Raw genomic sequence first — 72,089 nt, 5'->3', positions numbered from 1 at the left:
ACTGTTGATAATGAACATGAGACCTGTGGTTGGACTTAACGGCTTGGGAGTGAGAAACGAACGTGGGGAGCGGCTACTGGAATTTTGGGAGAATAACAACTTGCCTGCATGGATGATGTTGAAAGAGGTTATACCTCTCTCAACATCATCCATGGCGTCGATATACATGGATTTCACCAGGGGATAGGGTTAGAAATCAGATTGATTTCATTTTGGTGAGACATCTCTGGTGTATTTAGGCCCTAGATTCGAAGACCTCTCTTGAAGCAGACTTTGGCAGTGACCATATCATGCTGTATGTAAAAATGAAGATAAAACTGAAAGTGACCAAAAAGAAAGAAGTCACAAAGAATTTTGAGAAAGAATAAGACCCAAACTCCAAAAATTAACAGAGGAAGGAGTAGCTCCCAAAATATGGGACAAAATGAAAGAAATGATCAGTTCATCTCTCCCTGAACAGGTTACTAAATCCCCTCAACCGAAGAGTCCCTGGATTTCGAACAATATTCCACTACACATCGAAGAACGGAGCACACTAAAGAAACGTGTCTTACAAACAGCTGAAGATGAAGACGCATACAAAACACTTTTCCTCAAAATACAGCGCTGCTGCCGAATTGACAAGACACAGTATCTCACCGGTATTTGTGATGACAGAGAACAACATCAAAAAGTAAATAAAACGCCTGACCTGTTCAAGAAGATAAACAGTATCGCCCGAGAGTTCAAACCACGCACGCGGATGGTAGAAGATATAGATGGCACTCTTATTAGTGACAAGCAATTAGCAACAGCTAGGTGGAAACAACACTGTGAAACACTGTGTTGCAAAGGAAACAACATCGAAGAAGAGAACATTTGTATGGTATCAAATAAAGAACCTGATATTCTGTACAGTGAAATCGAAAATGCCATCGAGTACCTAAAATACCAAAAATCTCCAGGTATAGATGGTATTTCCAAAGAAACGCTGACTGCGATGGGAGAGGAAGGCAAGCATGCGCTACATTTAATATGTAATAAGGTGTGGCAAATGGGTGAATGGCCTAAAGAGTGGACTACATCTGTCCTAATTACTCTGCACAAAAAAGGATCAGTTAGGGACTGCTCCAACTATAGGACCATAGCCTTAACATCACATGCTAGAATAGTTCTCTTGCATATAATACATCAACGCCTAAAAAAATTTTTACACATCTCCGCAGAACAAGCGGGTTTCGTGTCAGGTAAAGGTACTCGACAGGCAGTCTTGAATTGAAGGCAGATAACTGAAAAATGGTATGAGTTCTGTGTCCTGCCTACATCCACTTCCTGGATTATAAAAAGGCCTTTGATTGTGTCATGTAGGATAAGTTGTGGCATGTGCTCAATGAGTCTGGGGTTCCATAAGCATAGTATCCTTACTAAGAGGTCTTTATAATAGCCATACCGCAAACATAAAGGTAGTTGGTGAATTTTTCGATGTGACAAAAGGCGTCAGACAAGGTTGCATACTGTCACATCAGTTCTATAATATCTATGCAGAGTGTGTAATTGGGATAGCGCTGGATGGCTGGGACAGTGGGATTTCAGTTGACGGCAGCAAAATCAACAATTTACGTTTCGCATATGATACTACACCCGTAGCAGGAAGTGAGGAAGAACTTGGTAATCTGTTCTCAAGAATAAAAGATATTAGTGTAAACCTTGGCCTAGAGATAAACACGAAAAAACCAAACTAATGGTTATAAATCGCCAAGGCATCGATCAAAACCATTTTACAGGATGCTTAAGGAATCTGGAGATAGTGAGTGATTGTGAGTATCTAGGCTTTCTGATTAATTGTACAGGGAAGTGTGCAACGAACCATTATTGGCCGATCCGCAGGTTCAAACTTACTAAGATATGACAGAATCAGGCAATTTCCAAGACAATAAAGATGCGCTTGGTAGAAACATTAGTGTTTCCTGTATTCTTACACGGATGCGATATCTGTACCGTGAAAGGTAGTGATAAAAGCGACATTGATACCTTAGAGATGTGGTGTTGGAGGAGGATGCTAGGTGTACCGTGGACACAAAAAAGAACAAATCTTTCCATAATAGAACAAGTTCAAATCACAAGTATGTTATCTTCTCGTGTCAGCCAAAGATACCTTCACTCCCTTGGGAACATCTAGAGAAGGAAAGGGGATAATTTACAGAAGACTATCGTGCAGGGAAAAATTGAGGGCCGAAGATCACGTGGGAGAGCAGCAAACAGATGGTTGGGTGAAGCGAAGAAGATTACCAGCCTGCCTCTTCACATCATATTAAGAAATCCAGAAGATCGCTGTGGATGGGGACATCTGAAATTTCAACTATGTAAGAATGAATGAGGAAATGAGGTCACGACACTCAGCAATGAGAAAAATGACTAATGAGAGAGTTTCTGCACGAATGAAGATAGAAACAGCAGGTGAATTTTAACTTACGCATATTATTACTTTCACTTTCGAAAGAACCGTTCGATTTTACATAGACGCATATGCAAAACAGTTATAACTGATCCTTCGTTACTTCAGGGACTACACCCCCCCCCCTCCGCCTCCCGGCCCCATAAAAGTGGAGTGATTGCAGGACGATGAAACTTTGTGGAAAAAATTGTAGGTACAAGCGTAAGAGAAATAAGGAAAAAATCATTGAAATACATTTTAATTTCCAAATGAGACGGTATTATTCATCAACTGCATACCATCTTTACGTTCTGGCATACAAACGTTGCACACAGTGACGACTGTATGCATCCACGACAGCCTGGAATCGCACTAGAGATTGCTGTACTGTTGTCTGAAAGTTCGCGGGTGGGATGTTGAATACTTCCTTCGCTTTGCACATCTTCGACCCTCAGCGTGTGTTATAGTCTCATTGGTAAACCCTGTCCTTCAGTTACCCACATAGCCCGAGCTCACATGGGTTCATATATGATGATCTTGGTGGCCACGCCGTCTGGAACGATTGTATAATGATTCGGTTTCCTCCAAATGTGCAGCAGAGTAACCAAGTGACCTCACGAGAATTGTGAATTGGAGATCCATCATGCATCAAAACACGTGAGTGAACAGCATCTCCTTCCCGTATAGCAGATACGAAGGAGCACCTGTTGGAGGAGCAGGTCACAGTAACGTGTGCTGCTCACGCTGGGTGTCCTTGGTACTTGGAGACAGAGTTCCTCAAGAAAAATGGACAATTACCGGCGCCCAAAGGCCAGTCGTAACACAAACAACGCAAATCCTGCAGAGAAGAGTCTGAATATCATTGCTTTAAATTTGGGTAGCCATACAGTAAGTAGTTTCCCCTCTACACTGGATCAAGTAGCGAAATTTCGATTGTAGCCCACCATTACTATCTTGCGATGCTGTTTACAGTTAAGGGTAGGAGTAAAGTTTTCATTTTGCATTTCACAAATGTTCAAGGTGCCATTCATCTGACAGTCGAAAGAAATCCTCACAATAATCATAATTGTCCCGTTCTTGTGCGGACAATTCTTCAATTACTGCATTCCCTATTGTTGATGTTTAGCGCTGCAGTTCACCGGTTTCCCAACGAAAATCACATACTGGCAGTTTAGGCTAGCTAGGATCAATCCATACATCGCATAGGATCGATCGATTGATGAAGCAGCACACCTACTGGTTGATTCAGCTGCCCATATCGCTCTCGTTTTTTACAACCCGAACTACGTCTTTATCTAGAATGCTATCCATACAGATGACATGTACTTAATCGATATACGTTCTCTCTCACAGCTTCGAACGGCTGTTAGCAAGTGAATTGGTACTGTAAAAAATACAATAGAGGATTGGCCATGAGTTACAGAATTTTTGTACAGAGATACACAACACTTCCGCCATACATATCCAAGAGTCTTTAGTCCTTCTTTGTATTATTAGCGGCGTATACATACAGGTTTTGGATGTTTCTGTTGGATTATTTCGTTTATAGTAATTAATCTTTAGTAAATGGTGGAGAAACGTTGTCTTACAAAGTATATTTCACCATCGGAAACAACTAAATGAACGGGAGATAGCGAAGTGGGAAGCGTGTAATTAACAACTTTCTGGTCGAGGACTATTGGGAAAGTAAGGTCCGATAGGTCACGGAAACTAAATCATTGACACATTCAAAAATTTTGTATTTGCAGCAGGTACCTGCATCTTCCAGATATCTCCCTAATTTGTCGCCGCTCAAACTAGGCATTTGCCGTAGAGTTGTACCAACCAACATTCCAATACTCTCATCATAGGGGGATGCCGCCTGTGGTTTTCCCAATTCCCTACGCTGATCTGGAGGGCGTTGTCTGTTGAAAAGTGCTGCCTTCAGAGCCAGTGGTTCATGTGAGTAGAGACGAAACTCAGGGTTGCCAAGTAACAACTCTATTGTGGGTAATCAAACACTACCCATCGATAACGCTGCAGGAGCATCTTCATTGTCCCTGCAGAGTGTGGCCGAGAATTGTCTTGAAGAGGGATACACATGCCAGTTATGTGGGCTGCTTGACATCAGGCAAAATATTTCACCAGGAGGGAGACCATTTTACGTTTTGACTGTAATCTCAGAACTGAAAAGAGCAATGTGATGTGATCGACTAGCATACTACAGACGTAGCTCAACACATTTGTGCAAAACTTGATCGGAATTTGATCGTGGTTTCCATGTCGCTCTCCAGTCGGACCTTACTTTCCGAACAGTCCTCGTATATGACCCATTTAAAACATTAATATACAGGCTAATTCAGGTGCCCCTCCCTATGACAGAATAATATTGTTGATCAGTTCACACACGAGCTGTGTATCATATTGTCAAAATATTACAAACTAACAATATACGAAGACATATTAGACCAATTACATAAAGTCTGTTTATGAAACTACTTGATGACACAATGCAGCGAGTCATACAGTCTAAGGCAAAAAAAGAAAAAAAATCTATGTTCCACGAAGGAACTATCCAAATAGGAAAAAAATCGATACATGTGATGTACATACACAAACAAATGATTACAATTTTTAAAAAATAGAATGATTTATTCTAGCGAAAAAACTTCACAAATTGGGCGTCAGTAGCGCGTTGTTCCACCTCCGTTCTTATGCAAGCAATTATTCGCCTTGTCATTGATTGAAAGTGTTGTTGGTTGTCCTTCTGACTGATATTGTGCCTAATTTTGTCCACCTGGAGCATTATATCGTCACAATCCCGACCAGGTTTTAGGGTACTGTAGATACTTAAACGTCTAGGTTGGGGGAAGATCGGACGATGTTTCTGGCCAAAGTAAGGTTTGGCAAGCTTGAAGACAAGCAGCAGAAACTCTCGCTGTGTGCAGGTGGGCATTGGTTTGCTGAAATGTAAGTCTGGCATGGCTTTCCATAAAACGCAACAGAATTGTGCGTAGTAGATCGTCGACATACCGCTGTGCTGTACCACGGATGACAACCCAAGGGTTCCTGCAACGAAATGAAAATGGCACCCCAAACCATCGCTCCTGACTGTCGGGCCCTGTGGTGGGTGACTGTCAGATCGGTAACCCATCGCTCGCTGTAGCATCTCCAGGCACGTATTCGCCGGTCTTCGGGGTTGATTTCGAAGCAGGACTCATCACCGAAGACAATTCTACTCCAGTCAATGAGACTCCAGACGGAATGTGCCTGACACAACTTCAAACGGGCTTGTCGGTGTACAGAGGTCAATGGAGCAAGATCAGTCGCCTTTATGAGATCACCCTATCAATAGTTCTGATCGTCACTGAAGCATAGTTGCACTTCGGATCGGTGAATCTGACAAAATTCTCTCTAGGTCGTCCAGTTCCTTCTTGATGCTGTGTTCCGCCATGGTTCACCAGTTCCTGCCAATATCATCGAATAGTGGTGCTGCTCCCACTGAAATGTTGACCACCTCACCGATCAATCCAACAGGTTTGTCTGAGTCCCACTACAAATCCTCACTGGAAAGGAAGACGTATTTTTTAATTTGTTCACTCTTCGATAGGTGAGACATATTTACTGTCTAACAGTCTATCTGAGCACACAGAATGAAATTCACAGAGAGCCAATGCCTTGGTATAGATGTACCCCCTGTTTCCTATTCTTACCAGTTGCGCGATTAAATTGCACTGCAGCGCAATCACTCATAGTCTGCCGCCAAAATTCATGGTTTTCCTTTTTCCATTGATATCTGTGTGAATATTAATCTGTGACCAATTTGCATAACTCTTGCTTGGCATGTTGTTTTAATCATTTTTATTACAGAGTATTAAGCATTTCATTGGGCTATATAACAGAACGTTATTACTTCCACATTTTCCATTTTGATATCTGCTGCTGAATTTGTTCTTCCCAATGGTGAAACAGAGTTTATAACACTAAGTTCCTGAAACTACAGCGGCCAATTACACAAAGAAAGACGAGATACACTTCGATATGTATGGTGGAAAACATGTTTATCTTGGCCCTGATATTCCTTTAGACTCATTGCAAATCCTCACTTATATTTTTTACACTATGGTACAGTGACTAATAGTCACCCATAGCTCTGAGAGGGAACTTACATCAGCTGCGTGGATATCGCCTGTCTGGATGCCATTGTTGATACAGACGTAGTGCCGGTTGCATTTAATGGATCCGTAGGGGCGTCCAAATCACCCTCCACACCACTAATTGGATAAAGCGGAGATACAGGCTCTATGTCAAGTTGCAAGTCTTCAAGAGCAACAAAATTTTGAATTTCAATGTTTTATAAAATTACTACTGAATTTAAAACTTTAGAATGCTGTCGTAATGTACTCATTAAGAGGTGTAATCCTGCGTTACATGGTTAACACAATAACTGAAGTATTACATTTAGAAATCGTGTACGTAATGACGTTCAGAAAATTGTTACATAATCTCAAACTATTCGAACCGTTTCTCGCTGACCCAAATTACAGATGAATCAAAGGAAAAAAATTTGTCGAGTACTGCAACTTCATTGTTCATGGCAGTACAAGCTGAGCAGCAGGCATGACACTTTAATTTACTACTTCCTTACTAGAAACTCTAATTGCCACAAATTTTGCAGACAATCCCAAAGTACGCCACTCAATCTACCCACCGAATAATATTACTGTACGACACAAAAATTCAGGAGATAAGACATCATAAAAACTGCGATGAGTTTTGTATGTGGAAGACCGATTTCTTTAAGACTCCGTGGGATTTACTGTTTGTTAAGAAGTTTCTTCAAAGTAGTTTCCTACGTCGCACGCTTCCATCCTTTTGACAAACGAGATTTTTGACATTTTATCTCACTTCTGGATAAAGCGGTACCTCTAACGTACCCATCTTGATATTTTCTGTCTTTTAAGCAAAATATTAAATACGACGTAATTATTTCTTCGGGAAACGGTGCGACGTACATCAAGCTTCGGTTGTACAATCACTCACGTGCTTTACAGTGGAATATGGTTGCCTTTTACTGTATTTTCTCATGTGCTGACGGTTAACTTTACATCTTACATGAAATCCTGCCTCGTAACTCAACGCTAAATGTGAATGGAAGTTGTTATCTATCATTTCCACGTCCAGAGAGAGTTCAGAAAAACTCCACTCGTTGGTTTTGTCTCCATCATGAGGGCCTCATGTATTAGTTGAATACTGCACGCTTTGAATACAAAAGTCGGCTCAAAAAATGAAAAACACACACACGAGTAAACGCTTGCTCTCGTCTTGCATAGGGTGTTGACTTACGTAGACTGCGTACAAACTTCCGTCCAAAGCGTTTTCCATCTTGAACGAGCACAAAGGAGGGAGCTGCTGAATTTTCGCTAGATAAACAGCCACTGTATTGGAAATTCTGATCCAGCGTTGGATACTTAGTGCCGTAGGAGGTTCGACACTGTACGCTCGACGAAAATTCCAACGCGCCGTTGTATATGAGTAGCGCCTGTTGAAACGAAGAAACCCAAACCCCTTTTAAAAGTTACCGGATTCTTATAAATAATGATCTAATAGTCAAGATACCAAAAATCGTTTATAATCATTGATGACTAGTTTCGGCTAATACTGTTAGCCATCTTCAGATCGAAATTTTTATAGCAAATTGCACAAGAGGAGAAGAGTGTGATACAAACTATCATCAGGACAAAGGTTATGCTAAGTCACTACATACCACATAACAAAAACATCTCTGTGTCTACTCACCAGTCTGGTAGGAGTCATATTAGCATCAGTAAATTACGTGTTTGTGCATAACAGTTTTCACAGCCCAACCTTTTAGTGTGTCTCCTACTGGCCGCGTGATTAGACACAGCAGGTGTATACTAACTTCACCTTGTTGGGGGGGGGGGGGGGAGATGGAAGGGTTTAAAATAGGTTAAACTCAACACACATTTCATCTAAGGCATCTCCGAAATGTGTCTTAAAAGAGAATGATTGAAAATAAGTAGGGTGGGATTACTGGTAGTTGGGAGCTCCAACGTTAGGCGCGTAATGGAGACCCTTAGGGATATGGCTCCGAAGGAGGGAAAGGATATGCTGTACATGCCGTGTGAATACGGGGAGAAGTCATTACTCATTTGTAACGGTGCTTCCGGATGCCATGAAGAGCACTGGGTGGAGCCAACTGAAGGTGGTGGCTCATGTTGGCACTAACGATGTGTATAGCCTTAGATGGGAAGAGATTCTCTTTAGTTTCGGGCGGCTAGCTGAAGTAGTAAAGGCTGTCAGGTTTGCTTGCAAAGATGAAGTCGGAGCTCACCATCTGTAATATCGTCGACAGAATCGACAGTGATCCTTGGGCACAAAGATGAGTGGAGGGTCTGATTCAGAGACTCAGACGGTTCTGCGACCGTTTAGAGTTTAGATCCGTCGGCTTGCGCCATGGGGTAGTGGGTTTCCTGTTTCTGCTAAATAAGTCACAGTCCACAACACACAGGAAGCGACTACACGGGTAGCGAGGACTGTGTTGAGGAAACTGGTTGGTTTCTTGGGTTAGAATTTCTCGGGAAAGTGCAGAAAGGGCTTCAGTTTCAAAGAGTGCAGGACGAACACAGGAAGATAGTAGACATAAAAACAACCAATGTTGTATTTGTAAACTGTCGTAGCTGTGTTAGAAAAGAACCGAAACTCCTGGCGATAACAGAAAGCGCTGAAACTCAAACAGTGTAGGTACTGAAGCTGGTTAAATCAGGAAATAAGTTTAGCTGAATGTTTTTTTACAAAGGCTCCAACAGTGTTGAGGGAGCATAGATTAAATACAGTTGGTAGTGGAGTTTTTGTTGCTGTCAGAAGTATCTCACCTATTGAAGCAGATAGTTCCTGTGAGTTAGTATGGGTAGAGGCTATACATAACAACAGGAATAAATATGTAACTGGTTATTCTCATTTACGCCCCGTCTCATATGAAATAGTAGAGACAGTGACGCCTATATGATACAGGAATTGGGATGGTAGTCATCAAGACAAAGACATTTTTAGCTGCAGCAGGGCCTTCTCATAAAATTTCAATCATTAACTTTCTCGTCAGAGTTTGATAATAGTTTGTTGGCGCCCACCTATGTACATTGGGAGAAATCGTCATCATAATAAAATAAGAGAAATCAGAGTTCGCAGGGGAATATTTCAGTGTTAGTTTCCCTCGCGCACTGTGGAACGGTAGAAAAGTAGCTTAAAGATGGGTCGGTGAAACCTATGCTAGGCACTCAATTGTGAATTGCAGAATAATCCTGCTGATGTAGATGTAGATGAAATTATTTCATGTTTCACATTAAGGCTGACGTATACTTTCGCAGCATATACATAGTTCATTGTGCCGCCGTTCACGTTCATCTATTAGCGGTCGTCTCTACTTTATTTTAAGGTTTCTAAGAGGAGAGGGTTCTTATTTTAGCTGTCGACTTTTGCTATGCAGATAGGGAACAAAATTACAATGTGAGAGATGATATTGTACCTAGTTACCAAAAACTGTCTTAGACTCTTCCGTGCACGAGAAGTCGTGGTCCGAAGGTGAGGCGTAACACGTATCTACTGCAGCGGAGTTACGAACGATCTATGTAACGAGCCCTTCAGACATACTGTAGTGAATACTTTTCTCAAAATTAGCGCGTACTGTTGTTTTTAGATTACAATCAATCGTGGAAAATTGTGTGAATGAAATGATAAACATTACAAGACACGAAAGATGCTGGAAAAAAGGAAATACCATTTTAAACCTTACGACGGGAATTTGATACAGAATTGCTACTACTGCATAGACCACCTCAGTCTAAACCTTTTTATCTAAAAACATGTATCACGTATTGTATTGATTTGATAAGATCTTTAAAAAACTTGTCCTTGAGATGGAGCATTTGAACAACGGTTAGTGGAAAAAAGGAAAAAAAGCTCCACCTTAATTATCCACATAATTTGTATTATACTTTCGAAGCACTACATCTTAAACGTTACTGTTGTCTTGTGTTTTAGTTTTCCTGCAGTCCATAATTAATACCACTCAAATCTGTATTCCAAACGCATGTTCTCAGATATTCTTTCTCAAATGATATGTTTAGTAGACATATTTTGGCCAGGTGTTACCTCTTCTCCCGTGTTTGTCTGCTTTTTATATCCTTGCTTCGTCCGTTATGAGTTATCTTGCTTCGAAGGTAGCACAATTCCTTACCATCGTCTGTTTTGTAATCTCCATTTTTTAATGGTTTTTCTCCTTTCCTCTCAAACCATGTCCTACACTCAATAGATAGTCAATTCCATTCAAAAGATCCTGTCATTCTATTTCCGTTTCACTGAGGATCGCAATGTCGCCAGCTAAACTTACCTTTCGTATCCTTCCACCCTGAATTTTAATCCAACTCCTCAATCTTTCTTTTTCTTATGTCACTGCTCGTTCGATGTATAGACTGAATAGTGGGGATGAAGGACTGAATTTGTTGTATTCTGCCTAGTTGTCAAAGATGGGGTTTCAGGAAACCTGCTTGTCAGATTGCTAGACAACAAGTTATGTAAATACCATTAAAGAGTTTTATTTCAGAAGTGACTCACTAACAATATTTAACTTCAAAAATAATAAAGAAGTGTCGCAAACAAAGGGAGACATGCATATAAGAAATCTCTCCCGTGCAGACAAAGCTAAATAGTAGAGGCGAAATGACTAGATGCCGTTCTTGAACTCGCTGCTGTAGAGGTGGGCCGCGGCCAGGGGGCGCGGCGCTTATGTCTCTTCGTGCAGAGGGCGCTGTCGCCGCGTTTTCATCATGGAGTGGGGTCGCTCAGCGTGTAACTGCCTCATGTCTTCTCCACAGCCCTCTCTGCTCTAACGTTCCCGCCTGGCGTGCCGGCGCCTGACATCACGCTGGAACAGAATCCTTTTAAATCCGAGCACTTTTTTCTTAGTTTTCCAGTCTTATTGTTATTGTACACATCGTATATTGTCTGCCTTTTCCTGTAGCTTACTCGAATATTTCTCAGAATTTCGAACATCTTGCAGCATTTCACACTGCCCAACGCTTCTTCCAGGTCGACAAATGTAATGAAGATGTCCGGATTTTTCTTCAGTCTAGTTTCTAAGCTTAACTTCGGATTCCTTTACTCTTCATAAAGTCAAGTAAAATATTTTCCTTGCTACTATATATCAGCAAATCAGATGCGTGAGCTGACAAGCTGATTGTGCTATAGTTCTGTTCCTGATATCTTCGTAACTGTGTAGATGACGTCCTTACGAAAGTCTAATGGCATTCCATCAGTCATATATCAGTGTGATTGACACTTCTAGCAATGATTTTAGAAATTCTGACAGAATTTTATCTGTCCCTTCCGCTTTATTCGATCTCAGATCTTCCAACGTTCTTCTGAATTTCAGATTCTAATACGGGATCCATTATTTCCCACACATATACTCACATCACGTCATCTGACAATTCCTCTCCCTGGTAGGGGCCTTCATTGTACTCTTAGTACATATGCTCTATCTGCTGTCCATTTAACACTGAAATTCACATTTTAATCGTGTTGTTTCTAGCCTTGCCTTTAATTTCACGCAAATTTGTTTTGTCTTTTCTATATGCTGAGTCAGTCCTTCCGACAATAATTTCTGTCCATTTCGTCACATTCTTTGTGGAACCTTATCGCCTTAGACTTCCTGAAATTACTTTCTGTTTCAATGATGAGTGAGTTGTGTTTCTCTATTCCTGAATTTTTATGAACATTTTTACTTCCTTCTTTCGTCGATTAACTGAAGTATTTCTTCTGTTACCCATAGATCCTTTGCAATTACCTTCTTTGTATGTATGTTTTCCATTTACATCGTCTGTGATTGACCATTTTAGAGATTTCCATTCCTCTTCAACTGAATTGCTTAATTAAACATTAACTACCACAGTAATTATAGCCTCAGAGATCTTCAAGCGCATCTCACTATTCCTAAGTACTTCAACATCCCACATCTTAGCGCACTGATTCTTCCTGTCTAGTTTCTGAACCCTAAATCTGCTCCTCATCAGTATTAAATTGTGACCGCAGTCTATATCTGCTTCTGAGCACGCCTCAAATTCTAGTAGCTGGTTTCAGAATCTCTGCTTGACCATGACGTGATCTAACCGAAACCTTCCCGTACATCCTGGCCTTTTCGAGGTGTGCCTCCTTCTCCTGTGATTCTACAACAGAGTATTCTATAGATGAAATTCATTGCAGAACTCCATTTATCCTTCTCCTCTCTCACTCCTACTACCAAACCTATGTTCCCCAGTAGTCCTATGTTCTACGTCTTCCCCTACAACCACATTCCAGTTCCACATAAGTGTTAGATTTGCATCTCGCCTTACGTACTGAAGTACCAGTTTAATATCCTCAAGTACTTCCCCTACTCTTCAGCTTTTGCTTGTGACGTCACCATGTACAACTGAACTATTGTTGACAGTGTTGGTCAGCGGTCAAATTTATTTATGACAACCCAGTCACTGAACTGTTCACATTAACTCATTTTCTGCACTACCTTCCTGTTCGTATCTTCTTAAGCAAATGTGATCATGACGACGATGTTGGTATGTAGGGCGCTCAACGTCGAGGTCTTCAGCGCCAGAACAAAATTTCAGTCTGTCCATTTCCAATCTCTCCACTTCCTCAATGATAATGAGATAATGAGGACAACACAAACAGCTAGTCCTCGGGCTGAGAAAATCCCCGACCCAGCCGAATATCTAACCCGGGACCCCGTCATCCAGAAGTAGCAACGTTAGCCACTAGACCACGAGCTGCGCAGTTAAGCAAATGTAATTCACTTTATTACAAATATAAGCAGGCCACAGTGGATACAGGGTAAGCAATGACCGAAGAACTCAGCGCTCAGATAAGCACAATATGGCTTTCGAATTAGTGCATATGGAACACTTTTAATTAACTTACCCTATCAGTGTCAGTCAACGCTACAGTAAGGGGACACAAATGACTATACAGTTAGTAACACAGTAGTAAATAATACAATACAAAGAATGTCAATAAATCAGGCTCTCTGAGTTTGTTAAGGCTGCACGCAAGGGTATGCATGAGGATAAACCGAAACAGAAAAGCACAATTAAAGAATGGGAGACACTCAATAAAAGATCTCATCCTGAAAATGTTGTGGGGAAGGTGACCAAAAACTGCGTTTTATTGCCAGAACACTAACAAGATGCAAAACAGATGTACTGAAGTTACTGCATTCATTACGCTTGTCTGTCCTCTTTTCGAGTACTACCGCGCGATATGGCATCTTTACAAGACGGGATTAACGGAGTACATTGAAAAAGTTCAAAGAAAGGCAGCACGTCTGCATTATTTGAAAATGAAAGAGAGAGTGTCACAGACACGATACAGGATTGGGTCTGGATATCATTAAAAAAAAGGTTGTAACTGAATTTTCTCACGAAATCTTAATACCATGTATTTCGTCACGGAATAGGTAAATGAACACCACAAATCGCCTCTCTCCTATGGACCATAGCCACCACGTTGCAAAGGAAACACACACTCCTCTTACAGCCGTACCCGACAATACGAGACAGCAACCAGATCCTCACTCCCGGCTGTGCTGCATTCCTTGGATTCGCGGAGCCCAGCACCATCCACTTCTCCAGGTTGGACAGTGACTCGTATTTGGTAGCAAATTTCTATCAGCAAGTGCCGTCTGCTCGCCAGACTGCTACGCTGATCGGCGACTAGCATTCTGCTTCCTCTCTCCAGGAGACGGTCCTTGCCCTCCAAGCTGCCTCCGCGTCACTGCGGCCGCTATTCACCAAGCGGTGTGTGCTTTACGAGCATTTACCGCTCTCCACTAGCGTTCTCGCACGTGTTCCGGCGCCAGTTCCCTTTGAACAAGCACAACCAGTGACAGGAAAGACGAATGTGGTGCAATTCATTATACTTCATGTAAACGTTTGGTGGAGACACTGTAGTGACATGCAGCAATAAACGATAAGGAAGAAAGCGAAGAAACAGCCCATAGACCATCTTAGTGGTTAGTTTCCATGTAACCGTTATGAATTAGACAAGTGGATGTCTGATTACGGTATCTGCTACCAATGCCGTTTTCGACACTCCGTTTGGTCCACTATTTCTCCTCCAGAGTTGCTGAATCAAAAATACTAGGGGCATTCCATAAGTAATGAAACCCGTTTTCTGTAGGGGAATTTTGGTTGAAAAAGTGAGGAACTTATTGTGGGGCATCTTGGAATATTCCAGCTCCAGCCTCTGTAGTTTCATAAAGTTCCGATGGGTCGTGGCGCTGTACGTAGACTTCAAAATAGCGTTTGTAACGGAAGTGCGTCCCAAGCAGAGAGATGTCATTGAGTTGCTTTTGGCGGAAAACCATAGCCTCGCAAATATCCATAGGTGTTTGCAGAATGTCGCAACAAGGTCGCGACAAGCCATCTGATGTTCCTCGTGCCAGCCGTCCGCACGTAGCTGTGACGCTTACGATGTTGGAACGTGGGGACATTCGCTTTCGAGGTGATCGCTTGATCACAACAAAACGCCTCACTGCTCAAATGGACGTCCGTCCTAGCAGTGCTGACAGACTCATTCACCAGTTGGGGATACTCAAAGAAATGTGTTCTCTGTGTTCCTCACCTTCCGACTAGCATCTCCAGTACGAGTGTGACGGAGAGATTATTCACGCATCAAGACATTGGCTCCAACGCCGACCAGTAGAATGGTACCATGCGGACGTACAGGCCGCCCCAGCAAGGTGGCGTAAGGCCATCGCGTTGAGCGGAGATTATTTTACAAAATAGGGTACTGTTGCCAAAAGTGTGGGGCAGAATATTGTGTATTGGAATTCAGAATAAAACCAGCCTCCTTTCAGAAAAATGTGTGGCGCATACTTATTGAACGCCATTCGTATTCTGCAAACAGTTCAGGTGTATTCAGTAACGAATGTTGCAGCCAACAGCATATTTCCCAACTCTCTACCGTGAATAGGAGGATCTCTAATGTTATCGAATTACGTCATTCACCTTAGGCGACACTTCCACTAAGAGCCTCAGCGCATGTTCCAGTGAGTATGAGGTCGTACAAGGCTGACTAGAAGCCCGGACTGAACAGCTACAGAGAAGGAGTCAAGGTACTTCCTTGTCTAAGCGAACGTTACTTGCAGTTGCCTTAAACGGGTTAGACAAACCACTGCCAACGTAAATTATGATGGACAGACGATTCCAACACATTAACCACTGCTGGAGATTATTTGCCCAGTAGGACTTACTCTAACAGTGGTTATTCCCCTCGTTGTTTCCGTAATGTGCAGTAGATCTTGGCGGAGGTTCGAATCCTCCTTCGGGCATGGGTGTGTGTGTTTGTTCAAATGGTTCAAATGGCTCTGGGCACCATGCGACTTAACTTCTGAGGTCATCAGTCGCCTAGAACTTAGAACTAATTAAACCTAACTAATCTAAGGATACCACACACATCCATGGCCGAGGCAGGATTCGAACCTGCGACCGTATGTGTGTTTGTCATTAGGAAAATTTAGGTTAAGTATTGTGTAAGCATAGGGACTGATGACCTTAGCAGTTAAGTCCCATAAGATTTCATACACATTTGAACATTTGTTTCCGTAATTACCTTGAATACCATACTTGATTTTCCATAGACTGGTCGTGAAAAGTACCGTTTCATTGTAAGTTCGGTATCAGTTCACTTATGACGAAATTGTTCGGCGCTGGTCACGACAGCTCAGCAGCTGCAATCCTTTATCCACTTCAGTTTCGGCACTCTTACGAGATCACGCCATCGCCTGTACATTTGAGAAAGTGATTCAAAACTGACCAGCCCATATTACAGTTGGAGTAAACATCATAAGGTGGGAAATTAATACCGAAGGACAACGGTGGAAACTCGATAAATAACTGTCGAATGTCAGATGACATGGTGTAAGTCTTTCAATTAGAAGCCACTGCAGAAGTTTTATTCTCACAAGGCTAACTCCTAATCTCCCCCCTCAGATTTAGTGGTAAGAGGGCCCAGCAGAAGCACGTCAAAAACAGAACACAGATCGAGCATGAAAACAGGAAAAAGGTGTACTGGACTGTGAGAAAAAGCAAAATAGAAGCTGTGAACGGTCCAAAAACAAGAAATTCAACATAGAGCAACCGAAGAGAGAAATTACATTGTGGTTAAATGGTTACGGTGTTGGAGTGACAAACGGGCGAGTCGTGTTCAAGTCTCTCTCCAGCTACTTTTTCCCGCTATTCACTTTATTCAAATTTATATTTGTGTCGTGCTGTAACGTTTGCTGTATGTATGGACCTATAATGTCAGTAGATTCTGCACAACTACTCTATTAGCAGCCGAAAGAAAGTGGCTTTCGATTGGGAAACGCAAACGTTTGATGACAAGGTGACAAGTCAACCTAATCCTCTACCGAAAACACGAGTGGTGTGTCGTAGACGGCATTAGTGACAGTTCACTTATCATATGATAGGAATCTCTTACCGACGCAGCTAATTTGTACGACTGGCAAGTGAGTGAGATATGCCTCCTTGCCTGATACAGGTGTTCGTTTGAACGTGAATGTAGTCACTCCCAAGGAAATGATGAAAACATAATATTTTGTCACATAAGCTGAAACGAATGAACGCAACAGTTTCACAATTACCAAGTTTATTTGTGCTCTGTCAAAACGTATGTTATTAACATTTTGAATTTGCGTTCCGTTTTGGAAGTCTTCGCTCTTAAATTCCTTTGTTGTAATACACTTCACACTCGTTTATTTGTTGTTTTCATTTCTATGAGACATTTAAGTTGTAGCTCGCCTGCTCTCACTGTTCATCACGTTTACTTGCGACGGTAACGTGTTCGAAACGCATGAGACATACTCTATAACCAGTGTATAGTATGACAACTGCCAAGACTACAGAAAGAGAACAAACACCCGCATATCAATGACCGAACGAACGGTTCATAATGTTATGAAAAAAAGGCCCCAGAGCGTTTTGAACACTTCTCGCCCGCTGCGAAATCCAACACCACGACCGCTTCCCCACGACGCCGCTGTTCTTTATTGCACTTCTTGTTCTTGGTATCCTTAACTAACACGTCAAAAAGTTTCTCATTTGACCTCGTCCGCAGCTCGTGGTCGTGCGGTAGCGTTCTCGCTTCCCGCGCTCGGGTTCCCGGGTTCGATTCCCGGCGGGGTCAGGGATTTTCTCTGCCTCGTGATGACTGGGTGTTGTATGATGTCCTTAGGTTGGTTAGGTCTAAGTAGTTCTAAGTTCTAGGGGACTGATGACCATAGATGTTAAGTCCCATAGTGCTCAGAGCCATTTGAACCATTTGAACCATCATTTGACCTCATGATGTTGAGTTCATCTCGGTCTTAACCTCTTAATTGTATAAATATCGTACGTGGATCAGATATTGAACTAAGGGCCACCAAGGAGGTGGCGGTATAAAAGCTGGATAATTCGAGTCCAACAGATGTCCATTTTGCAAAGAGGCGGAGGATGTAAAACAGGAATACCGTAAATCTAGTTTGGTTCTTGTTTTTGTCCTAGAAAATGCACTATCGGCTTCAGGTACAGAGATATGGCAGTTAAGCACCTAACAATGCGTCTCAGTCAATTCAAAACGAAAACTACTGTTTGGCAACTTTACTTAATAAGCTTCCTCTAATTGAGTACCTATATGCACGAGGCCATAGCGAAATAAAAGTGGCGGTCCAGCGCACTGAGAGATACTGCCAGACCTCTGAACACCGCGCACCAGCGGCAGGTGTTGTGTGATCGCGGCGCTGCTCCGCCGTGCCCCTAATGGCGGGTAGTAGCTCTTTGTTGCCGCCCGGCGGAGACCCCGCTACCCGCTCCCTGCTCACTGTTTAATTAACGCTGCGCCAGCAGACGGCGCGCTCGCCAGCTTCCATTACCTTCTGCTCGCGCGCTCTGCAAATTGGGTTCGCCGGCTGCTCCGCCGGTGCGTTATTCAGTTAAGGGCTTCCGAGCGCGACGGGCGTCATCACAGCGGCGTAACGTTGCCACGAGACGTACGGTCGAGTTCCGATCGCTTATGTACCTCCAAAGGCGGCGTTCAATAGTTGATAAAGCGGTTAACTGCACAAGGAAACCTACCGTGAGCACAGCACATGTTATGGACAATACCCTCGGTCTCCAGAATGCGTCGTATTGCTGTGCTGAATGATATCGAAGATACGATGTTGTATTACGTATTCCATGGCTGTGGGATTTTGCCATACAGAGAGCAAAGGGAGTGTAGTACCTATATGAGATGACCTTCTGGAGAGTACCTTGTATCAGGACCGAGACATTATGGAAATGACCATATGAGTTGGAAGACAGCCAGAAACCTCCATCATGTTGAAATACCATGACCGAAGAATGAATTCCGAGGTTACGTATGTGCAGACAGTTAAAGAACTGATACCTCCTAGCAGATTAAAACTGTGTGCCGGACCGAGACGAATATCAGCGCACACTTCGATGTAGAGTGAAACTTTCATTCTAGAAACATCCTCCATTCTGTGGTTAAGCCATGTCTCCGCAATATCCTTTCTTTCAGGAGTGCTAGTTCTGCAAGGTTCGCAGGAGACCTACTGTAAAGTTTGGAAGGTAGGAGACAAGGTACTGGCGGAAGTAAAGCTGTGAGGACGGGGCGTGAGTCGTTCTTGGGTAGCTACGTTGGTAGAGCACTTTCCCGCGAAAGGCAAAGGTCCCGAGTTCGAGTCTAGGTCCGACACACAGTTTGAATCTGACAGGAAGTTTCATATCACCGCACACTCCGCTGTAGAGTGAAAATATCATTCTAGTTAAAGAACTCTTCAAAACAAAACACTTCCCTGAGCAGAGACATAACGAATTAGTGGCCCACTTCTAATCCAGTACACAAACACGCCAACCCCCTCCTACACTACATCGCTCCCTCAGGAAAGTGACACATTCAGGCTATCAGAGACTGAGAGTATGTGAAATTTCTACCCTTGAATAACAGTGGGATACAGAATGCTTACAAGGTATAGTGAATATACAGGGTGATTCAAAAAGAATACCACAACTTTAGGAATTTAAAACTCTGCAACGACAAAAGGCAGAGCTAAGCACTATCTGTCGGCGAATTAAGGGAGCTATAAAGTTTCATTTAGTTGTACATTTGTTCGCTTGAGGCGCTGTTGACTAGGCGTCAGCGTAAGTTGATGCTAAGATGGCTACCGCTCAACAGAAAGTGGACTACAGTATCTGGAGATGTTAGAGAATTGGCTGTTCCCTCAGCTCGAACAAGAAGCACAACAATTCATATTTCAGCAGGATGGAGCGCCACCACATTGGCACTGATCTGTCCGTAACTACCTGAACGTCAACTACCCGAGGCGATGGATCGGCCGCCAGGCAGCCCGTGACAGAGCACTTCATCACTGGCCTCCAAGAAGCCCTGATCTTACCCCCTGCGATTTTTTCTTATGGGGGTATGTTAAGGATATGGTGTTTCGGCCACCTCTCCCAGCCACCATTGATGATTTGAAACGAGAAATAACAGCAGCTATCCAAACTGTTACGCCTGATATGCTACAGAGAGTGTGGAACGAGTTGGAGTATCGGGTTGATATTGCTCGAGTGTCTGGAGGGGGCCATATTGAACATCTCTGAACTTGTTTTTGAGTGAAAAAAAACCTTTTTAAATACTCTTTGTAATGATGTATAACAGAAGGTTATATTATGTTTCTTTCATTAAATACACATTTTTAAAGTTGTGGTATTCTTTTTGAATCGCCCTGTAAATTCTTCTAAATGTAGACAAAACTGATGTGCCAACGGCTTCCCTAACGGAATTTAACAACCAGAGGGCAAATGGGCCAGCTTGTTACTTGCGAAATTCTGATGGGTGGGGCCGAAGAGTTCTAAGGGAACGAGACGCAAGCTACCGCCCAGAACAGTGGACCGCTGAGTTACGTCATGACACGTAGGTTAGACCCCTCTACGTGACTGTAAGTGACGCCTTATCATAACAAGACTCGGGTGTCCCGGTATAAGTACAAGGGGAGGTCATTATGCAGCACTTCTCTTTACTGAAAGCAGGTTACTTTCATTCAGTATACCAACTCACCATATAATTCCCCGATATTTTGGCTAAAAAACCCAATTTTTTAACATAGTCTCCGTTCAGTGCGACTGCTTACCCCACATTGAGATGCCCCTTCTGATAGGAAGCTACCACGCTACAGATATACGTCGGAGTCAACGTCTTGCTGCATCAGTAACCTCCACAAAATCCGCGTGCTGTTTTCTGAGGAGGGTATCCTTAATTGGGACAATCAAATGCAAGTCGCAAGATGCGAGATGAGGGCTGTGCGGCTCTGAAAGTTTTCTTCGGAAGGGGGGTGGTTTGGTGTCACTTCATGGGGTTGCCCTTTGGTTTCCCGCTCTACGTGATGATCCCTTGTTTCATCGTCTGAGACAATGTTCTTTAAAATATTGGTACGATCAGCCTCGTAACGCGCAATCAATTCCACACAGTCGGATCTTCGATGTTCTTTGTCTTCACACGCTGCGACATGATCGCGAATTGAACAGTGACCCGAATATACTATAATTTTCTTTACTTCACGTCCATGGTCACAAATTTTTTGTCATCAGAGTACCGGTTTCGGTCTATAATGACCATCTTCAGATCTGTTTTTTGAAAACATGTCCTAATATACTATGGCTCCAGTAATTTATGACACGTTTTTGTAAAACAGATCTGAAGACGGTCATTGTAGACCGAAAACGTTAGTCTGATGACAACAATTTGTGACCATAGACGTGAAATAAAGGAAATTTATTCTTTGTCTTGTTTTAGGAACGCAGGGATCACACACCTTCGCGTACCCTACTGGTGGTTGTGTGTGTCAGTGTCACCAACAGATACTTCTAGTTGAGTAGCAATGTGATTGTGATCCGTCGATAGCCACGAATGACAGTGTCCGCACTTTCGAACATTGCAGGAGTCACAGCTGTGTGCGGCAGGCCGGCACACAGGTGATGGGACAGGATGCTCAACTTCGTTGCGATGGTGACAAACGCCTCGCCCAAAGACTCACCGTCATTTTGTTCACTTCCAGGTCTCCATAGACATTCTGCGAGCACGGTTGATTATCTGCGATTCTCTGATTTTTCGCCAGAAGACACTCAATCACATCTCTCTGCTTGGAACGCATTTCCGTTACCGGTTACTTATAGCTCCTTCATCTATTGAAACTCCACGAAACTTTAGGAGTTGAAGCAGGAATATTCCACAATGTACCATAACATATTTCACATTTTTTCAACCGAAACTGACCAAGAACAAAATGTGTAGCATTCATGAATGGCCCTCGTAATAACTTCTCCGGCCTCGTAGTGTACGACGTCGACTGCTGCCTACACCGAGATCGCCTTCATCCCAGCCGTCGGCCTGTTGAGGGACATCCGATCTCATTTACAACTAGTGGCTGCTTCGGTTAGCCACTGGTCCATGAGCCACAACGAAAGCAGTGCCTCTGGTGACTGAAATGGCACCTCCCGGCTGAAGCCTTCTTCATGCTCTCATTATCGGTCTCTGGGTATTCCGAATTGGCCCTTGCTTTGCTCTTCCGCTGGGTGTCTCCCGCAGCTGCTCTACTGCTGGGCCACCGACGCTGCAGTCTTCATTGAGGTCCCGAGATCGGGTCACCGTGCGCTTCGCCTCTACAGTGTCGCCTGGCTCTACGAGTCATGCCCACCAGCGGCTGTCAGTACTCGCTAATGCGGCCAGTGCGGCGCCAGTCATGTTGCATCAGCACCTGACGCAGTGCCACTGGGACATTTTTGCAGCACAAGGCAACCCACTCGTTGCATAATTATGCAATAGCTTGAGGGTGTCTAATGATGAATGATATGAATTGTTGTCTAACTTGCATCTCATATGAATGTGTTACAGAACCAGTATCGGGTTTATTCTAGTTGTAGTCACTAAATTTCTTATTTGACTGACCACTTATAACAGTCGAGGTATTGCATGATGTGGTTGTTACCGGAATAGCCATATTTTTGAGTCTGCATCTAATGCGAACATGATCTCATGATGCACTGACACATCACAATAGTTGTAGAGCACAGTCTTGTTTCTGGCCTGTCACAAGAAGTGAAGTAGAAACGACTGCCGCCCTGTCCAGCCTTCGTGACCAAGGGAGAGTGTCCAATGAAATGTAATTCCCACTTCCGATGGTAGATATATATTGCACGCAGATTTACGAATCGTTTAAGATACAGGGTGTTCCGCAACCATTCGTTCAGAATAGTCCAGGAGACATACAAGTCCAAAACAAGTTTGTTATGGGCTCTCAAGTCAATTTTAATGTTAGGAAACATTTTATTAGTGAGCCTGACTTAAGCGTTATGTCGATGTCACCCACTGGGAATGTGTACCGAAATTCAAAACTGCTCTATGTGCGGATGGTTAGCGATACTTTTTGCACGTTCCTCTGAAAGACAAAAGATGTATCTCCCTCGTAATGGGGCACTGATGAGAGGAATCATCTGAGAGTCATCTTCTGCCGAATAGGTCCTGTAGCCTGGCCGCCCATATCACTTTACCAGACAAGTCTAGATATCTCTGGGGGCGTACGAAGCAGCTTGTGTATGAAACCTCTCCGCTAAAACTGCCGTTGACGCTAACACTATAGCGGACATGCAGGTATCTTCGAAAGGACTTAATGAACGATCCAACGATATGCTGCGTGCATACAGACCAATGTCGTCCATTCGAGCAATTCCTGTGACTGTCACTGTTGTAATTAGCATGCTACATTACCCTCTGTGCAAATAGGTCCCAGCATAATAAACTGCCATCAGAGACTTATGTACCTTACCTCAATATATTTTTATTGATGTTCTCTACATTCTGTATTAATTTGAACGAACAGTTTCAGACCACCCTGTATATTTTGGGTCCCCCCGAAAGTCGGAGAGGCATTTAGAGATCACCGCAGAAATACCTAATGAGTGGTGCGTTGTCTCGTAGGGGCTGGGGAATATACCTAGCTTTGGTTCAAGTTTGCAAGGTATTTCGCAACACGGCGACTAGCCATAAAGGCTGGTCCAACCGTTATTTCGGATTTTTTGCGACGGCTTCCTCGCACATCAGGGAAGTTAGTCCATCTGTTTGTTTCCCAGAACTGCTGCCACTCCAGAAAGCAAAAACTGAGAACCTAGAGACCGGGCTGTACTGACCGAAAAGATGAGAACATCTACTCTGTTTAGGTAGGCCACTGGCACCTCCTTCTACCGGCGGACGCATACTGAAGCGCAGCGCCCTCGGTAGCAAAACTGATGAGGTAAGTCCTCCCATCCTCGATCGCTTGCAGTTCTTGGCTGGAGTATGTTCGATATCTTCAGTAGTGCAGGTGTTGCCACCATTTGTATGTCCTTGTGCATCCTACTTACTGTTCTTGGCAGTAGCCACGGCCTTACAGCTCGGTCAATGCTGTTTCGCATTCATTGTAAAACAACCAAGAAATTGCGGTCGTGAATTTATAGAAATGTCACGGCTTGCATCTAAATCGGCGGATGCAATAGAGCTATACTCCGTGTGGCGAGAGACCAGCTGTGACAGCGTAAGTGGCTTTGGCACACGTGCTTAGTGCGTCCGTTACGGCCAGTCATATCCTCATATTTTGTTTACGTTACCGTGGCAACACCAAAGTGTTGCCATACTGCTAGCGACCCTTGGTGTAAAGTCTATGGTGCCGTGTGCTTCATTTAGGTTTGTGTACGTACGTGTGCATTACATTAGTTCTGTGAGTTTGTTTCCCTGTGTGTGGAAGACGGCTTCCTTAGTGCACAGAAGGGGAATATTGGAAAAGGAGCTACGCTGAAATTTCCAGTATGCGAATTTATATACAGATTGCGTGTTTACTTTGAAAGGGAAAGAGAAAATAGTTGGCCTTTGATACTAGTGAGTGAAGTGATTGACATGGTGGTAGAAGCATTCAACACCTATATAGCGACAGTTAAGAGAGTCACAAATGATAAAGTGGCTGCCAATTCATTTGGAAGTAAAGGAAGAGATCATGTCGTGAAACTAAAACAGACAAAGATGACAAAAATGCTATGAGGCAACATATAAGCACGTACTACAGCAGGAAAGAGTACTCGACACTTAAAAAGTTGATGCCATCGCCGTAGGACAGTGGCTTGATCACTGGCAAAGTGCCTAGTCTCTCATTGTTTCAAAGCAATTGGCTTGAAAAAGTTCTTTGGGAGGAAGGTTATTAATGGAACGTGGGGACACTGTGGCATGGAGATACCGTTTCCTGCGTGAATTCAGAGAACTTAGTATGAATTGACAAAACATGGGTCAATGTGCATCATGCCAGATCAATCGCATGGACGGACGACACACGCCACGGAACTGCGAGAGTGCCAACTGGTAAGGGAGGACTGCAAGGTGAGATGAAATAAGCGAACAGTGGAACTCCTGGAATTACTTGAACGATAAAAGCCACATAAGACGCAGTAAGCAGAGGACCATGGTCACACAGCTACACATCTTCCACCATACCACCGCTACTGCAACGCCATAAAACTTGTCTGGACTCAAACAAATGCACTAAACTAAAATATTTTTGGTATAGAGTACAGAGAGGCCGTTAAATAAAGGTGTCACACGAATAACGCCAGAACGTTGGAATAACTTCGTGGACCATCTGTGGAAAGAAAATAAAAGGTTGAACGTAGAAGAAGGCATAAGAGAAGAATCCATACGAAATGTTGTAATTTCCTTATCAGACGGTGAGGACAGCAGCAGATACGAAAGCCTGTGTGATGAGCAATAATAAATAAGATGATGTTGGGTTTCCATACCCGCGAAGGAAAAATAAAGGTAACGCCTTCATTACATATTTAACACGTAACAATCGTGCATTTTCCTGTACGTTGCTAATGTACAGACTCTATTTATGTGTGGTGTAAGGAGGCAAACACTGCTAGTGCCACAAAAAAAAAAAAAAGTTTGATCAGGGAAGCGAGGGAGAGGAAGGCGTAGCAGCCCGCAGCCCGGCCCGACAATCACTGGCCCACTGCACTTCCATGTCGAATACTGCCAACTGCGCTGCCAGCTACACAGCTCTTCTTTCGCCGTACGAAGTGTAGCTATGCATTTGTGATAGTACTTTTTACTGGCCCTGCCTTGGCATCAGTCTGTTTAATTCTCGCAGCTGCTATTCATTTGACACATCCAGTTTTCTCTCGCTCTCTCTGATCAGAGCCTGGAGGAGTTATCAAAGCTGTCGTTTTCGTTCCAATTACTTGTTTCCTTTCACGCTCCCTTCAGAAAGAATTTTTAGACTTTGTTGATCAGCTATGTGTGTGGATACGTTTTACTTAAGATGTGCAGGAGATCTCGAATTTCCTTGTATTTTCCTTGGATCGGACTCATGCTATGTTGAAATGGCCTGTTGCCTCCTAGAACCATGCATTTAGCTACCAGGAACCTCTGCTAGACAAGACGGGATCCTTTGCCGGCCACGGTCGAGACTGAAGTAAAATAAAAGTAGCAGACAGTTTCGAATCAGAGGTCAGAAAGTTTCTCATCAATTCTACTGTCTGTATTACCACGTTCTCTTAACACAACATAGAAAGCAACATCAACATAATGTAATCATCACATGTTAACTTTCAGATATGGATGCGACCAAGGCAGTTAAAAGATTTTCGAAAGCTGATTTTTTTTTTCACCCAGTTAGGTAAGATCGCTTTCTTCTTTTCTAACACTGTCAGGCATTATTTTCTCTCTTAATTTCCCGTATTCCTGTCTCCCGACACTTTTCAATACCTGTTTACTTGACCAACACTGTCGCAGAAGCGCCTTCGTGTGTCCCTACTGACACGCATTGTCGGTGCGACACGTCAGTGCCCTGTCAGCCGTAAAAATGCAAGATCCTACAAACAGTTCTAGATGCTAAGACTCGCCAACTAGCACATGCTGCTAGGTAGCTCGCTGGTAAGGATATATACAAAATCTCAAACAAAAGCGAGGGTGCATTACAACGGCATACTACATTGCAGATTAGTATTTTTTTTTTCATTTAACTTGTTAATAAAATGGACTACTCTACCTTACAGTGGAGCCAGAGGTCAGCAACAATAAACGGAGGGCTCTTCTTGCAGTCGCTGGCTGTTGAGTTAAGGTGTGGGGATGGCCGCCTCGACATCTGTGGCCGCTGCAGCGATGTTGCGGAAGGCGGCACGTTGAGCCGCACGCGCTGTCTACGGGAAACAAAAACAAAGCAATGACTCACGAAATGCATGTTCTAGAAAACTTTCTAGTACGAAAATAAGATAAAATGCATTCATAAAAATTAATTCAAGATAGACTGACGGAATAAAAAAAAAGTAAAAACGCTAAGGAGATGTGCGACATAAAAGTTGGTACACGGTGTTTCTACACCTGAAAGATAGACTATTCAAATTTCACGCCAGTCATATACGAGTGGTGCTAGCATCGCTACTTTGAGGATGAAGACCAGCTTTGCTTTATACACGGTGATTATAATTAAAATTAAACCTTAGAAACGCTGTAGAAATAAGACCACTGGCTGCTGAGGTCATCGGTCCCTAGATTTACGCACTACTTAATTTAACTTTAACTTACGCTATGGACAACACACAAACACCCATTCCCGAGGGAGAACTCGAACATCCGACGGGGGGAGCCGCGCGAACCGTGACAAGACGCCTAATACCTCACAGCTACCTCCACGGCCTTCCGCGTCTGCGACGTTCGTCATGACTGTCTCAATGCAGGATCGTGCTCTGCTTGTAATGCTGTATTACAAGAATGATGGACGTGCCCACATCGCTCTGCAGAAGTTCTGGACACGGAATGGTTTGAAAAAAGGCGTTGATCCGATGACCGCCGTGGGTCTGGAGAAAATAAAATTCGAAAAGACGGTTTCTTTTGGTGTGAAATCTGATAGAGGGAGGAAACGAAATGATTCGACGTCAGTGGAAGCAGTGGCCGCATAATGCAGGAGGAGACGACGGTGGTGTGCAAACGTGTAGTGGACGGAGAATTGCCCGAACATTGGACATACCCGCGATCACGGTGTGTAAAATCCTACGAAACATCCCTCTTTGCTATCCATTCAAAATTCTCCATGTGCATGAGTTGCGTCCTGTTGACCTGCCAGCAAGAGAGACCTTTGCTTTAGAATTGCTTGCTCGCATGGAAGGGGACAGTGATCGACCGTGGAAGATTTTGTGGACAGACTAAGCCCACATCCATCTGAGAGGATATGTCAATACACAGGATTGTTCAAATGGTTCAAATGGCTCTGAGCACTATGCGACTTAACTTCTGAGGTCATCAGTCGCCTAGACCTTAGAACTAATTAAACCTAACCTAAGGACATCACACACATCCATGCCCGAGGCAGGATTCGAACCTGCGACCGTAGCGGTCGCTCGGTTCCAGACACAGGATTGTTGAATATAGGCAACGGAAAATCCACACGCAAATCAACCAGTGCCACATCATCCTGAAAGGGTCAGTGTGTAGTGCGGCCTTATGGCATCATTTATCTTAGGACCGTATTTTTTCGAAGAGATAGGTGCTTCCGGTCCTGTTAGCTGTACCGTCACTGGTAAGCACTACGAGCGTATTTTGTGCAATGACGTCATTCCAGCTCTCCCACAGCGAGGATGTATGCATGGCATCATTTTTATGCAAGATGGCGTACCCCTGCACATTGCAAATCCAGTTAAGCAGCTGCTGAAGCGCCATTTCGGAAATGCTAGAATCATCAGCCGCCATTTCCCTACAGCCTAGCCGTACCGATCACCTGGTCTTTCTTTATCCGTGTGACTTCTGGCTGTGGGGCTATTTGAAAGACGTTGCGTTCAGTGTTCCGTTTGCAAGCTGCATTGAAGGCACGTATTGCGCAACAGATGACCCGGAAACACTAATCAGTTGTGGAACATGCTGCTTCTCGATTTCAGCTTGTTGCAGAAAACGGTGGACAGCATATTGGAGATGTTTGGCGCCAGCCACACGGAAATTAATAATCCGATAAAATATTGAGTGATGCTTTTTATGCGGTTTTTGGCATCGGGACAATTAAAAACCAATGTGATTGATGCTTCTTATGCGGTTTTGGCCTCAGGACAGTTAAAAACAAATTTTTCCCATCCGATGTGATATGACCTTGCGTTGGTGGATGGGCTTACGTAACTAACGCTATCACACCTGTACACCCATGCACACTGAGTAGTTCAGTTTGTTTAACGTCAGACATACACCTAAGGCATTGTTGTACGACTCATTTGTCATTTGTAGTCGACCACTATTAAATTATGATGCTAATAGCGCCATGTATTGGTACATTTTGTAACTATTTATTTTTCTTCTGCCATATGTTTTGTCCCTTCTCCGATAATATTACGTTGCAATTTGACGTCTTTTTGACCAGTGGTGTTATTTCTACAGCGGTTTGAAAGTTTAACTTTAATTGTAATCATCTTGTGTATACACTGAATGTTGGTGAGCGTTAGTTGCCTTTGAGACTGGACGTGATGAATTGATGTTAGTAAAGAATGGCTTTAAGGCGACAAAGACGCCATTATCAGCACTTCACTAAGTTTTATCGCGGTCGCGTTGTAGGGCTACGAGAAGCTGGATGTTCCTCCTACCTACGATACTGCAGAAACACCTGTCAGGATTGTTGGCACTGTACGTGATTGATGGCAGCGGTGGTCACTGGGATGTTCGGTCGCGAGAAGAGCAGTCTTGGGTCTGCGCAGCGCTACCGAGAGCGAAGACGATCGTGTTCGGCGTAGGGCTCTGGCACATCGGACCGTATCTGCAGCGGTATTATAGCAACAGTTAGCAGCTCGTGGCACAACGAACTGATGGAAATCGGTTACTGTAAGGATAGCTCCGAGCCATAAGCCTTTTAGCGTGCGTTCCATTGATCCCAAACCACCGCCATTTGTGACTTCACTTCTGTGGTTTCAAGCGGGATCTCATTGGAGAGCAGGGTGGAGGTAGGTCGTGATATTTGATGAAAGCGGGTTCTTCTTCGATACCAGTGATGGACGTATGTTGGCTATCTTCCTGCTAGAATCACTGAACCCTCACCTGGAGTTTTGGTCTGAAGTGCGATAAGTATTACAGCAGGAGCACTCTCGTGGTTATACCGCGCACCCTGATTGCAAATATGTATCTCAGTCTGGTCATCCCACCTATTGTACTGCCATCAAAGATAAGCATCCCAGGGGGTGTTTTCCAGCAATATAACGCTCGCCCACATACCGCTGTTGTGATCCAACATGCTCTACAGTATTGACATATTGCCTTGGCATGGTCGATCACGAGATCTGTCCTCAGTCGAGCACATATTGGATATCATCGAACGACAACTGCAGTGTCATCCACGAACAACATTAACAGACCTTGTATTGACCGACCACGTTCAAGAGGCATGAATCTCATCCCACAAGCTGACATTCGGCACAGTACGAGGCAATGAATACAAGTTTGCATGCTTGCATTCAACATTCTGTTGGTTCACCGGTTATTTATGTAGCATTATTTCACACTTGCAATAGCTTATTTCGCACTTATATTAACCTTTGATCTTGGAATGTTAATCACTTAAATATGTTACCTAAACAAATTTATTCTCGAAATTTGATTACTCTGTATCAGTTATGGTTTAGCAAGGCCAATTTTTCCGTCATTGTATATTATTTACTAATAGGTCTCCGTAGGTGTACTAATATCGGGATGATCAGCTATGTGAAAGCTATTATATCTTGCAACACTAAATATTTAGAATTATATTGGAACAAATAAGCCATCGGTCATAAATATTAAGTCAAAATTGACCTGGTTTCGACGCTACTATGAGCGTCGTCTTCAGAGGTAGACTAACTGTTCTAAAGTCTCGTTGCAACCCTTGGCCGGCCGAAGTGGCCGTGCGGTTAAAGGCGCTGCAGTCTGGAACCGCAGGACAGCTACGGTCGCAGGTTCGAATCCTGCCTCGGGCATGGATGTTTGTAATGTCCTTGGGTTAGTTAGGTTTAACTAGTTCTAAGTTCTAGGGGACTAATGACCTCAGCAGTTGAGTCCCATAGTGCTCAGAGCCATTTGAACCATTTTTTGCAACCCTTGTTCATGGTACGAGCAGCCCTTAACGGCTCGCCATCTCACAACTGTTCATAACGTCGCCTTTCCGGCTCAGATCTTTTTTAATATGTGACTTGTAGGTACTGCATCTTTTCCAGTCAGTACAAACTTTAATTTTATTAATGTACTATATACCTAATATGTTTTAGAATAGTTAGTCTAATTCTGAAGACGACGCACATAGTAGCGTCGAAACAAGGTCAATTTTGACTTAATATTTATGACCGAGAGCTTATTTGTTCCAATATAATTCTGACACGGTCACTGAACCTTAGCAGCTATGTTCAAAGTTTTAAAAAATATTTAGAATATGTGAGCTTGTCTTATTAGAGAGAGTTCCTTCTCGCACGAGACCTGATATTTTGTAATAGAATGAGCTAGCCTGCGGTAGTTTAGACAAAATCACTTAAGTTAGATTAACTGCTGTCGGCAGGCTTAAGGCCGAACTCTAGGTCCTCTGGAATTTCTGGGGTTTCGTAGGCTAAAACTGGATGAAAAGCAAGATCACGGTGTTACAGCAGTCACAGAAGATAAACTGTTGCTATTCAGCAGTAAAGTTTCTGCGTTAGGAAGGATTTACTTCTTTTGTTAACAACTCCTTGCACCATGTCAGAGAGATGTCATGACTGTATTGGACATTTGGAAAGTATTTGACGTATTAATATACGAATTAGACGTCAGTGTGTCACGATTTTTATTTTTCTATTTCAACTTTTCATGTGATCGTAAGAATGATAGAGAAACAAAGAATGAAGACGATTCATATATTTTCGCAACTTTTTAAAATATAGAATTCTGACCTGATACTAATTTACTACCACAAGCAATTCATTTCGTGTACCCAGATAGGGTGTCAACGTACAGCAAGTTTCACTTCGAATGGCGTCTTACATGTCTTTTTTTTTTACTAACAAACAAGAGTATCCCTGCCAGTGTAGTACTCCTGTAGTACTAACACTTGGTACGGTTATAAAAAACTGAAGCGACGTAGTTAACTACAAAAAATGTCTTCAAGTTGCTTCAAGGGACAACCAAAATCTAGATTTCGCCTATTTTAAGTGCATCATAGAATGAAACATGTTACACTCAAATTTAACATTATTTTACGCGTACAGACTATTGTCTGGTACATACCTGTAATTTTTGTTTGCAGCTTTCCATTGGAATATTTGGTTGCTGGATCACTGTGCAAATTAATTACACCGTTCTGATGGAGAACCGAACAAACAACCGCCGCTGAGCACTTCATTAGTTCGAGTCGCAGAGCTAACACCAGCTGTTTATTAGCTTCACATCAAACACACATTTTTGTTTCACCTGGGGACTATGTGGCTTTTTCAAATGAAGCGAAATGAAAAATTTCGCTCGAAAACCTCCAAAAAAATTTTACGTAATTAAGTCATGGGCACACACGGAACATGAGAAATTTCGGTTAAAGTTATTTTACATTTTTTCTTTATTAGCTTTATTTTCCATACAATTACACTTCTCCAGTGTAGGCAATATTAATACAGGATTATTCTACATTGTACTTTATAAGACCAGAGCAATTTACTATTCTATTAAGATTCCCTTGTTCCAGAAAATTTGTAAGTAACTGAAAGACGACTTTTTGATAAGCTGTCAAATGCGCTACAAATGAATTTTTATTCGTAATCTGAGCGGTCGTGAGCCAGCACTTTATGTTCCTCAATACGTCTACTAAAACCATTTATAGTATATTTCAATGTAGGATGTGAAACACCTTACACGTGAAGGCTTTTCTAATTGTTTCCGCCAGATTGCCGACGAGGTATAGGACTTTGTGACTATATAGAGTTTGTCGAGGAGCTGTTAGGCTTCAAAGACCATTTCATCTATGCGCGGGCCGACCAAATCTTGCGTAGCGTGGTACGATGGACTTTCATCCCACGTTTTTCGTTTTTTCATTCCATTCTTTCCAGTTAGGTTATCTATTAAAATTGTAACGGAATTAGGTTCTTTGCTAGCTCATATTTATCGAGAATCACAGTGAACGGCCTCACGTGACTCGAAAACAGCGTCGGTTAGTCAAGCTTACACAAAATGTTGGTAGATAGGATACACAGAATTAGAGACGAATATTGCAGATGGTTCAAATGGCTCTGAGCACCATGGGACTCAACTGCTGAGGTCATTAGTCCCCTAGAACTTAGAACTAGTTAAACCTAACTAACCTAAGGACATCACAAACATCCATGCCCGAGGCAGGATTCGAACCTGCGACCGTAGCGGTCTTGCGGTTCCAGACTGCAGCGCCTTTAACCGCACGGCCACTTCGGTCGGCAATATTGCAGATGCCTGTTTCTCGCGTAATCCTGGAGTCCTCTAAGGCCAAGCAATTTTAAGTGTCCCCAGAGCAGACAAGTTACCCTCCAAACTAGTGGTGTTAAACGCAGGCTTCTTTCACACCTATATGACATTGTAAATGATACGTGACTAAGCATGAATAGTTAGAGGACAGATGTAAGTGTTTAGACGCATATTTCACTAGGGAAAAGACAGATACCGCCTACAGGAAAATTAAAGAGGCCTTTGGAAAAAAAGAGCGGCTGCTCTAAGAACATCAAATCTTCTGAAAGGAGTGTGAGCTTTAGGTGTTGGATGGCAGATTAATGACCACCGTAGTGGGAAGTAATGTTTTTATGACAGTCTCTGGGACTTGTCGCCCGGGCACAAACCTACATTCCGCATGTCCAGGAGAAAGCAGAGTAGAACATAAGCAAAGACTTCTTTCCAGAGGTAATCGAGAGCAGATCCTTGCCGGGATCGATCGAAAACGGTTAGCTTTGGGGGATCGAGCTAGAGACTTTGCTGGCTAGAGCCACAGTAGAAAATCTGGCGGTCTTAGAAGTGTTGATTTCGACACATGGGGCGTATGAAGTCGTTTCTCCGTGACAGAGTTGTTATTCTGTCGACTCGAGTGACAATTTGTTAGTTCTCTGTGGAGTATGATAGACACTAAAGTGCTTCTTCACGGGAGAATTCTTGAGTCGAATTTCTCCTCCTGCTTTCTAGGCGTTTCAGTCCGGAACCGCGCTGCTGCTAAAGGTCGCCGGTTCGAATCCTGCCTCGGGCATGGATGTGTGTGTTGTCCTAAAGTTAGTTTTGTTTAATTAGTTGTAAGTTTAGAGGACTGATGACCTCAGATGTTAAGTCCCATAGTGCTTAGAGCCATTTGAATCTCCTCCTGGGTAGTGAGCAAACGGAAATCTTGTGTTATGCCTTCTACAGAGGTAATTTCAGCTCTAGAGTTTGCAGACGGCATATTGCGTCCACGGTGTACGCTGAGAATTGCATGCATGCCACATATGTCATCGGCACAACTGCCAACGCCCCAGCCAACAGATCATTGGCGCAGTGCAACTGCTGTCTGTATTGAATAGCTGATAAGCACACTCCGGTTCCGCAGATAGTGAAACACATTTAATGTGTTGAGTTCCATTTGCTTTTGCACTGAATGTTTTCTGAAGGTGCCATTCTGGGGTAGGTCTTCTTTTTCTCGCGGATAAGCACTATTAGCGAACTTTAGGTCGTCCTAAAAGTGGGGCGCACGGTCTAAAGAAAGGGAAACATATGTTCTGTCAACCCAGAAATAACGTGTAAGGCAGAGTGCAATATACTGTACTTCATACAATTTCTTGCAATTTGCATTTTTTTGAGAATAAATTATTTAGGGTATTAACGTTGTGTTTCATTCTTGTAGCATCCTGATTGGAGTCATTGGTTTGACGTGCTAAAATGAAATAAAACCACGACTCGGTGTTTCGTTTTATGGAAATCCTCAGGAGCAGGCTAATAGTGACAGCGTCATCATAACCATTTCCTGGAAAAAGAATTCCATTACGCAGAAAGGCAACTATACCTACACATGCCACAAGCTAAAGACACTACGAAGTTTGCACAATAAAGTCCTCTCGTTTGATGTGGCTCGCCACGAATCCTACCTCTACGCCAAATTCTGCATCTCAGTAAACAACATTCATCACGTTTTTTCAATCAGTTGTTGCATATATTCTAATATTTGTCTCCTATATAGTTTTTGCCGTTTATTCGTCCAATGGTAGTTATCTGTTGACGTGTTAAGACATGTTCTGTCTTCCTGTCCCATCACTGTTTCCACATGATAATCCCGTCGACGATTCTGCGGATGATCTGTATTCTTAACTTATCAATCAACTTAATCTTCAACTTCCTTCTATAGAGCCACATGTGCTTCGATACTCTTCTTTTCCGTCCGCGATTCACCTCCATATAACGCTACTCTGCAAACTGTGAGGTTACACTAAGGCACTCGACGTACCGCTGTGAATGTCAAACTGACGTGTACCGGATGATCTTACCATTAAACAGAATCCTCCCATAGGAACAAATGAATTTAATTGATGTACTGTAACACAAATAAGTTAATTAACTGAATTAATTAAGCAATAGTGGTCCTAACACACATGACACATCTATGCTGTAACTCACAAAGATGATAAAGCTAGGAAATTCATCAGACAGCTAAATGAAACAATGGTCTTTTTGATGCACTATTTATTACAAATCACTGTAGACTTCAAATTAAACACACGGTGCACCAGTGATCGATACCTGTTCAATTCATGAAATATTATTCTACGCCCCATTAAAATTGCTACACCACGAAGATGACGTGCTGCAGACGTGAAATTTAACCGATAGGAAGAAGATGCTGTGATATGCAATTGCTTAGCTTTTCTGAGCATTCACATAAGGTTGGCGCTGGTGGTGACACCTACAACGTTCTGACATGAGGAAAGTTTCCAACCGATTTCTCATACACAAACAGCAGTTGACCGGTGTAGCCTGGTGAAACGTTGTTATGATGTCTCGTGTAAGGAGGAGAAATGCGTACCATCACGTTTCCGACTTTGATAAAGGTCGGATTGTAGACTATCGCGATTGCGGTTTATCGTATCGCGACATTAATGCTCGCGTTGGTCGAGATCCAATGACTGTTAGCAGACTGTGAAATCAGTGGGTTCAGGAGGGTAATACGGAACGCCGTGCTGGATCCCAACGGCCTCGTATCACTAGCAGTCGAGATGACAGGCATCTTACCCGCATGGCTGTAGCGGATCGTGCAGCTACGTCTCGATCCCTGAGTCAACAGATGTTGACGTTTGAAAGACAACAACCATCTGCACGAACAGTTAGACGACGTTTGCAGCAGCATGGACTATCAGCTCGGAGACCATGGCTGCCGTTACCCATGACGCTGCATCACAGACAGGAGCGCCTGCGATGGTGTACTCAACAACGAACGTAGGTGCACGAATGGCAAAACGCCATATTTTGGAATGAATCCTGGTTCTGTTTACAGCATCATGATGGTCGCATCCGTGTTTGGAGACATCGCGGTGAACCCACATTGGAAGAGTGTATTCGTCATCGCCATATTGGCTTAACACCAGGCGTGATGGAATGGGGTGCCATTTGTTACACGTCTCGGTCACCTCTTGTTCGCATTCACGGCACTTTGAACAGTGGACATTTCCTTTCAGATGTGTTGCGACCCGTGGCTCTACCCTTCATTCGATCCCTGGGAAACCATACTTTTCAGCAGGATAATGCACGACCGCATGTTGCAGGTCCTGTACGGGCCTTTCTGGATACAGAAAATGTTCGGCTGCTGCCCTGGCCAGCACATTCTCCAGATCTCTCACCAACTGAAAACGTCTGGTCAATGGTGGCCCAGTAACTGGCTCGTCACAATACGCCAGTCACTACTCTTAATGAACTGTGGTGTCGTGTTGAAGCTGCATGGGCAGCTGTACCTGTACACGCCATCCAAGCTCTGTTTGACTCAATGACCAGGCTTATCAAGGCCGTTATTACGGCCAGAGGTGGTTGTTCTGGGTACTGATTTCTCAGGATCTATGCACCCAAATTGCGTGAAAATGTAATCACATGTCACTTCTGGTATAATACATTTGTCCAACGAATACCCGTTTATCATCTGCATTTCTTCATGGTGTAGCAATTTTAATGGCCAGTAGTGTAGAAAGATCCGCTGATCACGATGCTGTCCAAATACTACTTCGTGTTAAAGAGAAGACTTAAAAAAATGTTTGCAGCAGAGCAATTTAGAAACTGTTATGAAGATGGGTAATAATTATAACGGAAAACTCAGTTCGAACAGACCTCTGAAGGCCCAACGTTAGCGACCGACTGCCGTGTCATGCTCAGCAGATTGGTGTCACGGGATGCGGACACGGAAGAGCATGTGGTGAGGCTACCGCCCTCCCGGTAATTGTATGTTTTCGCGACCTGAGCCGCTACTTCTCCATCAAGTAGGTCCTCAAATTGCCTGACAATGGCTGAGTGCGGCCCACTCGCCTACCACGGTGGGAAAACCAGGACGGTCACCCATCCAAGTTCTAGCCAAACCTAGCACAGCTTAACTTCGGTGACCTGACTGGAACCGGTGATACCACTGCGGCAAGTCCATTGGCTAATTAGTGTCTAGATTTACAGCGAAATAAATAATCAGTTATACTTCAAACTTCACTAACTGTCGCTGCGTTATATTTAGCGTCAGAGTACTCCGAAACACTTATTTTAGAGATTTCTCACTGAAAATAATTTACCAATAGTGACGTTTCTTTAAAGCTGGAGTTCATAAACGGACAATTATGACTGCCGCTATCTGTCCTATTTTGCTTTTTCAGCCAATAAGGCCTCGTCCACGTAAGTACAACAGAGTACCGTTCTCTAGATCCAGAATTCATTTATGTTAGCCGATGGTAGCTGCCCATAATGCTTATGTTAACTGAATCTTCCGTGGAATTCTTGATAGAACAATATTACAGTAAATGAAAAGCACTAGTTTGCTTTTGTTGTACTGTATTACTTTTATGCTGCATTACTTTTCGGCTTTACAGCAACTAGGTTCGCTGAACATGAACGCAGCTGGAGGTTGGAGCATTCTGACTCCGCATTTGCCGAGCTTGTACTGAGTGTGGGTCACAATTACCAGCCCGTGTCCCATATCCTTCACTTAGCAAACAAAAGCCATAAACTCAACCTGCTGGAAACCCTGGAAATCAACAAACATGTTGCTCACAGTCCACATGTAACCATAACTGACCAGACACAGCTCAACACGTCCCCTCTCCTAAACTTCATATAATCATCTCTGTTTTCCATTATTTCCCACATTGTCCACATAATCCCATTTTCCTTTATTCACCAAGTTCTTCTACTTTCTTGAAGTTGTTTATGTAATCCGTATGGACTGTAGTTTCAATTGTTAAGGCTTTCTTTTAACTGGTACTTGTATTACCTTCCATGTATAATATCTCTTGTAGTTTTCTCTTCAAATATTGTTTGTATTTGACTTGATTCATTTATTTAATGCAAAATGTTACACAATTAGGGTATTGAGTATAATGTTAACGTTTTCCCTATTTGCTCTTTTTGTATTTGTGTATTGTTCAACCTCTTTTACCTTTTAAAATGCAGTAATACAACACTCACGAAGACTACAGTTACTGAATGTTCCCTCACACTCCATTTTCCTACATTTATTCATTTCAGTTTATCTTATTGATACTGCTTAAGTCCCTTACGTATTCTGTAGTTCTATTCTTAATTATTTCTTCTTTTAATAGGTTTATGTTATCACTCTTCATGTTTTATACCTCCTGGAATAGCCTTGTGAAGTACTAATTGTATCTGATTGTGTAATATTAGTTTTGTTTATTAATAGAAACTGTTATGTAGAAACTCTGTTCCTATTTTGTGTTAAAGTTTTTCCTGTCTTCTCCGTTTTTATTTATTTACGGTTCAAATTTTTTTACTTTTTCATTGCATTACCGCCACACTGCCAAAGGTGTTACTTACTGTATATTTCTCCTTCAATCTAGACGTGTAACTTCTCTTCCAATGATGTTTACAAACACTGTAACTTCTTTGGTGAAAATACTCAGCAAATGTCTGAAAATGACCTTGTAAATCGAAAACTGGTTAACACAATATAAGTTATACAGTAAAACAAAAGCAAGCTACTGCTTTTCACTCATACTGTTTCTTAAGAGTCAGCCACAGTTCAATTAATTTTTTGCCAGTCTGACGGCTGCAGGTGCCACACTCCAAAGCACAAAAGTGATGGATGGCCTCTTCCTACTTCATCTTACACACAGTACCTCCGAACTTTCCCTTGCCCAGCGGTTCCCCAAGTATGGGCTTTCTGCAAGACGCTGTGCTTACAATACGCCGTGCCGTGGTGCTGCACCTCACGATGCGCCTCCCTGTCGCCAGTGGACATGTCACATTAAATTACTCGGTAAAATGAACGGCGTCAGTGAGTCTGCTTATGATACAATTTTGTGGTTTTGCTATATCACTTTCGGCTCTCTGCCTCCATCTGCACATATTTACCATGATCGGATTTTCAATTCCAGGCAGGAGGTTCATACTAAGAACCTAAGCTGTGTGTTTATTCTCATCTTGAATACAACTGATGATCAGCGTAACATGTACCTACAACCATCTCTCCAACACGTGGATGACCAGACATTTGGAATTAATATGGGTGTAATTACTAAAGCAGGCAGTTAGCGAAATTGATGTGGAAGTTCTCGGTTTAGATTTACAGTAGCAACCTGGGATAACAGTTCAATGTAATCTTCGAAGCCAGCACTTCTGGCGACAGTCAGTCACGACATTCTGCCCCCACACCCGGCAGCGCGCCCAATACGTGTGGGTACGTGGTTGGCTCTTTCAGATCCTAGCATTTGGAGGCCATCTTAAAATTTCCAGCCATTCAACAGGGTGAAAAATTTTAGGTGAAAAGAACCAGGCATTGTCTCTCCTGTCTTTCGATGGGAGGCGATCCTTAGTGTCACTGGCAAACTCATCTTGCTGTTTGGTCAGTGCGATCCCACCAGGTTTTGTGTGCTCTCGATGTGCAGAAGTGAGGTACTTTAGGTTCTGGTCAGAACTGGCTGGGGCGCAGACGAGTCGAGTCGCAACTGAGTCGCCGCTCTGTGATCAAGTACATATGAGGTCATGTTCCTGTACGTACACTAACAGTTATTTTTGATGGAAGTTAATTCGGATATAATTTAGGATTCTGTATAACGAGTGAACTCAGTTGTTAGGAGCAGTCCGGGATTCTAGTGAGCAGTGTACCATTTAACGTAAATTCAGATGGAACCGAATTCGGTCTTGAATCGGTAACGATTCACTTCACTCATCATGTACCCAGTTAATTTTCACAATTATTTTTGGTATGAGTCATGAACTGGCTTTGATGATTCATTTATTAAAGGAAAGTGGTTGACTTTGCTGTCAATTACTCGGTGAGTTAGAACCAGTTTTTCTGTGAGCGATGGGGAGCCCATGTTGCGTTTCTTTATTTCAGCCAGTCCTTGCTGACAAATGATCATTAGAATGATACTATCATTTGGTCAGATGGAAGCACAGCAATAGTATTTTTATTTGTGCTTCATGTAAACGCAGTTCCAGGAGTAGGGTCTATCTGTTTAGTACATGTTAATTATGCAACAACTTAGTTCGTTAAATTTTGTCACAACACGCATAAAAGCGCTCTGTTCCTCCTCCTGCAAATTCTACCCCTCAAGTACCCCGTTAAAGTTTACAAAAATGTACACCACAATCGGGTGTTTTGATGTTTATGTAAACTGTAGGTGGAGTGCGGAAGAAAGGAAAGGAAAGGATTTACTGATGTCAACTTCATCGGAACTTCTTGCATAATCAGTGGTGACGAGTGAAAATGTGTACAGGACTGGGACTCGAACCCATGACTCTCGCTTACTGGGCAACATCACGTTAACTACTTCGCCAGCCGGACACAATGTTTATCAGAACCGCACGGACTCTCTCTTCATACCCACCAACGCCCCCACCGAGCGCCACCTGTCCGCAGTCCAGTCCTTCATGCTCGCTACGTTGATCTTCCCTTAAGAGGACGAACATATTTGGCATCCGCTATAAAAGATAGATTAATGGCCTATGGAAGCGAATTAGTTATATGACTATTGTGAACATAGTTCTGGTGTTTATTAAAGAAATTTCCACAAAATTAACCATAGATAACGCCGATTCCATATTGAGATTAATTGTTACAATTCTCAGATCATGCATTCCGTCCACGAAGGAGGTAGCTTACAAAATCTTCGTTCAGCCAATACGTGAATACTACTAGGATCTTTTCCACATAGGATTAATAAAAGATACAGAGAATATCTTAAGAATCACACCTCATTTCGACATAGGCTCCTTTACTAAGTGTGAACGTATCGCACAGATATTCACTAAATTCAGTGGCACTCCCTACAAGAGATGTATAATACATCATGGTGTGGTTTACTCTTAAAATTCCAAAGCGCACGATCCTATAAGTGGAAACCTAAAAATTACTTCTGTTTTGTATATCTGGAAACGACCATGAGGGGAAAATTGAAGAGATTCGAGGCCTCACAGTGCCTTACCAATATTGTTTCTTCCGGCTGGCTATTTGTAACTAAAACAGGAAATGGGAAATTTGGTCTCGGTACACAAATACCCTCCATCAAAAATCATAAGGTGACTTGTTGGGTATAGACTTAGATGTTGATTCTATGTAGATCACTTACCAGTGTCCACCTGGAGACGGATTACGATGACCTGCACCAGTTATTGTCGGGTTATTGTTACTAGGAAATGATACTCGTCTCGGATACACGTCAGTCAGGAGTTGTGTGAATGACACATCATTCCTTGCAAGAACAGCGGCCAGTCAGAGCCGATACATCCAGAAATCTAACAACTTCATACTTTTTATGGTGATGGGCACGTCCAAACGTGATAGCTACGTTCTATAGATGTTTCTGATCTGTATGTCAGTCCAACTTCGGTGATTCCGTACAGTCGAGTGGCACGTATACATTACTTCTTTACCGTGACTGGCTATTGGTCAGATTTACTTTATTTACCTTTCTTCTTGCCTCTTTATTGCGTAGGTGGAACGAACACAACTGAGTTTTATCCGGAGTGGGCTACGAAGTGGTCGCCAAAACAGATAGCAAATTCGTTGAGAGTAGATGTTAGCTTGGATTCTACTTCTTCAAATGTCGCTCCCCGAGAAGCAAAAACTGTATCACCTGCATGGTTCTACTTCTTGAAATGTTACTCCCTGAGAAGCAAATGCTGCATCATCCGCATAGAAAAAGGACTGGGTTCAGTTTGAAGTGACTGATAATTGGTACATATGTAATGTTGGAGCCAGCCTTCTTCCCTGGCGAAGGCCATTCTTCTGCATTCTCCAGCGATTCTTTTTGTCATTTAGAGCGATAAAAAATTGTTTGTTCCGCAGCAGTCATTGCGCAATGAGAAGACAGGAAGAAAGCCGAACTTAACTTGGAAAGGATCCTTAGTACCTAGGGTTAAAACTGGATCGTGCCTTAACCTATAAACAACAATGTATAGACACCAGAGAGACAGTTTGTGCCAGGAACAACCTTCTACGCAAGATGACAAACACCACACGGCGAGCGCAGCCCAGATTCCATTGCACATAGACTCTTGCTCTGTGTTTCTCAGCTGGGTAGTATACTGCACCATTCTGGAGGAACTCTACAGATGCTATTCATATGACATTGCTCTTCGTGAGACAGGCCGCTCTGTCACAGCGTATCTAAGACCGAATCCAGTCAACAAAACCTCAAGAGAGAACTATCTTCAGATGTAAGAATACAGATAGCAGCAAGAAACGAAAAGAGGAAGCAACAAAAATGTCCAAGGTATCCATTGTCCTATGCTCACAGTTTTCCATTTCAAATGAGATCTAGAAGAAGCTCCCTACATACAACTGCACCAATTCCAAGTTCAGCAGGAGTTAGCCGAACTAAGGTGTGGAGAAAAAAGTCGCCTGAAGGATTTTTGACAGCGCAGGCGAAGTTACCATCTGGCTGCCACCTCCAATATGGGAACTGGAAAAGCCTCAACATGTTGTGAACAGGGGTAATGAGGTGAAAAACTAATTTGAAGAAGTGGAGCATCAATGACTATGAATGTTTGGAGTGTGAGGCAAGGTAGGTTTCTGAACACACACTGGTCTGCAGTAACCAGAGCGAACCCCTTGACATGAGAGACTTGTTTTGCAGCGAATAAATATGCCATTCTGTTTGCTGAACATTGGACTCATAAAGTGTGAAAATTCCGAGTAATTAATATCAGACCTAGTTTTTATTATAATGTATTTAATGCACTTTGCATTCGGATAAATAAATAAAAAATCTTAAGCTGTGGAGGACCATTATCAATTGTTGCACGTTTCCCACCTGTCTCTCTGTGACGTAATCACGTGTGGGTTTTGTTGACCCTGATGAGCGTTGGCAGGGGAACCGCTACTAGGAAAATGTGCGTCAGCTATTATTTCTGCGGTGCTTTGCTTTTCTTCCCAAGATATTCGAGCCCAGCGGTCCGGAGAGGTACTAATTATCCCCCAGGAGGCGATGAGGCGTGCAAGAACTGATCCCTCAGCGTCAGCAGGGGACCGCCCCAAGCAGCGCCTAACGAGCGGCAAATTGTATCAGCGGGGAACGCCGCTAGTAGGGGAGAGGACGGCTATGGTACCGCGCTGACACCGCCCCGGGACATCCATCCAGCTACCTCTCATTGCTCTGAGGAGGTGCTTGCGGTATAATAGCGCGCCCTATGGCATTGAGCTCGCAACATTATCGCACTAATGATTACGGTAGTTTTCTTCCGATCATGATACGAAATTACTAAGCGGTGAAGTACGAGGGGCATTCAACAAGTCATGCAACACATTTATTTTCTCGACCAGTTTCGGTTGAAAAATATGGAATTCCTTGTGTGACATAGTGCTATATTCCCGTTTCAGCCATTGTACATTCTTGATATTCCGACAGATGGCGGCGATTTACGTAGCCGCCAAAATGACGTCTGTAACGGAAGTGCGTTCCAAGCACAGAGATGTCAGGGAGTCTCTTTTGACCAGAGCATCGCAGATATTCATGGGCTCTTGTAGGACGTAGTTACGGAGACAGAGCAGTGAACAAAAGCACGGTGAGTCGGTGGGCGAGACGTTTATCGTCATCACAACAAGGTCGCGCAAACTTGTCCAGTCCTGTCCCATGCAGTGAGACCTGCAGTGTTGGGAAGTGCGGACACTTTCATTCGAGGTTACTGAGGATCATAATCAAACACCTCGCTGCACAATTCCATGTCTCTCTCGGTAGTGCCGACACATTTGTACTCAAATGAAGATTATACAGAGTACAGACCATCGGTGCGGAATTGCTTGTGAGTTACGAGGCTGTTCGTGCCAACTTTTTATAACATTATCACACGCGATGAAACATGGGTTCGTCGCTTCGAACCGCAAACAAAACAGCAGTCCAGGGAGTGGCGCTACACCACTTCTCCTCCGAAGAAAAAGTTCAAAGCCGTACCATCAGCGGGTAAAATCATGGCGACGATCTCTTTGACTCTGAAAGGGTTACTATGTTAGATGACCTACTTAATGGTGCAACTGTAATCTCTGAAGTGTATTGTGCTACCCTCACGAAAATGAAAAAAGGCTTCAGCGTGTGCCCGTCACCACTAAAATTGCCAAGAAATTTCTCCTTCTTCACAATGAATGGCCTAACGCAGGTGTGCGCTTCCAAGACGGGCTCCCAAAACTTCGTTGCATTCTTCTTGCTCATCCACGATACAGGCCGGGTCTCGCACCGTCCATGTGTTTCGCCCAATTAAGGATGCATTCAGCGGGCAACAGTACGTGCATGACGAGGAGGTTATTGATGCTGCAAGACGTTGGTTCCAGCGTCGGTAAGTAGAGTGGTACCATGCGGGCATAAAGGCCCTCTGCGTTCAAATGGTTCAAATGGCTCTGAACACGATGTGACTTACATCTGACGTCATCAGTCCCCCAGAACTTAGAACTACTTAAATCTAACTAACCTAAGGACGACTTCTATTTCATCTTCATTCACTCGCAAGTCGCCGTAGTGGCGTTAAGGAACTTGTGGAGCGGTGGCCGAACCGCCCCGCGAGGGGTCTCCCGGCCACCAATGCCATACGCTCATTATTATTATTATTATTAACCTAAGACATCACACACATCCATGCTCGAGGCAGGATTCGAACCTGCGACCATAGCGGTCCCGCGGTTCCAGACTGTAGCGCCTAGAACCTCTCGGCCACCGCGGCCGGCGCACTCTGAGTAAGATGGCAATAAGGCTGTTGCAGTGAACGGAGATCATGATGAGAAGTAGCGTCTTATGACCAAACGCTTGGGGAGTGATATGTTGAATTGGATTCCCGAACGAAAATAATCTGCTTTCTTTATTTAACGCCCCTCATATTCTACAAAGCTGCTCTCTCATTAGCATATGAAACCGAATCAGCGGTGAGGCTGACCCTCAGACATGAAAATTTAATGAAATGTTGTTCACATTTAGCAGGTACACTAAAGGCCAAAGTCGATGTAAAATACCTCTCCAGTACGCAGTGTGCGGAATCACCATCAACTTATACCTACAGAGATTTAACAAGTAATCACGGAAACCGATGGATGCAATCGCCGGCCGATCCGGATGTGCGCAGAATCGTCTCATGTCTGCAGTAGTTGCAAGTGTGTGTCACGGTGGTTGCGATGTAGTAGTTAAAAAACTTACCTCTCTAGCCGTTCAGGGCGACTCACGTATATCAGTCATTGGCGAAACTTTACACAAAGCAGCACGAGTAACACTGAATATCTACTGCCAAGTCCCGGTGGAGGTTCGAGTCCTCCCTCGGACACGGGTGTGTGTGTTTGTCCTTACGATAATTTAGGTTAAGTAGTGTGTAAGCTTAGGGACTGATGACCTTAGCAGTTAAGTCCCATAAGATTTCACATACATTTGAACATTGCTACTGCCAAAACGTTACATTCACTGGACTGAGTAATCGCAATATACTGCTTTCTCTGTTATCGGTAACTACACGTGACCGATGACACGCATTTGCGCATGCACGACGTATAGCAGGTTTTATCATCATTTCGATGCTGCAACTTTTTTTTTTATTTTCCTGCTTCCTAAGAAAAACTGGAGGGCAGTTACGGCTTTTTCAGAAACTTTTTATAGTTTTGTTATTACTCGGAAGTGTTCAGGGCTTCATATGCTATCTTCAGTGAGACTTCTGCTTGTTTTCTTTATGGGAAATTGTTGTTACATTTAAGTCATTACGTAAGTTATATGAGTTGTTGGCTTAAACGCATTTACGTTTGCAAAAAAGCAGTTACTAGGTATCAATTATTTTGTAGATTCTACACGGTGTGGAGTTAAGGTATACGTTACCGCATGGAGGCATTATATAGTTCACTTACACTATGGTTGAAGCATTACGTCTTGTATTCTAAATTTGGAAACAATACGGGTATACGTTTATTAACGTACGTAGCATGACACCGTTAGTTATGTCTGCTAGTAGCTTAATATCTCCCATACATTATACAGCCTCTCATTTCCAAACAACAAATCTTTTTCAACTTTTCTCTTTCTTGGTCACTTTGGATGTGGAACTGCTGTGTATCTCGTTATTTAGTATGTACGTTTTTCATGTTATGGTGCTGCTTTTCTTGCCTGTGACGTGTTAAATCATTTTTCCTGTTGTCGTTTCTTGTTGTTACACACGCATCTGATGTAATTTAGCAACAAAGCACAGGGTTTTGGCCATCATTTCACGTGCTGTTGTAGCTTTATGGTATTAACTCGATTCGTTTCGTTTTTGTCTGGGAATGTCTTGCTTGCGGTTTCAGAGTGTTGTTGACGTTGGAAACGCTTAGCTTGTTTCGAATGTGTGTGTGTGTGTGTGTGTGTGTGTGTGTGTGTGTGTGTGTGTGTGTGTGTGATAGAGAGAGAGAGAGAGAGAGAGAGAGAGAGAGAGAGAGAGAGAGAGAAGAGGAGAGAAGAGATTGATACAGAGACAGCTAGAGTGAGTTCTGTATAGAACCATCGTCCTCTCTCCCTATCAGGTTCTCTCTCTCTCACTATCTCTTTCTCTATGTCTCGAACTCACTTTTACACGCACACGTACGCACCCACACACGCACATGCACACGCTAAAGCTCTCTTCCGTAAACAATGCAATGATGCGTCACCCCCAAACAAAAACTAAAGGAAATGAGTGAACACCACGTAGCTATAACGAAACTTGAAATTGCTTCAGAAATCTTTTGCTTTGTTGATATTTATATCCGATGCGTGTGTAACACGGTAAATAACGTCATAAACAGCGATAGGATGCCACGGCGTACACAAATAATGGAGACGTGTAAGGTTTGTGAACAAATAAGCAGCCGTATTAATTCCAAATCTATTGTGCTAGACAGAGATTTTCAAGCACAGCGGGAGAACGTATAATACCCCACTTCTTTGATTCTTGTCTTAACCGTATGCCATATGTAACTTGATGTAAAATGTATGATACCTAACAATCGCTTCTTTTCGGATGTAAATACTGCTGAGCAAAAGGTTCATATAATCTACAGAAGAGGTTGACATGTAAGAGTATTGTTCAGAAAGGAGATAAACAAAAATGCCACTAAAGGTAATGCATATAGTTCTGGAATATGTATAGGTAAAAATAAAGCTATAAAACGATGTCGAGCGTGAGGTAGAATTCCTCTACAGTTTCTCTGGCTTTTGGCCGGCCGCGGTGGTCTCGCGGTTCTAGGCTCGCAGTCCGGAACCGTGGGACCGCTACGGTCGCAGGTTCGAATCCTGCCTCGGGCATGGATGTGTGTGATGTCCTTAGGTTAGTTAGGTTTAAGTAGTTCTAAGTTCTAGGGGACTTATGACCACAGCAGTTGAGTCCCATAGTGCTCAGAGCCATTTTCTTTTTCTCTGGCTTTTATTGAAATTAGACAGGTACAATCGCGAAATAACTGTAAATTCAGAAATCTCTCATTGTAAATTTAATGGCACAGATTTTTGTTGCTGTGACCACGTCGTCAGTGATTGCATCATTGAAATCAGGTTTCGAAGGACAGAGCGGATCAATTACTGTTAGTCATACAAGAACACACACAACTATATTCGTCAAACCAATGTACAATTTTCTCTTTAAAACAACAAAGATCAATTCACAGCTGAGGGCCCAAGTAACTTCTCCAGAATAAGTTTAAATGGTTCCTTTTAAATCAACATAATTTAGAGTAACGGCTGCCGGCCTTGCTTAAGAAAATTGCAATATGTTCTCGGCTAAAGGACGAAATAATATTTCAGATCAGCTAAGGAAATTCTTTAAAAGCCAAGCATTTACAAATTTCGGCTAAAGGCTACATTAAGGAAAATCAAATTCATTCTTCAGCTGAAAGCCCAAATAAATTTTTTTTACAGAATAAAAGCGAGACTTTAAAGGTAAGCTTTTACACAGTACAACAGAAAAAACATCTTAATAAAACTTGAAGTATCTTGTCGGTTGAAGGCCCAAACAATTACTCAAGAATAATTGAAGACAATCTTGAAATAAACATTACAGAACACGGCTGAAGGCCGTTTGCAGAATTACAGATAGTTAAAGAGAAACCTTTCAGACAAGGATTTACATATTAAAGCCATAGATTCTGAAGCAAACTCGGCTGAAGACCTAAATACAGAGCAACAAGAATTTTAAATGAAACACGGCTAAAGGCCTAATCTTAAAATAGCTGCCATGAAGTTCGGCAGAAGACCAAATACTAAACATAGACAGGCAATAATAATACACAGCTGAAGGCCTGGCACAGTACATGCGGCCAAATAAAATGCCAATCACAAACAACAACAACAGTGGTACTCAGAAGAGTTTCTAGGGTCGGCCTGGGGATGAAACTCTAAGCACAGTTTAGGTGAGACAGGCAGCCAAGCGTAACACTGAACAATCGGATGACAACACGATCTAGGGACGCTGAGGAACCAACCGACAGCGTAATGAATTCCCTTCCACGCGACACACTCGCTGCTCTATTTCAACCGACCGACTGACTACTGCAGTACGCATACAGCATTTATTTGCTCAGTGGAAATCACAAAAGCTATACACGGTTCCGCGTAAACACACTTGCACAAGAATCCGAACAATCGTAAAAACAATCACTGTGGAACAACAAGGACGAATCAGTTCGACACACAGAGAGTTTCCACGACCGAGCGAATGACCAACCCAGGTCGTTCCCACCCAAGTTACGTGAGTCGGCAACGATGGGGCGAGTCTTGGCTATCAGAAGCTGACTGCAGCTCCAACTCGACTCATCTCCATGTCCGTTCGGAACTCGGAGATACGGCGACCCGCGAACACTAAATCGGACCAATGCACGCAGGGGAAACTCTTTCCCATTGGCCACGATATTTCTGCGCAAGGAAGGAAACGACTCAAGTCCGGCACAATGACCAAGTGACGAGTCCCAGAAGCGGTCACAAGACGTAATACACGTCGCCCGATGAGACGACCAACCCACGGTCCTCCCGGTCCAATTTCCTTCCGTCGGACAGTTGATGTGTGTCGCCAGCGGTCGGCAAGCACTGGCTGTCCGCTCCCCACTGGCCCTCCGTCGCCGACTCACTGCTGCTGCGTCCCGACTTAACTGAAGCTGCGCCAGACTGAGCTCCCAACTGAACTCCAGACACACGACGATCCGGAAATACTCTCAGTCGCTCCAGAGATGGTACGACAGTGCACTTATCGATAAGCGCTGCTGTTTTCACTCACCAGCAGGTAAGGCAGGAAGTTAGTGACGCCAGCAAATGGAATAATAAAACGTAGCGGCAGTAATGTAAGAGAAGATGACAAACCGCAAACGGGATGAACACGAGCCGCGCACGTTTCGATCATATTTCTCACTGTTGTCAGATAAAAATTCCATCTGAAGAAGGATTAACCTGTCGTCTACTTCTAAGAAATTCGTCGCGACGAGCAGCGATGTCGGTCGTTTGCAAAATTAGAACAGTGTGAAAGGATTGTGAGACTGGAAGTCGGAAGATCTTCCAGCTGTTCCGTTACTAGTGGACCCGTTCAAAGCTCATTAACTTGTTTCTGGGGAGTCCACATATGTTTATTTTGGAACTCACTTTCCACCATACGATGTTAATGGCTTAAGTCGACTTTCCTTGGCTGAGTTTTGGACCATTTGCTCTATAGCGATCATATTGCAACTACGAGGAATGATGAATATAGACTGAGAATGATTTTTTCCGCCAATTTTTTTTACTCCGTTTCAGTGTTTTCACAATATTTTTCAAAGTACTCCCCTCCTACCTGAATTCACTGTTTACAGCGTGTCTTCCAGTCCTCGAACACACTTTGCAGCCCATTCTTTGTCAGATCATTAAGAATCGCCCAACTTTTCTTGAGCACTACTTCGAAGTTCTCAGATCGAATGCACCAAAGCTTGGCCTGTAGTGATGGAAAAAAAAAGACACTAGGTTCAAGATCGGGGATATAAGACAGATGCGGCACACAGGTAATCTTGAACTGAGCCAGAAAGTGCATGACTTGATTTGCGATGTGAGTACTGTCATGAAGAAGTCGCCACCCAGTCCGAGAATGTTCTGGCCGTTTCCTTGAAATACCCTTCCTCAGTTAAGCCAATGCTGACGTCTAGTATGCCGGCCGGAGTGGCCGAGCGGTTCTAGGCGCTTCAATCTGGAACCGCGCGACCGTAATGGTCGCAGGTTCGAATCCTGCCTCGGTCATGGATGTGTGTGATGTCAGGTTAGTTAGGTTTAAGTAGTTCTAAGTTCTAGGGGACTGATGACCTCAGAAGTTAAGTCCCATAGTGCTCAGAGCCATTTTTTGACGTGTAGTATGCTGCTGTAACAGCACTGTCAGGGGGAGATGCATGCTGGTAATTCATTCCACGTGAATCAAAAACGTGACCACCACCCTCACCGTATAGATGGAACAGCATTGGCCTTTTTTCCGTGTTGGAGAACCTGGCGGCTTCTAAACTGTGTTCGATTGTTTTCCCTTAGGATCATAACGACGCAGCTATATCATCGGTCATAATCTTTTCCGGAAACGCATCCTCCTCCATGAGCAAAGAGACGCAGCACCTCATGACTTGTCTCCATTCGCACACACCTTTGGTCGAGAGTGGCGCCCAACGGGCACAAAATCGGCTCTTATGGAGACGATCGTCCATGATGATAAAGAGAAGGTATTATGATACTCTCAGCACTTCGCTGACGTTGTGTAACGTTGCCCGCCGATCCTCAGGGACTGTCACCCAGGCAGTTGTCCGCACCTCGTGGTCGTGCGGTAGCGTTCTCGCTTCCCACGCCCGGGTTCCCGGGTTCGATTCCCGGCGGGGTCAGGGATTTTCTCTGCCTCGTGATGACTGGGTGTTGTGTGCTGTCCTTAGGTTAGTTAGGTTTAAGTAGTTCTAAGTTCTAGGGGACTGATGACCATAGACGTTAAGTCCCATAGTGCTCAGAACCATTTTAACCCAAGCAGTTGTGTTAATGTTGATTTCATTCACAGCAGAGCTGGAAGCACCAGGATCCCCTTGTTTAACACAGACAAGTCGGCCTTCTTTGAAGTACATGAACCACCTAAACGTCGCTGAACAAGGTCGTGCGACTTCACCGTACGCCTGCTGCAGCTTTTCGTTACTTTCTAAGACCGTGTGGTTTAAAGGAATACAGAAATGTGTTGCGCCGTGCTGCTCCTCTACCATCACCTTCATTGTTTTGGCACGTGTAAAGTGAAGAGCGTCTACAAACCAGAGCATTACTACCAACCTATCGATAAAAGAGCAATGCGGTTATGGGTATTACACATAAAAACCTGCTCGTTTCAAATATTTGTGGTACGGATAGGAAACTATCACTGAAGCTACAGGAAAAAAATCAGTCTTTGTTGATCAGCCCTCGTACTTCATATAGACGTTTTGTGTGCCAGATCAGGTACTACAGTTAAAAATGTTTGGTACCTGCGGGTATAGATTTAGAGATGAGCTGGCGCGTTTGTGACCTGTCACATCTTCGAAGCAACTGTCCATCATATTGGTACACTAACCGTACAGTGTGACTATGGATAATCAGCTCGCAAGAAATCTATCATGACATGGTACAAAACACATTCTGCCATGTAACCGTTAGACAATAGAAAGTGGTCTCTATATGTGGTACCACTGTATGATTGGTAACAGACGACTTTTCAATTAAAATTAAACTATCTCCATACTGACGGTTTCTTTAACTGCGTTAGTAATACCGGATGTATTTTGCCGGCGTAACCGTTCATCTTACCACTGAAGTGACAAGCGTGTATCCATTATGATAAAACTAAAACACAACAACAACAACAACAACAACAACAACAACAAACAACGGCATTGTTAAATGTTGTGATTATGCGTTAAGGATAATAACCATGAGTGTGTTACAAACAGATATTACCTCAATGTGAAAATGTAGTGTTCTAAAGTAATTATATTCCTTCAGATTGTGTGTACTTTGATCATGATCCTCATAATGAGCGTAAACTATACTTTTCTTTAGTGCAGTTTATCGCACCGCAAAACATTTCTCGTACTTAGTGTACAATCGTGAGGGAAGTTATCATTACGGTTGGCAGCTCCTGCCACTGGCTCTAACTGCAAGTTCTAGATCATAGGTCTTGTATACACTATAAGCGGTTGGCAATATAATACTAATTGATTACCAGTTTGGATTTAATAAACATTGACATTTATGGGTTGGTTGCTATAAGCACGTCAAGCAAATTGAAGGACCTCGCATACAGCTCTGCATAGGTGGTCAAATATTAAATGCTACTTGTAATTGCGGATACGGAAAGTTTTCAGTCATGCAGTGTCACACGTCAGTGGAGGACAAGTAACAAAATAGAGCCTTCACTCTTTGCGACTCGTATGTTACTTCGATAGTTCCTAAGATCCTCTTTCTTTGTTTCCTTAAAGGACTCCATGAATTTTGGTTTAGTATGTTTGCACTCCCGGATAATTTTATTACTAGGTAATCCGTAGTGCTGACGTCCGTCTTATTGTTGGCATTGTTATGTCACTTCATTCCTTCTTTAAATGGAGTATGTCTTGAGTTTACAGCCGCTATTTTGCTATTGCTATCGGAGTACATATAGCGTCCCGTGCCGCCATAATTACACTATGTGATCAAAAGTATCCGGACACCCCAAAATACATACGACTTTCATATTAGGTGCAACGTGCTGCCGCATACTGGCAGGTACTCCGTATCACCATCCTCAGTAGTCATTATACATCGCGAGAGAGCCGAATGGGGCGCTCCGCGGACTTAGGACATGGTCAAGTGATTGGGTATCACTCCGATATTTCCACACTCCTAAACATCCCTAGGTCCACTGTTTCCGATGTGACAGTGAACTGGAAATGTGAACGGACACGTACTGCACAAAAGCGCACAGACCGACCTCGTCTATTGACTAACAGATACCGCCGACAGTTGAAGAGGGTCGTAATGTGTAATAGGCAGACATCTATCCAGACCATCACACAGGAATTGAAAATTGCATCATCAGTAGCCACCACGGGTACTATGACAGTTTGGCGGGAGGTGAGAAAACTTGGATTTTATGGTCGAGCGGCTGCTCATAAGCCACACATTACGCCGGTAAATGCCAAACGATGGCTCACTTCTTGTAAGGAGCGTAAACACTGGACGAATGAGCAGTGGAAAAACGTTGTGTGGAGTGACAAATCACGGTACAGAATGTGGCGATCCGATGTCGGGGTGTGGATATGGCGAATGTCCGGGGAACACCATCTGCTAGCGTGTGTAGTGCCAAAAGTAAAATTCGGAGGCAGTGGTGTTATGGTGTGGTCATATTTCTCATAGAGGTGACTTCCACATCTTGTTGTTTTGCGTGGCACTATCACAGCACAGGCTTACATTGATGTTTTAAGCACCTTCTTACTTCCGACTGTCGAAGAGAAGTTCGGGGATGCCGACTGCATCCTTCAACACGTTCGAGTACCTGTTCATAATGCACGGCCTGTGGCGAAGTGGTTACACGACAATAACAGCCCTGTAACGGACTGGCCTGCTCAGAGTCGTGACCTGAATGCTATAAAACACCTTTGGGATGTTTTGCGACTCCGACTTCATCCCAGGCCTCACCGACTGACATCGATACCGCTCCACAGTGCGGTACTCGGTGAAGAAATGGCTGCCATTCCCCAAGAGACTTTCCGTGGAAGCTGTCATCAAGGCTAAGGGTGGGACAACATCATACTGAATTCTACCATTACCGATGGAGGGCGCCACGGACATGTACGTCATTTTCAGCCAAGTATCCGAATACTTTTAATCACACAATGTAAACATTACCATAAATACACCTCAACAGAACATAGTCTGCATATAAATTGTCATAGAAGGACGGTCGATAAGTGGGACGTTGGCGGGAGAGTTGTGACATACGGATAGATCCTGCCACAGCAACTACACTGCTGCTTCCTGGCCAACCGGTAGAAATGGATTGTGGTGTATGGAGACGAAACATACAGTTTGCAGCAGTCTTCTTGGAAAATTATTTACAGGGCACGTAATTATTAAATTAGAAATCTGTGGGACTCTCAGGCGTAATCCAAAATCAATCTTTGCTTCTTGAAATGAAACAATACCCTTGTTTAAAGAAAAAATAAATGTTTATAGGAAAAGTTTTGAAGAATACCAATGTAATACACATAATGTCACAGATGTTCCTCCACGTTAAATTACCTTCAACGTTCATACCACTTGTAATTCTCAAAGTGGCACATTTTAATCACAGCTAAAGAGCAGCTAGATATTAGTGCTTTCTCCTCTTGTAAAATCTGAATTCGAGAAAGACGGCCTTTTAATGGAAACTGTAAATTCTTTTGTCTGCTAATTACTTCCATCTGAGCATCAAGAAAATTGGGACAGAAAAAGGTTCATTCCCGAGATGGACGTCTAACGACTCTTTGTTTCTTACTGCGGTTGCATTTAGAATAATGGCGAAGGAATCAAATGACTGTGGCTCTCAAGAGAAACGTTTATCAGCTGTAGCACACGATCCACAAATGCTGGTGGTCGGATCAGTCATCAGATTTCTCTCTTCAAATGATTCCATTGGTGAATTTTAACAGAAATTTTAAATATCATGCTACATAACGAGTTTGTAAGATCGTTCACACATGAAGATGAGTCGTCACAGATATCTGATGCGATAAAGGAGTCGGCGATTACCTTTGATCGGATGATTTTACTGTTTCAGTTTTCAATCGTACCGACCTATCCGCCACAAAGCTATAGGAATGACATATTTTAGACATCTGTATCCACTTGCCCCAGTTATTGGTAATTCTCCTTTACGATTCTGATCTACTAGTACACAAAATCTACGAGTTTCCCCAGCCACGGTCCGCCTCGTGAAAAGCAACAGAGGATTTATAGTACAGAAAAGTAAGACAGCGCACGCACGGAACGAGCGAAAAGAAATCTACGCCGTGCGAAGATCAAATAAAAACCTTAGTCAAATGAAGACAAATGCAAGATATATTACGAATAAACTAATGTACGAGGATTTCGCAGCGTTCTGGATAAAAGTGCTTCGTTGTTAATTGACGGTTCATTACATGCACTGCACTGCAGAACGTGAATATTCCAAACGGTTAATTCGGATAGATTTACACAGCCCCTAATTAAAATAAACAAACTAAGGAAAAACGACACAGGAAAGGCTGACTGCAGCAAATGAGATACGACCATTGACTGTGTAAACAATTTAATTGTTGCGGCCAATTTAATTTAATTGTGGATCCTTCACATCGATGCCGGTGAATATGTGGAAGATTTATTTCACATTTAGTCCTCTCAAATTCGGTCGTTAATCCTATGGGATTGTTCATTCAATATGGAAACCATTAAGAACTGATTACCTGTATATCGAATACTGATGACCCATGTGGTACAATATACGTTTTTAGAATTTGTGCCAAGTGTTTGCTTTCGCCTACATTCTAGTTTCCGTTTCTGTTTACTGTGGTAATAATAGCTTCAGCGCTGAAATCATTAGGAATATAGATGGGTTAAGTAAGAACTGCGGTGACCCACACCCAGTCCTAGTTAGTACGTGATTCCCTTATCGTACCACACTTACCCACCATATCTTAGATACCATGAAAAAGGAAGCGGGAAGGAATCATGGTTGGTAGTCACAATTTATAATTATGACAATTCATTGACATTATGCCCTTTAAGGAATTTTACAATTACAAATCTTGGACGAGCCACTAGATAAAACTTTACAAATAGTTAGAAACCCAACGTACTCAGAACTCAAATAAACTGTTCATTAAGAGAAAGTTATCAAAAAATTTAATGTGCCAGGCATTTATAGAAACCTTAAGCATAGCAATTATCAGTTACTTCACATAGCCATTTCATGAAACTCCTTAAAACTAGTTAGTACATTAAGATGGCAACAGTTAATATACTTCACTAAAATACCCTTATCAGCTTACGAATTCAATCCATTAGAAGCACTTGTTGAAAGATCAATACAAACTTAACGTTGCCGGGCACTAATACTCATCGATTCATTTTCACTTATTAAGGAAACAGAATTACTGACAAATTTCAGAAATTCAAACTCCCATACAGGATTCCCGCAAAATACATATAATGAAAACAGTTACCAATAAAGGGTAACTTAATGACACTTCAACACTAGTGCCAACTTAAGATCCAATTACATAACATGATGGAACCACTTACATAAAAAGCTACTGCAGAAACACTTATCTTTAAAAATGAATCTTCACGTGGTCAGACATATTAAGAAAACGCTACTAGAAGGAGCTGCGCAAGAAACTCAGCAGATTCTATGCAACTTCAAGTTTAGCCAGTTGCCAGTCTATCATATTTAAGGAAACAGGTTCGTATAAGAACAGATTACATACAAATATATTTTCATGTAGGCTATCTACTAGCTTAACCCGCCTTGGCGGAAGGAACACCAATACTAAACTTTAGAAGGCGGTATGTGAACAACTCCCGTTAGTGGCCAGGTTCATAAACACTGCCAGGCCTAGACTTCGGATGACATTTCACTCCCCGCGAAGGCGCTGGCACAATCAAATGTTTTTGCGCGAATCACAAAGATATTCGAATAACTCTGAAACATAAACACTCGGCAGAACCTTTGACACGATATATGGGTAAGGGTGTAAAGGAACACGTTACACTACTGACAAATTCGAAACTTTGACCTTCAGCATTTTACTCATGGACAACTGTATTAATAGAGCGCAGGATTTGAAAACGCCAACATAAAATCATTTGAAACTTCCTGGCAGATTAAAACTGTGTGCCCGACCGAGACTCGAACTCGGGACCTTTGCCTTTCGCGGGCAAGTGCTCTACCAACTGAGCTACCGAAGCACGACTCACGCCCGGTACCCACAGCTTCACTTCTGCCAGTATCTCGTCTCCTACCTTATAAACTTTACAGAAGCTCTCTGTAAAGTTTGGAAGGTAGGACATTTCACTCCCCGCGAAGGCGCTGGCACAATCAAATGTTTTTGCGCGAATCACAAAGATATTCGAATAACTCTGAAACATAAACACTCGGCAGAACCTTTGACACGATATATGGGTAAGGGTGTAAAGGAACACGTTACACTACTGACAAATTCGAAACTTTGACCTTCAGCATTTTACTCATGGACAACTGTATTAATAGAGCGCAGGATTTGAAAACGCCAACATAAAATCATTTGAAACTTCCTGGCAGATTAAAACTGTGTGCCCGACCGAGACTCGAACTCGGGACCTTTGCCTTTCGCGGGCAAGTGCTCTACCATCTGAGCTACCGAAGCACTACTCACGCCCGGTACCCACAGCTTCACTTCTGCCAGTATCTCGTCTCCTACCTTATAAACTTTACAGAAGCTCTCTGTAAAGTTTGGAAGGTAGGACATTTCACTCCCCGCGAAGGCGCTGGCACAATCAAATGTTTTTGCGCGAATCACAAAGATATTCGAATAACTCTGAAATATAAACACTCGGCAGAACCTTTGACAAGATACATGGGTAAGGGTGTAAAGGAACACGTTACACTACTGGCAGAAGTGAAGCTTTGGGTACCGGGCGTGAGTCGTGCTTCGGTAGCTCAGATGGTAGAGCACTTGCCCGCGAAAGGCAAAGGTCCCGATTTCGAGTCTCGGTCGGGCACACAGGTTTAATCTGCCAGGAAATTTCATATCAGCGCACACTCCGCTGCAGAGTGAAAATCTCATTCTGGATAAAATCATTTGATTACAAGAAACACAGAGCACTAGTAAAACATCTGAGAAATCGTTCAAATAACGGCAACCATTTAACTAGGCCAACTGAACTCTTCCACACCTTCTTGAGGTTCGACTGTAAAAGTCTCACCGTAATAATAAAATTTAAATGCCTCTGAGTGCGTCGGTCAACAAAACACAATTACGACCACTTACTTCATATCACGTACACAATGCGAAGGAGCAGGTTCCACAGCTTCACCGCTTCACTTCAGATTTGGTTCCCAACGAAGTCACAGATCTTGTATCTCCAAGATGCCCATGTCATTAAAACGCCCGACCAGTTTCACACCACAACATATAACAGTCATCACGCTCGTTCGGCAGCCGTTGACACTCGTCTCCCAGCGAATGTCACGAGATCTCGAGGGTTACCCGTCGAAGGCTAACAACCCAATCGCTTCGTCCGCCAACACGGAAGATAAGAAACACGAAAAGCAAAGATAGCTTAGCTCAACCACAATCGATCTCAACGGTACATGAACATAATAACATTGGCACCAGCTCACCACGGCTCATTAGCCGTCACATATTATTGTACAAGTTAGTGGATACCGTATGGACATAGCGGACACTGTCGACACCAGTCCAGGCAGTCAACGTCGCGAGGATGGCGGTAACTTATGGAATCACTCAGTGAATCCGCGGCGAGATGGAAGACACGACGTCTGCAGCACGCACGAGTACCGCCACAACCGAGACGGCAAAGGAGATGCTACACGATAACAGCCCAGCCAGATAGCAGAGATTACTCAGTGCATTCAGAGTCTATTGGTATGCCACATCTCTCTACCGCAACAATTTATGACGAACTTCTTTGTATTAAGGGACAGCAGTCGAACATTTCCTGTATCCAGAGAGGCCCGTACAGGACCTGCAACATGCGGTCGTGCATTATCCTTCTGAAATGTAGGGTTTCGAAGGGATTGAATGAAGGGTAGAGCCACGGGTTGTAACACATCTGAAATGTAACGTCCACTGTTCAAAGTGCCGTGAGTGCGAACAAGAAATGACCGATACGTATAAAAAATGGCACCCCATTCCATCACGCCTGGTGTTAAGCCAGTATGGCGATGACGAATACACGCTTCCAACGTGCGTTCACCGCGATGTCGCTAAACACGGATGCGACCACCATGATGCTGTAAACAGAACCTGGATTCATCAGAAAAAATGAAGTTTTGCCATTCGTGCACCCAGGTTCGTTGTTGAGTACACCATCGCAGGCGCTCCTGCCTGTGATGTAGCGTCTAGGGTAACCGCATCCATGGTCTCCGAGCTGATAGTCCATGCTGCTACAAACGTCGTCGAACTGTTCGTGCAGGTGGTTGTTGTCTTGCAAACGTCCCCATCTGTTGACTCAGGGATCGAGACATGGCTGCACGATCCATTATTGCCATGCGGATAAGATGCCTGTCATCTCGACTCCTAGAGATACGAAGCCGTTGGGATCTAGACTTACACACTACTTAAACTAACTTAAATTAACTTATACTAAGAACAACACACAGCCCGCATCTCGTGGTCGTGCGGTAGCGTTCTTGCTTCCCACGCCCGGGTTCCCGGGTTCGATTCCCGGCGGGGTCAGGGATTTTCTCTGCCTCGTGATGGCTGGGTGTTGTGTGCTGTCCTTAGGTTAGTTAGGTTTAAGTAGTTCTAAGTTCTAGGGGACTTATGACCACAGCAGTTGAGTCCCATAGTGCTCAGAGCCATTTGAACCATTTTTTGATTTGAACAACACACACACCCATGCCCGGAGGATGATTCCAAACTCCAGCGGGAGAGGCAACGCCATCCGTGACATGGCGGCTCGAACCGCCACTCCGCGCGGCTCTAAAATTGTCACACCGTGCCAGGAAGGACCGTAAATCTTACTTGTTGTGCGAATACACTACTGCAGGAACATACATGATTAAATATTGCACCGAACTGATGACAGAGACCACTGTCAGAGGGCAGGATGATTGCTGGGAGTCTGTGAAGCATGTTAGAAACTAATATAATGTTATTAAAGTCCCATCATTTGTTCATTATGTTTATAATTTGTGGCTTTTCAACGCTAGCCTCAGTTGAGGCTTCATTCAGCTGTGTGTTGGTTTCTAGCTGATATCTGTTTAGTAAGCTCAGAGTCTGCACACCGAGCGAGGTGGCGCGGTGGTTAGCACACTGGACTCGAATTCGGGAGGACGACGGTTCAAACCCGTCTCCTGCCATCCTGATTTAAGTTTTCGATGATTTCGTCAAATCGTTTCAGGTAGATTCCAGAATGATTCCCCTGAAAGGGCACGGCCGATTTCCTTCCCATCCTTCCCTAAACGGAGCTTGTGCTCCGTCTCTTACGACATCGTTGCCGACGGGACGCGAAACACTAATCTCCTCCTCGCAGGGTCTGCATGTCTCGTCAACAGCGATACCGACTTCGACGTTGTGGTGGGTTGCTGACTGGCTCTGAATTCTACGATGAGCCTACATGATCCATTGGCGATGTAATTGGTGTTGGTAGTCTTGTGGGCAGATTGGTTTCAGCCCTCAGAGGCGCCTTCATATTGACCAGGAAGGTGGACCCAAGAGGCCCTATTGCGGTTTCCTGTGTTATATTGGACCAACAAGGATTAGTAGGACACAGGGCCATTACAGTATTGTAACCGCAGAAGCGATTTTTATTACTGTGCATGCCTCTGATCTAAATGATCTACTTATGAGAACGATGAAACTGGAGTATTTAAAGGGAGGAAGTGCCAGGCTATGATGTGAGACTCTTTTCAGAATGACCTCATCTGTCTTCTTCATTCTGCCATATTCACTGAACAAGCTGTTAACTGCAGTGTCAGATTCTCACTGCGTGCTCTTGTGTAAGAGATAGTGTTACCTGCACCATGTCTTAAAAATGAAGGAATTTACATGTCTGTCTTCCCTTGGTTTTCTGTCACGGTCTTCTTTCTGCTGAATGCGTATTTCTCACTTGGCAGACATTGTCATAATGTGCTGAGGGCCCGATCCCCTTACGACATACTGGTACACTTCCTTCCTTAGCCTCGGTATATGGCTTAACATGATACATATAATGGAAATGATAATAAGTTTTAATAAAAGTTTCTGATTTTTTGCCCGCTACTATTTTGTACCGTAGCAATATTAGGGGTATACAGGGAGCTTAATTTAGCACATTGATCCAGCAGCAGAAATGACCCTTAAATGGCTGACCTGAAGTAAAGCTGAATTTGGAACAGAAATATTTGTACGTCACTCATCCAGCTTCAACTATATTCCGGAGTTCATCAGTCATAAAAACAGTCTCTCGGCAATCCACGCCAGACGTTAGCACTGGGTGAGAGACCTGGACAATTTGATGGCAATGGCATCGAGCAAGGTCAGCATAGCACGGTGAACACGCAGTCTGGTGTTATTTCGTTGAAAGATTAAGTCAGTATGATAGGGTACAGCCAAGGACCATAAAATGTCATGAACATAACGACTATTGTCCAAAGCAATAGCTAAGAAACGCAGTGAGAAACTTCAAGCCAGATTGAAATTGTATACCAGACTGAGACTCAAAATTAGTACCTCTGTCTTTCATGGCAGTGATACTGATTTCCTCTCTTGGTCTGGCACACAATTTTAATCTGCCAGGAAGTTTCATATCAGACCACACTACAATGCAGAGTGAAACATTCTTTCTGAAAAAGAAAGCCCTTGGTTGTGGCTAAGCCATGTCTCCTCAATATTCTTTTTTTCCAGGAGTGCTATTTTTGCTAGTTTCCTAGGAGAACTTCCGTGAGTAGACGAGGCACCACTAGATTTAATCCTTTCAGGACGAGAGACGACTCGTCCTCGGGTAGCACAGTCGGAAGACACTTATCTGCAAAGGTACAGAGTTCGAATCTCGTCCCTGCCTTAATCCGATGAGATGTGTCATATCAGTGCACACTCTGTTGAATGAAAACTTCATTCTGGTGTTTGTGTTGTGTACCCAATGGCACCTGAAACTATCAGTTAAATGCTGTTCTGTTTCTTGAGTAATTAGTCTTCTGACTGGTTTGATGTGGCCAGCCACGATTTCCTATGTTTTACTAACCTTTTATTTCAGAGTAGCACATGTACCCTACGTCCTCAATTGTTTGTTGGAAGTTTTCTAATCACTCTCAGTCCCTGCAGGTTTTATCCTCTACAGTTCCCGCTAGTAGCACAGATCGTATTCCCTAGTATCCCGTCCTGTCATCAAATCATGTCCTATCATTCTGTCCCTTCTTCTTCTCAGTGTTTTCTGTATGTTTATTTCCTTGCTGATCCTGCATGGAGCCTGCTCAAGCGTCATCTTATCATTTCACATGTTTTTCATCATCGTTTTATTGCACCATATTTTAACCACCTATATTTTCCTCTTTTTAGTTGTTTCCACTGTCTACAGTTCACTGCCACAAAACGCTGCCCTCCATATGTACACTAACATAAATACCTTCATCTAATTAAGGCCTTGCTTTATATCAGTACACGGTTCTTCGACATGAAATCTCTGCTTGCTTATTCTAATAAGTTTTTTACGTCTTCAATTCTTCGTCCGTCACGTGTTGTTTTGCTTCCAAGATAGCAGTCCTGTATACCCATTAGACTGTTTACTTCCTTCAGCACGTCCTGCAGTTCTTCCTCCCTTACGTTGAGGATAGCAATACCGAAAAAAGGCTTATCATTGATATCATCTCAACCAGAACTATAATACCGCTCTTGAACCTCTCCGCTGTTTCGATGTATAGGTAAGACAGTACAGATGAAAGAATCCATCCCACATCCCATTATTACACCGTTATCAATCCGAACTCTCCGTTCTTTGCTTTCCATTCTTGTTGTTCCATGTTGGTTCGTGTACGTATTGTATATTACCCACCTTTTCATATGCCTTACTTATATTATCCTCAGAATTTCCAACGTCTAGCACCATTATAGGTCGTCGATCGCTTTTTCCAGGCCGACAGAGCCTGTGAACGTGTTTTGATTTTTCGTAGTTCTTACTTCCATTATCAGGTTCAATATCAATGCTGCCCTCCAGGTGCATTAACTTCTTCTTTAGTCAAACATATCGTCATCTAACGTGTCTTCAATTTTCTGGTTAATTCTTCTGCATATTGTCCTTGTCACCTTCCTTGATGAATGAACTGACCCTTTCACCAGATGAATACAATTTGGTAGCGTTTGTTCTCTCGTAGTCTTCGTACACGAAAATGGATCGATCTGTGCATATGCATTAAGAGAATTCAAGGAATCACCGAAAATGTAAATCTTGGTGTTCGGAAGATGTATGGACCGTCGTTCCCCAGAAGAGTGCCCCACATACCGAGAATCATAATACCACACCGTTCTGAAATAAAAATAAGCAAAGCGAAGACTAATGCTAAAGTAATTGTGCAAAGATGAATTCGGAATATACAACGATTCCACCACTGAAGAATACCAGCCAAGCTGCTTGCCAACCAAGAAATGAAACCCATTTTAGAACGCTTTATCGAGCTACAATTGGCTCGCACATTATTTTCTAGTTCAAAACACACACAAAATTAGCGTCTGAAGACATCACACCACTAAACAAGTCGGAAAGGGATCTCTACAGAACAATTAGTAAATAACAATCACGTTCAATTTAAATACGCAGAAACTTATCCCACTTGAGGCTGATTACTGATTTTAAGCTAAAAGGTTTGTTATTAAGTGGGTTCCCACATGATCCTTACTGTTGGTTACTGAGGAAAAGTAAAATGGTGCCACCGCCACTCCATTCCCCAGTGCGTGGTATGGTTGAAAGAGATTAAACATAATATAATACATACCACGCTGTAACAGAACTTTTGGATAGATTGCAGAAGCCCACCGCCATCACGTCCGACCGTCATACAGTGGTATGTGAGATCCAAGGAATCCGCAGATGCCATGAAGTGCGCTGTGACGCGACTACCGCGAAGAGCCGGTGGCGGAGTGTCTGCCTGCAGCACACTTCAAACGTCCAGTGCACACGAACCGCAGCAGTGCCAAATAGCCAGTAAGTAGACAGTCACGCCAAAATTTTAATCGTCAAGCGCAGCTCTCATGGCGTGCGCTAATCACGACTGCATTCTACTTCCTCGACCCAGTCAAGCAGCCAGTCACCAAGATGTACTACCCTACACATCGAGGATTTAAGGTCCGCCAGGGCAGCAGAAGGCGGAAGACGGTTATGCACCAAGCAGTCGCAGTTAACCCCTTTATGTCCCTTATTGTCACTCACAGAATGTAACAATCATTGCCCCATGACATCATTTATCTGGCATAAGAGAAGAAAGGAGGAGGTCAGAAGGCAGTGACATCGCCAGCCCCAACTCGTTAATTTCATCGAGTCCGCCATCCACCACTGCTCTTCGCACAAGACGTCGCTTCCCCGGTGACCAGATTGTACCAGGTCAGCACGTCTGGGCTTTTTCATTGTCATCGCTTTTGTGATTTGCGCTTGGAACGTTAACTTTTTCTTTACTTCTGTTCAGCACGGACTTAGCTTTCATGACAAGAGTGCTCCTTAATGTCATCTCAGAACTTTTGATCTACCAGTGATGTCGCCAAGCCAGGCACTTGATTATTTGTTGTCCAAGTATTGACATTTTCCAAGAATGTGTTGTTTACTAAAGTGTTGAAGAACATCTCTTCTTGCCACAGTAAATTTTCAGAAGTGTTTAAATTCTATGGTGTCAATTCATTCTGTAAGACTAGAGTAAGCATATTTTTGTGCTGTTGTTAATATTTAGCTTAAGGTATAGAATTGTGCGCAGTCAACGATACTGTGTCAACAAACATTATTGCCGTTTAGTTTCCGTGTATGAGTTATGTCAGGAAATATAGTGCAAGAGTACTAGGTGTCCGACCACGAGTGATTCTTGTGTGCAACATGTGCCACAGACATTCATCAAATCAATCCGTCAAGCGTCTCGACGTTGCAGGTACCATCAAGCAAGGCGTACATTGTGGTAAAATAAATACATAAGCTTCATGCCTACATACAAGGTGCAGCTCCCCCACGCGCTTCAACCTAATGGCTGGCCATAGCGTACAGCATTTGAAAGTGAGATTCTGAGTCGTATCTATGATGACCTAAACTATCTGAGAAAGGAGATGGTCACAGACGAAACGTGCTCTCACGTTTAAGGGAAAATAAACTAACCCATTATGAGGATTTAGAGCTGTGAGAACCCTTGATCCCTCTCCCCCTCTCTCAGTTTTAGTATGTAAATTGTGAGCTATAATTCAAACGTATACATGTGGTGCGGTCTCTCTCACAGTCATGTGGTGTGACCTTTTTTCTTTGCAGAGTCGTCAGTAACCTCACTGCTCATCTGTGTACATCCAAATAGTTCGAATTTCCTCAGGCCGAAGAACTGCAACCTGACATCGTGCTGCAGCAGGATGGTTCCCTTCTTTTTCTGGACCTCGATCGTTTTAAGGCACTGGATGACTCATTTCTAGGTCGTTGGATTGCTGTAGAAGGACGCATTACCTGGCCCCAAATGCTTCCAGAAATAATTCCATCACATTTTTTTTTTTTTTTTTTTTTTTTTTTTTTTGTTTTGTGAAGGGTTCTGCCTATCAAACCCCATGTGAGGAAGCTGCAGGAGCTGTGAGCTTGCATCAGAGCAGCTATTGCACACGTTATTGAGGACGTGCTAGGCCGGACATGGGAGGAAGTGGAATATCGCTCAGGTACCCAGAGTCCTACAGACGGTGCATGCACCGAGCCATGCTAAAAAGCTACTAAAGCTTTAGGCATGTGTGTGAATATTATGCCACTAACCGCACCTTCCTAACTGTACCAATTTGTTAAATATACCTATTCAAAGTTGTAAAGATTATATCGGAACACCCAGTAACCGAGTGAGGTGGCGTAGTGGTTGGCACACAGGACTAGTATTCGGGAGGATGACAGTTCCGACCCGCGCCCGGCAGTTCCGATTTGCGTTTCCCGTGATTTCCCTAAACCGCTTCAGGCAGATATCGGGAAAGTTCATTTGAAAGGGCACGGCTGGCATCCTTCCCCATCCTTCTCTAATTTGTTGACACCGATGGCCTCGTTGTTTGGCCCCCTGACCAGATTCAACCAACCAACCAATGCACAGTTTGTTATTTATGAGTTTTATTGGATATCATTATTGAGCAAAAGTTAATCATTCACGAATTTAATCATCGTTGTTTTAACTTTCATCACCCAGTTGATAAATGGACCTGAAAAATGAATCCGCAAAGCCATCCATTTCTCTCAAAAACTGAAACTTTCCGGAAGAAGGATAACACCTATCGGTAGAGTGTGAGATTGGCTACAGCGGATGCAAGTCGGGACGATTACTGTGCTCGCGGGGAAGTGCGAGGTATGAAAACGGGTCAGCGATAAGCGAGAACAGGCAGGGCGGGCGCCCGGCCTCATAAAGCTGCGATCTGACGCCCAGCACGCAGCGAGCTGCATCTGGATGGCTTTCGCTCCAGGCATGATGGAGTACCGCGACCGCTCGGCCTATCAGCGTGTTCGGCAATATGCATTGTGTTCGCTCCGATACGCCATGTAAATAGAGCGCTGGTCGTTAAAACACTTTGCGAGCGACGCTGTAGCGTTTTATTGCTTTATTTATTTACGATATACCTTGGTCTGGAACTCTCACATCTCTGTTCCTTCCTTCCCCGTTTCCATTTTCTGTCCTCTCTCGCTACTCACCTCTGTTAATCTCTACCCGCCAGGTTCCCTGAAACCTGCAAAGGAATCAACTGTTACGCGACATAACGCGAAAAAGGACAAAGCCACCATCATCCCCGTAAAAACGTACACAAAGAAATGTAAGCTTTTATGCAATACATTCTTTAAATCCACGCTCATCAATCCCCAAGTTATCGCTACATATATAACACGCGAAGCTCGTTATCAGTATGTTACGCTCCTTCTAAAAAAGTTCGACCAGTGTTAAAAAAGTTAGATACATTGCCCGAAACCTCATAAAATGCAAGTCAGCTCATTCCACCTTGAATGTAACCTTCCGCATCAAAACATTACGGCGCTGAAGATTGGGGATGACTTTCGACAAATCCCTGACATTAAGGCATCACCTATAACTATCAGAACAGAAATTGAGTTCGGGAAATAACATACCGAGGGAACTGGCTGGCGCTATCGGGAATATAACCTTAAGAACCACAACGCAAGAACTTGTGTACACTGTCGCCGAATAGTGTTTTCCTGTTAGGAGTAGAAGTAACCATGTCAATAAAATATACATCCATCTACATAACGCGACGAGAATCGTGACAGGAATACACTGTGCTGTCATTACTCGCCAATATTTCCTCTCCAAATCTCCGACGACAACAAGCAATAACACATGAATAGATGAAATTGAAAAGATCCAGAGACATACCTACTCATGAAACACTGAACAACTTACCACGCACTCGATGTCCGCCCCCGGAAGCTGAGTGGTCAGCGCTACAGAATGTCAGTCCTAAGGGCCTGGGTTCGATTCCCCGCTGGGTAGGAGATTTTCTCCGCTAAGGGACTGGTTGTTGTGTTGTCTTAATCATCATCATTTCATCCCCATCGACGTGCAAGTCGCCTAAGTGGCGTCAAATAGAAAGACTTGCGCCCGGCGAACGCTCTACCCGACGGGTGGCCCAAGTCACACGACCACGCTCTCGATAAGACTCTGAAGGAACAATCTGGGAATGGCCAGTACGTCTCAGAAAGCTATGATCTAATAGATGAATGCAGAAATAAATGGACGTCCTTTGATCGTTATATGAAGTTAAGCTGCATAGATCCGCCTATCCATCCCCAGGCTGCGAACCACCCAATAGAAGTATCGAACTCTCTCAACCGTGATATGTCTTCAGAAGTGAAAGCTTTTGAAGTTACTTGACCTCAGCATTGGACTGTACTCACAGGAATATGACTGTTACAACAAGATGGAGTTGAATGAGCAACGATATCAGGTGAGGAGATATTCAGATTACCTGTTCTTGAGGTAGCGACTGATAGCGGTGGAGAGGGATTCCTGTGGGATGTTGTGCACGCAGGGTCAGAATTAAGAACTGCAGTGCTTGGATAAGAGGGCAGTGGGACTGGGATACTTTCTTCCTCTCCTTCGACGCCATCAGAATCAAAATGTCCCTGTTTACATGATATAGCCCCGTAGCTTTGAACCCATTCAGAGCTGTTTGATCTTTCTGAACCTTTAAATATGCTCTACCAAGTAGCTCAGAACCATAAAAAATGGTTCAAATGGTTCTGAGCACTGTGGGACTTAACATATGAGGTCATCAGTCCTCTAGACTTATAATTACTTAAAACTGACCAACCTAAGGACATCACACAAATCCATCCCCGAGACAGGATTCGAACCTGTTCCCGTAGCGGTCACGCTGTTCCAGAGTAAAGCGCCTGGAGGCGCTTGGCCACAGCGGCCGGCCTCCGAACCACCACAATGCTTACTCCACGTTTGTTTCGAGGTTGTCAGCTCCTCATTTCCTAACTGTATTAATGTTGTTATTGCCCCATGTAGGTCTTTTTGAGGGGTAGGAGCTTGTGGGTGGCAGGAGGTAGTAGGCGATTAATGCTGATGCAACATTCCTGAGCTCTGTTGATCAGATGAAGATTTGTTGTATGGCTGAAGTGGCCGTCCAAGAGGAAAACTAGGTTCGACTTTGGAAGCTGTGTCGTGGAAACGAAATAATCAGACCAGTGCAAAAAAGCTCCAGAATTGATCCATCTGGAGTGCTGGCATATGAAAATGCATCTGCGCGGAACTCCTCCTGACAGAAGATGATTGAAGTACTTGCGTGGAAATATAAGAGGAGGAATAAATAGTCCATTCGGGCTCATTGACACCACCATTGTAGCCAAGGAGAACCTCTCAGCAGGCGTCGTTGAACCTATCTGCCTCTAATATTTCAGAGCATGAATTTCGGGTAATTTTCAATGGACTGCAGTTAAGCTCTATTCGTCCACGTTAAACGTATTCGAAGACAGACAGCTATGGGTCACTAATGATTTTCCCACGCTTTCCGTAATGAAGCTCCTGACACTAGTAATGGGTGTACCAATTGGAGTACACGGTGACAATTTCTGATTATATCTATACGTAAACAGTTTCAACCACTCTTCTTTCATAATGGAAAACAGATTCGGAAAATTATTCAGTTCAGCTAGCGGACGTGCCAAATAATCTTAATATCATTTCTTGTGCAACAAAATTATTTCGTCTCCATCATTAGCAAACGTTCAATTAGTTTTTCTTCAGATTAGTCTGATTGTATTCGTTTACGTTCAACTTCAGACTGTATAGTTTCAGTGTGGTCAGAGTCTGATCGAACATAAGCATGTAAACTTGAATGACGTTCACTGAATCTCTTGGAAGTTGAAAGATAGCACGTTCCTTTTTTCAGGTCCTGTGACAATGGCATTTATCGTATTACTGGAACTCAAATTTTTCAAAGTGCACATCTTTGGCTCTTTGACTTTAGGCTTCTGTCGATATCGTAAGACGAAAGAAACATTTTTTTGCAACTTTCGGCCAATCAAGACAGTAGTTAATGACTAATTACATTGTTTTATTTTCAACACCTTTCTGAGAAAGAATTTACGTGTTGTTATAGTGTGAAACAAATTTGGTCGTTTGAATTCATCCATTACGTACTGTTAATTAAAGGTTTCAAGTAATAGATGAGATTCAGTCAGTTAAGCTGACTGAAATCAACATGAATCGAAATGTTATGAATCACGTAATTCACGGGGTTGAGCTAGCTTTTAAAACCCGCGTGGTACTGATTGATAGCACCTACTGTCGGATACAATTAGACATAGCCGTAAGCAAGTATTCGAGGTTAGGCAACTCCTCGCGGACAAAATAACAAGCCGTCTATCTGAAACATATTGTCCTTAGTAATTCAACGGCAAGGAAATTAAAATGCCCCGTCCATGATCTACCTGAGTACAATTTATGTTGGTCACATATAGTAACAACTTCTGAACAAAAAATTATTTAACTTGCCTTTCATAAGTGCGTTATTCCGTTATTCGCAGAGAATATCAAAACACGCTTTTCACACATAATAAAACACTCAGAAATAATGGCTGCACTCGCAAATGTTTGCGTAGTTGTAGAGAACGTAGTTCAAGATTTTTACAGCAGGTGGCACCACTGGATGGACGAGATACTTACCATCCAGCATAACAATACCTGTCCAACAGTACCCTCCTTTGCTCTAATATTAATTTATATGATAAAGCTACGTGCAAGGCATAGCTACACCATTCGTTCACAATGTTCGAGGTGTGAATTTATTCCTGGCGTACAAGCAACGGTAGCGCAGTTAACTACGATGGCAGCTTGAACTAACAACTACAATCAACGCATGTGCGTTCCACCAGCTAGTTGTAAGCAGGCAATGTTAAGTAATGGAACGGGGACCATAGTGTTCCAACGTTTTTGTGTCACAAATCTCAATTGAGCAACGTCTCTAAATCGAGTGTTCAAGACATTCTCCAGAATGTTTCGAAGAAAAGAAAAGTGAGTGTAAAATTTGTGTCGCACACGTTGACGTGAATGAAATGAAACACGCGGACAATCATTTTCTGACAAAAATCATTATGAGTGAGTATTATTACTACGAGTCTTCGAAAAAACGATGAGGTCGAGATATTCACGATGTGGGTCAACATTTTTACAACAAACACGGCACTCAAGACAATATGACAAATGAGTTGAATAAGATCCCAAACATGGAGATTTCTGAGAGATTCATGTGGTTCGATCGATGATCGCTGTGTACGTCGCATGCGCAGGGATCGGTAAGGGGAGAGTGTGTAGAAAACCAGAAGCGTTGGAACCACCGTCTTAATTCTTTTGACCTGCCTGGATAGTCGACTGTGATAACGTGACCGTTTCCGGGACGGAGTAGTATGCTAGCTCCGGGTCGAAACGATGAGGAGGCGGTGTGTGGATCAGCCGGGAGGTGGTTTTCTGTTGATTTCTGACCTTCCACTAGATTAATACTGGGCTGGTTCTCATTTTCCTTTTCAGATGTATGCTATGCAAACATTTAGTACGCATTCCCACACTTGCACACATAATTTACTCTGTACGCAGACAGATTGGGTAAACTGCTTCTGGCCTGAGGGTGGGGGTGAAAAAGGGAATGATGACCTTTGACGTTTGGTCTCTTTAATCCTTTTGTGACCAGTGGGACTTACATGTCCCATATACAAATGTATTTTCCTGAGTCCACACCCAATAAAAGTCCCAAATACGTGTGGTGCTGCGATCTAGCATTTATTATATCTACTGTTTGGATTCAGTTGCGCGTTATGGGCCTTATGTTTTAACAAATTTATCCAATTCATTTTCCCCTGCCTGCAATTGAGAAGCTCAATTAAGGTTTTTATCGTCTCTTTTACACTGTCTCCAATAATTATATCGATTTGTGCACATGTTTATTGGTAATGCAAATCGAAGTTCGTTTAGTGGTTTTGCCTTATGTCTAAATTCTTACATTTATTTATTATATTCGGTGCTGTAATCGTATTTTATTTCCTATGATTTGATACGAAACCGAAATCTACACAAATTCATAGATTGCTTTCTGTGATGAATGTTTGCCTTCCACTGCTCTTCACATTTCTCCTAGCGGAAAGCCGCCTTTCAAATGCAAGATGAAACGAAAGTTGATCACATTTGCCAACATTGTTTCCGTTCTACATGATTAAACGCTTTCCAGTTGCAATGTCCAAAAGAAAAAAAAAACAGCATATCTTTCTCTCCTCTGGGAACCGGTCGACATGTACCATTACAGCTGTGTACTTTGGAAGGAAAGCAATGCGGGATATAGCTGAGGTTGTACCATCTCTATTTTTTCTTGTTACGAATCTCATACCTTTCGGGTGGTGAGCAGCTGACAAAACCGTAAGTGTCTTATTTTCTTCGAATGTGTTTGACATAATATGGTACCTCCTGTTTTCTTTTCAGAGACATAAGTCCTGATATTTTTTTAAAAAAAAGTATTTTAAATGGCACGTATATGTCTGCTGGGTTCCAGATAGAGTGAATTTAG

This window comes from Schistocerca nitens, chromosome 9, assembly GCF_023898315.1.
Source record: "Schistocerca nitens isolate TAMUIC-IGC-003100 chromosome 9, iqSchNite1.1, whole genome shotgun sequence".
Taxonomy (NCBI): Eukaryota; Metazoa; Arthropoda; class Insecta; order Orthoptera; family Acrididae; genus Schistocerca; species Schistocerca nitens.
This window is presented reverse-complemented; position numbering follows the sequence as displayed.